This window comes from Limanda limanda, chromosome 1, assembly GCF_963576545.1.
Source record: "Limanda limanda chromosome 1, fLimLim1.1, whole genome shotgun sequence".
NCBI classification, from domain to species: Eukaryota; Metazoa; Chordata; class Actinopteri; order Pleuronectiformes; family Pleuronectidae; genus Limanda; species Limanda limanda.
This window is the reverse complement of record NC_083636.1, coordinates 8,388,695-8,460,783: the sequence shown is the minus strand read 5'-3', so window position 1 is coordinate 8,460,783 and position 72,089 is coordinate 8,388,695. Positions and strand designations below refer to the sequence as shown.

General features: G+C 41.7%; 1 protein-coding gene across 1 annotated transcript; it reads right to left on the bottom strand.

Annotated features, from left to right (window-relative positions):
* Window positions 1-35,774: 35,774 nt before the first annotated feature.
* Window positions 35,775-71,177, bottom strand: ntf3 (neurotrophin 3). The gene is made up of 2 exons (XM_061077151.1): window positions 71,060-71,177; window positions 35,775-36,970 (listed from the first exon to the last, which is right to left on the bottom strand). Exons 1-2 carry the CDS (start codon window positions 71,075-71,077, stop codon window positions 36,092-36,094), a joined length of 897 nt encoding a protein of 298 aa, XP_060933134.1. The 5' UTR covers window positions 71,078-71,177; the 3' UTR covers window positions 35,775-36,091.
* Between the last annotated feature and the right edge of the window lie 912 nt (window positions 71,178-72,089).

Below are 72,089 nucleotides of genomic sequence, written 5' to 3'. Positions count from 1 at the left end.
TGGAATGACTGGGCGCCATCTTGGAACACCATATCCAGCTCTTGTGACATCACCATGCCGACATGTGGCCCTCAGTGCTGTTTAAGAGGCCTTATGTGTATTTCTGTCGCAGTTAGGTCTCAGTGACAGACTGTTCACTTTAAATGTGTTCACATGGATTTTAGGACAAGTACATAATTAGGAGTGTTGTACTGGATTTTGTCATTCAAGAAAATGTGATCCTTACCTTAAGCTGGTGTAGAAGTTCCTTAATACGTGATTTGTTGATGGATTATGAAATGATTTTTATATGTTGTGTGATCTGTTTGCTTTTTTCTCATTGGCCTTTTCTTTTCTTTTTCTATTTTATTGTTTGGCCTTTTAACGAAGCCGTATAGTCCTAGTGAGATTTCCTGGCCAGAAGAAAATATGAAAGCTACAAGGCTGAAGTTTCTCTGATTGCTAGAATGTGGCAATGCAACCACACAGTACATTTTATTTAGATAACCCCACAAGGAAATGCATTTAAAATGACATAATACTGATAATTATCTCAGGTACCCATTTACTCTTGTAGACTTTTCCACTGTGGAGATGTGGAGAGGGTCTGGGGTTAATTGGTCTTGTGGGAAGTTTATTTGGCACCCAGTTGATCAGGTGGCTGAAAATGGCAGCAGGTCAAGAAATTACTCCTGATCAAATGTTCCCTTGTTTCCCCCTGCCTTCTTCCATCTTAGCTTTGCTACGGGTTGTCCCTCCACAGAAAGTAATACAAAAGAAAGGGCTCTGCTCACTTTATTTTCAAATACAAAATCAATAAAATGCATTTTAGTAAAATGATTTCCAATCAAGCCAAGAAACACTATTGAACAAGTTTTTTGTAACATATGAAGACCCATATATTGTTCTCATGAATTGGCAAGACCAAAACAGAAATAAAACGAGAAAAAACTGAGTGAATACCTAACTTGCATTTGTAAAGATATCAGGACCAAACTGTACTGGGATGATGATAATGGTTTCTGAACATTCCTGAAGATATTGCTGTCACTTGGTGGATGTTGTATAGTTTTTGCTACATATGTGACACTGTTGCTTAGAATAAGACCACAGGGGGGTTGAGGTAACTCTTCGCTTAAGTTTTAAATTAAGACATAATTAATTCATTTGTCTTCTCTATGGCATTTGTCTCTTAAAACAGGTAGTCAGCATTATTGCACATTAATATTAATATTTATACCTAAACAAAATTGTAGAATTGCATTTTCATTTTCAGTTGTTATAAACAGTAGTGGGGCAGCAGCAATGCTTGGTAGAGTGTTCTGTTGTTTCTCTAGTTTTATCTGGTGGTTTTATCCTGACTGAGTATATGGGTATGAATGAAAACAATATTTATTTTTAGTGCTCTGGAAAGAAACCTGTCAACTAAAGAAGAAGGGACTGAAAGCCCTTTATATAGTTTTAGATAAAATAGCAGCAGGTACATATAATGTCGACAAAAGCAATAAACATTGGACATTTGTTTGTGTCACCTGTATTACTGTGAAGATCCATCTCTTTAAGTAAATTAATGTATGTAATGTAATGTGAAAAATGACCATCTCAGCCGTTCTGTTTTTCTGAGTTTCCCGGAAGGCAACACTGACATAATTTCCTGTCAGTGGATTTAAATGGAGGAGCTTGTCCCTTGGTCTTTTGCAGGTGAAAACATTTGTAGTAAATTCATCAAAAGTTTTGGTTTTTCCATGGATTTACAGCCCAGGCCCTTCATTCTGAGAAGGATGTGCAGCACCATGTTCAGGTATGTGGGAGTGTCTGCTGATCCACAACACTGGATCACAGCAAAGTTTGTAAATCTGTAAATGTTTTAATCATTTTGAGTCATCTTCATTCATATAAGAAACAGTAATTAATGATAATGCACCTAAACATTTTTTCTTGTTTAACTATAAGTAAAAAAACAGAAGAATCCCAACAGTTTTTAAAACCAAAGCAGGAAATTAACGAGAAAATAGTTGTGATCTGTGTTGCCCACAATTGGAGTGATGTCTTTTCATAGTATGGGTTGTGAGGGTGTTAATTTGCATGTTGTAACAGAAAATCAGGTACTTTTCCTTTTTGTAGTTTTGGAGCCAAATTGGCATTAAACCACAACTGAACTAAAAAACTCACTGCAGAAGAATGAGCTGCAGTTACCACACACAGTGAGGGTAGATAGTGCTGTGTGTGTGTGTGTGTGTGAGAGAGAGTATGAGAGAGAATCTGAAAACCTCTTTTCGCAAACTTCTTCTTCTGGTAAACCGTTTTCTGATACGTGCCAATGCTACCAGAAAACGTTTTTGGTTACTTTGCTGAACCAGGTAATAGAACTGGATTAAAGCTTAAGGGTCGATCATCGTGGAAAAGCTCGCAAGAGCAGGCCACACGCACAAAAATGCAACTAATGCATGAGGTCAAAGCTCCCAAAACACATGAACTGACTGACAGCTGGTAGAAGCCGACTTTTCCGTGACTCGCTCACTAACTTTAGACTGTTGTTTCGGTGTTGTGTGTCTCCAGCCGACGACTCTGGTCATCTGCAGTGAAAGCATGGGCAGGGAGGTCGGTTAGCGACTGACAGGTACGCAAGCCAATCCTTTCATTCGGTCCAAATGGAATGATTGGTTGTTTCGTGTCGTGCGAGGGCCTCAGACACTGCCTTTTTTCTATATTTTTTCAGATGACCTTATTTATTAGGGCTGTCACTTTTAATTCAAGTGATTCGGAAACAAATAACCAACCCAACCTCTAAGGGCTATAATTAAAATGAAGAGTCTTTCAAGATGTTTTTCTTTCCACCTTTCGTCCTTTTTTCACCACGTTGTGATGACAGTGTCACGTGGGCTTCTTAAGACCACACTAACTCAACACTGTAAAGACACAACATAAGAAGCTTTATTTGTCATGTACACAAATATGGAAGCCACAGCGACTGTGTCTTCTCCCAAACTGCTTACATGATGGCAACATTACGATGATGATCGACACCAGCTGTTCAGTTGTGGGTTGAGGCTTGCAAATCATGCAATCAGCATCCTGGATGTAATATTATGGCAAAGACATTCCTGACGTTTTACTGGGACTGACTAAACTGTTGTGGACCTGTTTTTTCGCCGAGCTGTGTTAGCCTCAATGCTGAGTGGAACCACAAAACAGCCGGTTTGTGGAAGCATTTGAGCAATAAATGCTTCTGAAGAACAAATGAACCCAGTTAACTGAAATCTTTAGTTCAGATACTTTCAGTTCAGCTCTCTAGGAAAAAAATGCCTCTGCTGTGATCGGGTAAAAACTCCAGAAATGGGCACATTTGCAGCCAACTGTAAATTTGCCTATCAGATTTGCTGACTAGGTGTGTTCCAGACATAATAACATACGCTGATCGCTCACTGTTGTCAGTGTATGTTGACGCCTGTGGGTTCATTTGACAAGCCCTGCTCTCAGGAACCGTTACTGTTTGGGTTTCTAGTGTCTGAGCTACAGCTTGAAACTGATGGCTGACCACATCGCAGGGGAATTACACAAACCTGTGACGAGCCTTCATGCAAGCATTAAAGACAATATGTAGCAAAAGGGAATAGATAGGGTGAGGCTACAAGTAGAAACAGATGGTTTAAAGAGACGATAGATAAGATGCTGGATTTTAAGGATCAGACATCTGAGTATGATGTAAAGCCTGCAGTGTTTTTACAGTCCCACAGGTTTTTTACCTAACTTGGATAGACTGACCAAAGCTGTGAAAGGGGAAGAAAAGTTGTACAAATAAATTACAATATACATTTTATTTATAGAGAGGGGAAGGCCAATAGGGGGACAGAGCGAGGGCTATATTTAATTTGTATAATGTAACATGTCTAATTTTCCATTCACTGTTAACAGGCTGTAAACGGTGGCTAGATTGTGAACAGTCAGGAATAATAGTGGAGTTTCCCAAAGTTCTGTTATCATGTTTTAGATTTTGGAAAATGTTTATAGAAAATAGACTAATTGTCGTAATGATACTAGAGATGAAATAATTTTTTTTTTTTTTGGGGGGGGGGGGGATTTGTGAGTCAATCCAGGATCACAGAAGATAGGAATAGTGCAGAAGAGCTGAAAGGAAAGTTGTTTTTCATCGGTGAACGGGTAATGAAAATGTTTTCTTTTAAAACGTGTTAGCCCTCAGCGGCAACTGGAAAAGATATTTCCAGAGGTTAATTTTTCTTATTTCTCTCATACCTATAAATCAAGTTAAGAAAATAACCCTCTGCTGTAACAGACGAGTGATCTGTGAGTGTTGGGTTTTGTAAACTTATAAACACAAGAGACTGACCGGCAGCATCGAGATAGGACTGTGAAAAGGTTGTGTTTCCTTCCATGGTGGTTTTTCATTTCTCTCACGCTGCAAAGTCTCGAAAAAAACGAGAATAAAGATTTTCTTGCTTAGAGGAAAGATCATGATTCTTGCACATAATCATCAAGGGTTTCTTGTGGAATATCTTTTGTTTTTTTGTATTTGTCCTTAACTCAAACTTTCCTCCATTTTTCTCTCTCAAGCTCCATTTCACTGCGGGTTCTTTCCCTGCCTGATGTGGGTTAACGGCACTTTATTACTGAGTGATGGAGAAAGCCGAGATTATCCATCGTTCTGTTATAGAATCTTTGGGAGAAGGTAGTTTTGATGCAGCCTTATTAAATTGCTGAACAATTGTTGTCAGGTAGAAATTAGATTGCGTATAGACCGCAATTTCATACGATTAATCATGCTTCTCGCACATACTGGAAACATTCGTAACTTCAGAGTTGGGTTAGCAAGTTATGTAACATTACCGTCATGGGGAAGGCTAGTGAAAATATCTTCAGAGCACGTCTTATCTTCACCTCGCATGACATCAGACACCTTTGATTCCCAACAGTTGATGGATGTGGGTGATTCAACAGGCTGTGGCAAGCGATAATTGCTGACATGTGAACTTGTTTACGCACAAGGTTTCTTTGGAACCCTTTAAAAACTCGTTGTCACTCCCACATTGTCACGCATCAAATCACACCCGATTTTGAAAGTGCTTTCCTACTGCCAATATGAATTAATTAAACATAAATCTCACACGGCATTCTGAATATTATCATTATTTTAAAAAGCGTGCAACTCTCAGCGGACATGGACCTTGGAAAGCTCTGCTTAGCTCACCACAGAAATCCCACTTTGAGCCCAGCACTTTGAGAAGCGCACTATCAGGGGCATAAGGGAGCTGTCAATCAAAGTTGGGCTGCAACTAACGATTAATTTGATAATCGATTAATCTATTGATCATTTTTTCCGATTCATTGATTAAAGACAAAAGCTACAATTAACCCGTTCCATCGGTTTATTGGAAAAGCAACTTGATCTTCTTGTAAAATGCTATAGTCCCAGTTTCAGGTATTTCAAATTGAATTCTATGCCTCGACAGAATTAAACTGAAGACATCTGAAACTGGAATTAAATATTATAATATGATTATTCAACTGGATTGCAGATATCTATAATGAGAAAAACACATCCGAGGATTTTTGAGTAGTTCAAACATAATTCATTTTATTTTTTTGACAAGATAGGTTCAAAATAATAAAAATGTCTACTAGTAACAGTGAAAGTACGACTAGTCAAACTGGCGTCGCTGAACTCTATAAATAAATACTGGCTTATCACACTAATGTTGACAATGCTTGTCCTGCTGAACGAGCCTGAGACAGAGAGCAAAGATGTTTTTGTGTTTTAGAATGTAAACGCTTCAAAACAATCATTAATTATTTTAAAGTGTCTTTATAACTGCTTTGGGTTCAGTATCAGCGCTCTTTCTCTTCTCTCCATTCATCATATAGGTCTCTCGACCGCCGCTGCTCCCTCTCTCTCCTCGTTAAGTCAGGGAAGGGACAGACTTCAAAAGTCTGAACATTTTACATTAAAGCCTCAAATAAATCCTGACCAGTTTGCACCAAAAGGTCGGTAAAACCTGAAATGTAAAGTGTTGGATTGGCTGGTTTACTGCCCCCACCTCAAGAGACAACAAATAATCGATAACTAGATCAGTTGCCAATGCCAACTATGTTTATAATCGATTTAATCGATTAGTAGTTGCAGCCGTAAATGAAACCGTCTGCATGATTTGTACGTGACCACAGTCTGACCGGGTGAAGCGAAACCCCCGTGTTAAAGAACTGTGGTACGAGCTGTAACTGATTCAAGTACAAAACGCAAACACGGACTTTCAGCTGATTCAGTCACTTCTGTACATAAATAACAAGCTCAGTATTATTTGACAAGCAATCGATAAAGAAAAAAGTTAAGTTTCTAAAACGTGGAGTGGGTTTTTCACTGACGCAATCTTACACATGGCTCAGAGAAGGTAATTCCTAAAGCTCCACTGCTTTGTCTTTTAATCTTTTTATCTTTATTTAATTAAAACATTTCATCTGCCTTGTTTGGTGCAGTTCTTTTCTTCAACTGTTCCACTTTATTTAAAAGAGCCCAACCTCAGACTGAAGATGTTGTTACATGTGGCTGCTGGGAGGGTCGGACGTATACGTAAGATAATGACATTAACATTATTACTGACCAGGACGCTACTGTCAATTTCTCCACATTGTCACATTTCAACATTCCCATAGTCTCTGGTGGATGTAAACACTGTGGGCTCTCATGGGAAGAGGAAGAGAATGGTACACATACAGCGGGAAAGAGCGAGGAGAGTTCCCCCCCCGGTACGTCTGTTTCATCAGGCACAGCTACACTTTGCATTAGAAGTCATATACTCCTCCTTTTTCTCCTTTTTGTTCTTTCTCTTTGCCACTCTGGAAACACCTGTTCCTCCTCATCTCACCTTCCTCTCCTCCTCCTCCCCCTCCTCTTCTCTCCATCTCTGTCAACTGCTTTAGTTTTTTTCCCCCCTTTAATGAAAAGAGAATAAAAGAGTTCTATGGAACTCTGATATGAATACTTTCTGAATGCTTTCATGTGTCTCTCTGGAAAATGCCCCAGGCCACACATTGCACACACATGCACACACACACACACACACACACACACACACACACACACACACACATGCACAGGCACACACACCACCAGCCTCCATGCACTCATAACCTGTATGAACTAACAAACACTACACTGCATGGATGCTTGTTCTACTTACAATAAATATTGTAAATGCTTGTGCACATATGCACTCATGCTTTTTCCTTCAGAGACATGAAACGGTTACATGCGTGTGCACACACACACACTTACACACACACACAAACATACATACATGACACAGCTAAGACACACACAATTCTCTGTCTATCTGCGTAAATAAGAAAAGTAGTAGTTAATCCTCCATTTTATTATTTTCCCCTTCACTTTTTCACAGAAAATGACAGTTATAAGATATTTGTAAATTATAGGAACTATCCTGTTATATATATATACATACACACACATAATGTCAGAACCTACACACACCTGACCAACCATGAGTCAGTCTCAGCTCTAGCTTCTGACTGAATGATTGAACCTCATTTTGATAAATTCGGATAAAACCAAAATGATCAGTTACATATTTCTGTGTGTGTGTGTGTATGACATCTTATAGATATCCTTGTTTGTTATTGTCTAATGATGTAGAGTGTTTGCTAGTGTTTGTTTTATAGGATATGATAAAAACCAATTAACATTCAAAGGCAATCCTTTGTTTACAAGTATAAACCTGTTTCCAGGTCAGGACACTACTGGCCCATCTCTGGCCATTTGTTTGGTGTCTGCAGACTCAGCCACAGTGAGCTGAATCTTTCTCCTGCAGACAGATGAATATACACATGCAGCGACAAGTATGCAAGTACAAATACACAACAACCACAAAATACATACACACATTATATTAAGACAAACATTGCATTTATTGGAATGCATCAACAAATGCAACAATACACACATGCCTTAGATTTCTAAACCATTCCGAGCTGTAACCTCTATTTGCTGCAGTTATACAACTTCAGTTGACTTATTGAAGAATGCAAAGATTTTTTTATTTCATTCTTAGCAGAAAACAGTTGAGTTTTCAATGTTCTTCCTATTAAACAAATTCATTTTGGAAATTTACTGACAAAACGGAAGGGATGAAGGCCACAGGGAGTTTTTCACGCATCAACCTCTAGGGACAGGTTTTCCATGTCGAGATTCTGTTTTCCATTCGCTCCACACCCTTTAACTACAACTACTGATCATAAACAGTGATACTTTTTTTAGGAGGTCCAGATGACATTTGGCTACAAAATGCAACAAGCCTCTGAGTCATAGGTCAGTGTGCTCTGCCTCTTTTGCTCTGCACATCGACTGTTTACCTGCGGGTAACCAATGCCTGCTCAAACTAGAAACGGAAACCAGAAGACTTTCGGCCCCGAAACCTGGTCATGATCATGCCACTCATTGAGCAACTCTTTATTCCCCGGGCTCCCCCAGAAATCGATCAACCTCCTTAAACCAATTTAAAACACAGCTGAACGGGTTCTTACACAAACTCGAAAATATGTGCACATCACACCCAGTTTCGCCTCATTCTACCGGTGATCTGTCATCAATAGAATTGATTTGAAAATTGAATTTCTTGTTTTTAAATCCTTGAATCGCCTGGCACTGCCTTACCTAGCTATCCTCCTCATCCCTGATACCCCGGCCCGTACTCTTAGATCTAACAAAGTAGCTGTTGCTCTCAGTACCGAGGGTGAGACTTGAGAGAGAGGGAGAGAGAGAGAGAGAGGGTGGAAGGTTCAGGGGCTTCACAACCGTGGACTAATGTTTTATCCATCGTCTCGTTTGAAATTTGTAAATGTTTTTTTTATGTCTGAATCACTTGGTAAACAGTTTTTTTTACACATTCCAGTTAATTTGTTCATTGGTTGGTTAGGCTGTGTGATTGTGAGCAAGATGACACAAAAACAACTGAACGGATGTCAACCAAACTTTGTGGGAGGATGCGGTGTGGGTCAGGAAATAACCCATTCAATTTAGTGCACATCCAGGGTTTTATTTTTATTTTCCTTTAACAGTTTCACAGTTTTCTCAGGGACTAATTCATGGAGTCAGATGGAATTAGTTAGCTTAGCATAGAAAGGCTGAAGCTGAGAAAAAGCAAGTGGTGCTCACTCTGAAGCTCACTTACATGTCATCTGCATCAATCTTTCAAAACGGCAAAGTTGTGCTTTAATGGAGAACTACACACTGGAACCATTTTCTACTGTACATGTGACTTTCTTGGCTGCTAAACTGTATGTGTATCACTTCCTGGCATTATTAGTCCATAATTAATGCGCAAATATGAACATGGAATTCATCATCTCATTTAACTCTCCAAGGACACTGTTGCTTTAAGGAATTCATTGAGGCTCAAAGAGGACATGTTCTCCATTAGTGGGCCTAAACCCACAATTTGACCATAAAAGTAATGATGCAAAATAAATCATGTGTCTATTAAACCTGTTTTTGCTGCTCTTGAAGGTTTTTGGAAGTCCCAGTCATGAGCAAAGGTGATGCAGTGGAAGTGTGGCAGCAGGGATACGAGTGTATGGAGACAGTGCAGCATCTGTCAGTACTTGCTGAAATCTATTCTAAAATCCTGTCTTCTATTATCATGTCATTCAGTCACACTGACTGTATTAATGTCTCATTCGACACACCGATGATTTATTCATGTTAAAGAGCAACACAGGACACGTGTATCCTGAGTGACTCCCTCTTATGGTGAATCTACATCCTGGTGAGAAGTTGGTTGACTGTGGTTGCCCCGACCTCCGTCCCCAACTCCTCTTCCAGCACCTTCCTCTGAAACTCCTGCAGGAGGAGAGAAGTGTAAGGACAGAAAGAGGAAAGAAAATTAAAAACTGACCAGTTTTTCCTGTTTAACTCTCCTAAAATTTTTATTGTATATGATGATGTGTCTCCACTTCCTCTTGTTGTTGAAAAAATGAAGCCAAAATATACCGGACATGGGTACCACCATCTTGCATTTTTGACCCTGCTCAACTTACTGGAAAAAACAACACATGGGCACAGGTCTAAGACCTGTACTGCAGCCAGCCACCAGGAGGCAATCAAGATGATTTGGCTTAACATTTTGAAGCTGTGATGTCGTCCATCTCTATATACAGTCTATGCTGAGGGACCAAGGTAAGAATTGGTATCTCCCAATGAGAAAGTAAAACGTACGGTTTCGCCTGTGGCCAAATAACAAGAAGTTTGATGAACGGCCAATAAAAGCAAAGGAAGTAAGTTTAGCCTCACCCAGAATATTTGATTAACAGGTTGTCTCTTTTCAGTCCAGGAAATGATTACTTGTCACTCGTCTGACACGCAGCAGAGGCTAACTCCATGATGACAGCTCCTAACCCTTCAATCTACCAAAGCTGCTCACTGAACTTCAAAGCATGCATTCATTTCAGAGCCTCTGACAAGTCTCATTAACAGATGCCTGATCTGTGACCTTGAACTGTGGCCGCAGTGTAACTCGATGACGACGTCCCGGAACGCTCTATGTGTGATAAATAGCAGGGGCCGGATCTTTTTAAAAAGCCTCTTCTCTTCTCCAGGAGCTTTGAAACACTAGAAGCCTTGTGTCTGCTGCGGTGTTGAATCTCAGATTGTTAGCGTGTCAGACATGTCAGACAGCAGCTGGGTGATTCGTCAGCTGTGTGTTTGACATCGACACTTGTTTCTGGAGATAAGGTTCAGATCATGATGCGTCCGTCTGTCATCATCATCACCCTGAATCTTCTGAGTCGTGCCAGTCGGTCGGTCAGAGTCTTCTCCTGGCTGGAGGTCAGCTCTGCCACATGAGTCTGCCACTGCTGCTCTTTCTCCTGAAACAGAAAGCACACAGGGTTATTGCAACTTTATTCCACAATAATACATATTAATAGGAAGTTTCTTCATTGCAGTAAATGGTCAAATGAGCCTTTCGGCCTCTTTTGGCCCATTGTTTGGTTCGGGATTAGAGTTTGAGCTTTCAGTAGTTTAATATTTTAATATTGGACTTGGACCAGAAACTGTTCGCCAAATGAAGGCTAATGCTGCTCTACCTTTGCAACGATTTGCTAACACATTTTTCTTCTTATAAAATGCAAGAAGTCCATTTGGTGCAAAATATGTTATAATGGAGTTTATAAAACAATCCTTGCCCACAGTACCGTCCACATTTACAGCTGATGTATATTATAGAAATAATGACATTCCATCCACAGATCTATAAACTAGCAACAAGTTGCAATTTGTCATTTGTAATTTTCTAGATCTTTCCCACATTGTTAATCCCAATTAACCTCCAGTGAGAGGTATAAGAAAAATGTCATATTTTTTAAGAAAAGAAAAAAATGTAGACATACATGGTGTATCTACACTCTTTGCTAATTTGTTCTGAAACTGAAAACGGGGACTTTTCAACTAACTTTTTCATAGTTTTATGATCATTTTTAAGAATATGAACACTGTACAATCACGTTAAGAGTTAACCCAGTTCCAGAGCTCTGGCCAAATAGATTTGGTTTGAACCACAATCTCCAACCCATTTTAGAAAATAAACAAACTAAATGAATCCAGCAAATATAACTTTTTCTAATATTTAGTAATATTTTGTGCATTTGATTTACCCTCTTATAATTTCTGTTTGTCAGACTTTATGTTGTAGTTATGTGTCCATTTTTGGAAGGTGGATGATAGATGTATAAATTGCCTCATTTAAGTAACTTTTTTACTGACATTAACTGGTCATTGGCTTTGACAATATAGTGGACACACCTCATATAGCACAGATATGTTATACTTCCTATGCACAAAGAGAAACTGTTCGATTTCACAGCTGCAAACCAGCTTTGGGCAGAAAAAACCCACCCACAGCCCATTCACACTAAATCTTAAAGCACAATAAGATGAATTTGAAGGTTACAAGGTTCCCCTGATACAATAATAGTGCATATATACAACACTGAGCCCTAGGTGTATGTTTGTGTGTGTTTATGTGTGTTATGCACATGCTCATTTATCACAAGTGTGTATTTGAGAGAAATCTTTGTGTATGGACAACAGACAGAGATACATGTGAGATGGGCGAGGCGCGTTGATCTCAGTGGACAACGCCTGCCATCGATTAACATTTCTGTCACTGAGTGTGTGTGTGTGTGTGTGTCTGTCAAGGGAGCAGTAATGTGTGGAGGAAGTTGATGTGAGCGAGGGAGGCATTTAGTTTAATGTTTAAAGAGGAAGCCTTGCTGACACATATGGCGTGAAGGTGAAAGCAGTTACAGTGTCAACAATCAGGACATTCTTTCCAGAAAGGCCTTGAGTTGAAAATGAGCATTTGGCCATTTGAATGATTACTTCACTCATGTTCCATCCACACTTCATGTGTCTTCATGCTGTGTGAGGAGGAAGCAGCACACGTTAGACAAATTGCCCTAAAATTGGTGATCGCTGCCAAATTGATGAATTGTGTTAACACTTGCCTTCTGTCTGTGATCCAATCATGTTGGCAATTAGCCATCTGGCCGGCTGTGGGGGTTGTGTAGTTGTGTGTAGGGTATAGAGCAGTCTGAGGGTCTGAGGGTCGAGAACATAAACTGTCTGCACGGATGGGAAAATGTCCCAAAGATGTGTAGGGGGAAAAAAAGGCGTAGTGGACATTTTTAAACGTTGAAAAGACTTAGGGGAATTTTACACGCCTACAAAGTGTTTGATGTATCAGGTTATTTATAAGCAGCTTCATAAGACAAGACATATGTCTCGGGATCGGCAGGCGAAAATCTGAAACTTGGAATTTTCTTTGCAGCTTCAATCATGCATTCACCACTAAAAGAGAGAAAACATCCTGTTTTAACAACCCAACCACCCCCTCTATACTGCAGTAGTTGACTTGCTCCTGTCACAATTACTCTGACTGCAAGTGGTCGCCTTACAATAAAACCTAACTGCGGGTCATAATGGGCTGCTAGCACATGCAGACAGGAGGAGAGTGTCATTTCTGGTGTCTAGTGTAGAAGTCAGGATACCCACAAGGCTTTGAGCGTACTTTGTGCCACTATACGCACGTCTCGCCACTCAGCAGCCATCATGGCAGGCAACACTCCCCAGGCTGTTATTTCAGGAGGATAAGACCAGGCTCTAAATAAAGCTCCAACCCACCATTGAGATGCAAGCGATCCATTTTTACAAGTCGGTTATGCAACGAGGAGCCACTAGCTTTTGCAACACCTTGCAGAGTACACAAAGAGATTGGTGGAGTGTGCGTGGTGAAGTGTTTGTTTTGGACCGAGATGCTGATGCAGAGACAACTCTGAATACACAAAGTCAAAGCATGAAATCCATTTTTGTTTTGATAACCTCCTCTTCCGTGTTTATTCATTCTTTCAAGTCCTCGTGCACCTGTTGCCACCATCAGTTGAGATGTAATTTGAGGTAATGTTCATTATCTGCCATTAATCCACTGTGTTTTTACATAGAAAGTAGATGTTGGCTATATTTGATCCTATATTCCATTTTAAACCTATTGCATGTCATACTAACCTGTCTAAAGCAATAGCTAGAACTTCTTCTCTTCATATAAAAGCATTCGTCATTGTTACTCATCCAGTTTTGCTACATACTTTTTCCTTTTTTACTTCAAATAATTGTAACATTTCTATTTGAATGCGCAACACTCAGCATCTGCTTTTCCTGGCAGTCGCTATAACACCTGTTAGCAATGACCCATTGGAGCAAGCTAGTCAACTATCTATTTGATTTGATTTCATCAAAAAATAAAGGTTGATTTGTATTTAGAATTTGTTTATATTAAGCCCATTTATGAAATACCTCTCAGGCCAGATCAAATAGTTTCACAGCCCGAGAGCCAGTGGTCCCTGCCCCTGTTATATATTGTGTGTGTGTGTGTGTGTGTGTGTGTGTGTGTGTGTGTGTGTGTGTGTGTGTGTGTGTGTGTGTGTGTGTGTGTGTGTGTGCCTGGGGTTAAGTTTGGGTTCAGTGGAAAGTACATTCCACATTGAGGTGAGAGTAACAGTCGTCTCTATCAGGGTAAATGTTGACATCCACTTCCTGCCTTTTTGTGTGTCTGTGTGTACGTGTTTGTGTGTGCCTGTGTGCAATCTGCGGAAACACTGACAACAACAACAGACCATGTCCCTTGTTGACCTCTTACACTCTTGTCAGAAACGGGGCAGCTGCTCAAAGCACCGGCCGTTGTTTTGTGTGCGCATGCGTGTGCATTCCATGTCAATGAGGATGTCCATCTGCTTTGGCAACTGTGTGTTTGCGAATTAATCTACGGCATGAACTCACAACCACTTTCTTTCTGGAAATGTGGAATGGGTTTTTTCTGCTCCAGCGGGTGTGTGTGTTTATTTGTGTGTGTCAGTGTTTAGCAGTGTGAAGTGTGTGAGTGTCTGATGTTCCCAGCCGCCTTGACAGAGGGTCACAGTTGCCTTTCATAGCCGGTCTCTTCAATGGAAATGAATCTGATTCTGCCCGGAGCAATGAAGTGAACCTTGATGGGGAATTAACACTCATCGATCCGACATCGCAGCGCCGCCCGTCTGCCTGACTGTTCAGCACCGCTCTTTCCATTAGGCAGATTATTGCAGCCTTATCTCACCAAATGTGAAGCACAGCGTCTTAAATTGTGAATAATGAGCTCCATTCACAGGAGTGATGAGGCAAAGGAAACATGAGCGTAAGTCAACTGCCATGTGCTATCTGCTAATGGTAGAACAAGGCAACTAATTTATTCAAAAGTCTTTGGTTCAAACGAGGACTGTCGCTTTTGGGGCAAATGAGGTTTGCACAAATTTGACATGAGGCGCTGTTTGTCGTTGACTGAGCACTCAACGTTGCTCTGCTTTGCTTCGATGCCTCCTCCACTTCCTCACTTGGACACAGAATTGTTGCCATCGAAGAGTAAGTCAGTTGCATGGTACAAAGTCGACAAGCAGCCTCAGCTTTGTGCGTTACTGCACCTTCCACTCAAGACTTCGGTGTCACTACCCAGTGGTGGGATGCAGCACAGTGCATTCACTTTGCTACTGTACTTAAATAAGTTTTTCATGTTTCACTTAGTTAGATTCATTTTAAGGTACTTTTCACTTTTACTCTATTACCAATATCAATAAATATCATCTACTCAATTACATTTAGTCAAGAGGTTATGCAATAGGTGAAGCTGATAGTGAGCGCCCTCTGCTGGATCCCGAGGCAAACTACCTCAGTATATTTGGAATTTGAAGCGGCCATTACTGTTTGAATATGATTTTTTTTTTTTTTAAGCTCATTGAATATTCAAATTTTCAAAACTTAGAGATACCGCGTAAAGCAGTAATATGACGAAAGGATTGAGAAATAGTCCGAGATTGAAAAACATGTATCTCATGAAACCAAAATAGTCACAAAACTTATGAACACTAAGATCCAAAATCTCAAGAATTCTCCCCCCCACCCACCCCATCCCCCCGGAGCAAGAACGACCTGTCATCACGTTGATCAGTTCCAGTTACTACTGCTTAGCTCCTAGGGAAAACCTGTGTGTCTGTACTGTGTGTACTGTGGGATCCAAATGTCTGAGGTAAGTGCTCTCAGACTTGTGTTTGGGTTACAGTGAAAATCTGCACGTGTTGGCAAGAGTGCGACCTCAAGAGAAAACAAACACCAGCAACTGAGGCCGAGCTGGTGTCCCGACATTTCATCCTGTGCCAGACACTGAAAGCAAAGAGGCTTTTTGGTTCCACAGTTGTACAGACATGTGTATCATTAAAAAAAAGAGAAAAGTGTGTTTGTGTGAGTGTGTATTCACCTTCTTACTCTCCTCTATCGCTCTGAGTCTCTCTTTTTCCTGCCTTTCTCTCTCCAGTCGCCGGCGGACCTGGGACACACGCACAAACACGCTCTCTTTCAAAAATAGTTTTCAAATAAGTGGAGTGTTGATTTTTGTGGGTTTGTTTAAATTTAGAGTCTTATCTCTCACCCTCTCTTCCTTCGGGTCCCGCCTGTCGTCCTTCAGAGCTCCGGTTCCTTCGGCCGTCTCTTCCGCTGATTTTTGAGACATTCCCAGAAACGCATAGTCCTCCTCTTTACACAAACCTCTCAATGACTGGAACCAGAAACCATCATTCATCAGAGTGATACTTGTTTGGAGCCTAATTGCCTTGAGCCCTCGTCGTTGCACGAATCCTGAATAAACCTTCTTTATGTAGAATGACCTGTTTCTATTCAAAGTCAAGCGCCTGAGAATAAGTATTTACACTCGTTTTATGATGTCAAATTAATTCAATTAAATTTGGCTTTTTTCAAAAGAATATCCAACAGAAAACCATTCATTTAAAAGAAAACACATGTCTATTATGAAAAAGAATTGACAGATTTTGCACGAGAATACGTAGAATCTACGATATCTTTACATCGATCTACTTTGACCAATCAGGTTACAGCAGGCTTTTGGTTGCCCAACAGTCCGTGTGGAGAGCCTGGACCAAAACATCTACCGAAAGTATAATTCGACTGTAGTCAGACTTTAAAGGGTCGGCACGGATATCTGCTGTCTACACCAAAAAAAACCCAGATATATTATCCTTTGCCCCTAAAAGCTACTTTTGTGGTTAGATGTTAGCCGATGGGCTCTGAGATTATGTTCCAATGAACCACTGCGGAAAAGAGAATGTTACATTAAAACCAAAATATGCCCAAACCACAAATGATACAAATAGTGAAGTAATGAAGAAAAAAAGCCTGTTGCTGTGCTTTGAGTTTACGTCTCTTACGTCTCTTCATGGACGCCAGGATTTATTCGTCTGATTGTTTGTTTGACGTCTGTTTTCATTGCACTTGCACATTGGTTGACATCAGATTTCCCAACTCTTGAACATATCATGATATATTTGGGGGATTTGTTGTGTTCCTCCTCTGTTTTTTTTAAATGCAGATTGACGTCACACATGAGGTGAATGAAAACCAACCTGATATCTCACGATAAGGACGACTTTACAGAGTTGTGCGACCAAATTTTGTCCATCAGACTACATGCACTGCACTCCACATCGCGGATTTATCATCATGAATTCCCGGCATCTTGGCAGAATTAGACACAAATGGCTTCAAAACAATATTGTTTAATTCCTTGGTTGTCAGAGTCCAGACTCAGTCAAACTGAAGTAAATATGTTTCTCACACAACCTGACATAGTTTAAGCAAAGCAGAATGTGCACAAGCATTTGGAAGAGGTGTGTGAAGATTTTATCCTTTATCTTTTTGAATAATTAAGATCACATTGTGGAGATCTGTTTTCACTTTCACATCAAACGGTATCTTTGCATCGATCGCTCAACAAAAAACACCCACATGGCTTTGATCCAGTGTTAAAAAAACAATGAATCGTGAAAGCATAGCAGCAGGGTGAACACTTTTATAGCTATGCTTCTCTGCATCATAAAAATATATGAATGTGAATCAACTAATGTGAGTATTTAATAGAAAATACAAACAGATGACAAAATTGTTGATGATGAGTTTGGTCTGTGTTAAGAAGACAATGCCTACATCCGCAGGGCTGATGAATTATTTCAGCTTGAAAATGATGTGAATCGTATGCTGTGGCCTGCAGTCCCCATATCTTTAATCCAAATGATCTAATGCAGATGCGGTACAAATCCCCAGTGTAAATGGTCGCTTATTACTTATGTTCACTGCTTTTCTTAGATTGACTCTTCTCAGAAAATAAACTTTGGTTCCGCGAATTGATCTTCAAGGAGTGATTGTCTTGCCAGAAAAAATACGTGAAGAAACTTGCAACTTCTCAGCAAAGGTATGCTCATGTGGTTTTTACCGCAGCCCTATTCCTGTGTACTGTCATCACAGAGTACTCCTCATTCGAGCAGTGTGTTAACGTACCTTTGACATTGGGATTCCTTGAAACCGCTTTACATGAGCCATGTTCATCCAGGACAGATCTGTGGCTCCTCACGCACGAATATCCAGAGTTTGATTTATGTTTACCTGGTGACAGCTCTCTGGAATAACGCAGTGAATTATGTGATATGTTGAGGAATAATCAGCTCTGTTGAGGTCAAATTATAACCAACAAATGAAAACTTCAAGTCAAGTCAGTTAATTACTCACCTAAAGGTCAACAGCAAGTGCGTCTCCTGACCTTTATCCTTTTTGTTTCTCTCAATAACCACCGATACGTCCTCTGTCCTAACCCAGCGGAGACTCCCAACACATAGATTCAGATCGGAGTTATAGAGGTGCTTGTACAATGACGGCACGACATGCTCGTCATTTCCACAGCACTGTGACAGAAATGCCACTGCCCCACTAATAAAAAGTCAAGAGGCCACAACAGTATAATGGATTGGTTCTGATTTGGTTTCTAATGAGATCTGTAGGAGATGTCGTCAACCTTTGCCAACAACAAAAGGCCATAGCAGTTTTGTGTGTGTCACCTATCGGGGCTGCAATAGGTGCAAATTAGTGGTTGGGGTTTTTGTTGTATGATGTTATACTGTAGAACATGTAGTTACAACTACGGCTGACTTTTAGTTTAGCTTAGCACTGACTGCTAAAGTGGAGCAATGGCGAGCCAGGATCCGTCCAGAGGTCACAACATCATCCTACCAAGACTTTTAACGCTTACTGAATAACGTTTTTTTTTTTTTTTTTGTTTAACTTACCTCAAAAGAATAACTTACGTATTTTTTAACTTTTTGTGTGCTTGCTAATTATTAATTAACCTGTTTATTATAGTAAATTGATAAAGAAAAAGAATAAATATAATTTTCATCAATCCTTGTTCATACTGTATCTCCAGTTCCAGCCGGCTCTCTGCTGCTACTGCGTTTCCACACTGGCACCAGTGAAGTACACCATGTCCTCTCATCCTGATTAATAGTTCTTTCAGGAAGCTGCTACCAAGGAGCATGACATCCACATCAGCTGCTGTAAAATGTAAGAGTGTTTCCAGTGAACTCACTCAGTCAAATCATTGACACAGTTATGAAAAAGAGGCGTCACGGTGCTGCTGTGACAGAGCAGACGAGCAGGCCTGACCGAGAGGAGTCGGATCAGAGCAGTTTGCTTTCTGTTTAGTTTCAGAGTTCACAGTTTCACTGCACAATCACTACGAGAGGCAGATTTGATTCTCTCATAAAACCCAAAATATACATTGAAGAATAGTGCGTGGAAACAAAAAGTCCATTTGACACAGCAGTTTTGAAACAAACATAATGTGTTTATGAACCTCAATGCATCACAAAAGTACTTACTTGAAAATAAAAAAACTATTTTTCCTAGTCATAACAAACATGTACATGTATAGTGGACAAGTATAATTGTCTGACATTAACATATTTAGTTTGCTGTGTGTGTATGTGTGTGCGTGATGGACGGATAAGCAATTAAATGCCCCACAAAACAACTTAATACTGCCCTTATTCCTCTATTGAATATATACTATTTTTTAATATCTTATACATGATAAAAGAAGCACAAAAAGGAGTGGAGGTTGTATATTGTGAATTATTTGTACTCTGTAGTAAAATAGTAAAAACGCTGTTTTTCACAAAAACAAATAAATGTATAAATACTGGCATGTCTGTGTTTTTAGGCAACCTGTTGATAATAAACATGAAAATTAGTTATTCCTCAGCCATTATTTTTCAGGAGAATCAGCTCCAGACCCGATGTGTTGGTTAATGACCATGTGAGGGAAATGGAAACAGAAAGTGAATTAGACATGTAAAGTATGATTTATGCAGAAAAAAGAGGAGGAAAGTGCATTTTATGTGCATTAATCTCTCTTTATGAGGCGCAACATCCCCCCCCCCCCACTCAGGAGTAATGTATGTTAACATGTCTGTAGCTTTAAATAGGTTTTATAGGTCGTTAACCCCGGAACAAACTCGCAGAAACATCCCAGGACTCTAGCAGGCCTGGGGGGCCCATAAATAAGGTCCTCTTTATTGTGAGCGTGAGTGTGGTCCCTGAAAGCCTAAATTAAAGCCAGACAGCTGCATTCCAAACACGGTCGAAACTTACAGTAAATGAAATGCATAATGATGTTGCAGCACTATAACTGTCAAACATGCCCGGTGATCTGAATTGAATCGGACAGATCGTTAGGTAGAAATCTGCAAACAGTTTCCCCCCCGAACATTCCAACAAAGATTCATCAGGGCATTAGGATGCAATATAGCAGGAAATAAAAAAATCTATCAAACCACAAAGACAACATGTGCACTCACAAATACTCAGACAGAACACACACACACACACACACACACAAACACATGTTCATCAACTACCCCTGATCACACAGTCTGTGTACATGCAGCACCGTGTAAAGAGCAACCAGCTGCGACCTTTGACCTTTTGATCTCTGAACACCCCTTAAGCCCTGATGTCATTCATCGCTTTGCACATAACAGGAAACGGCGTCAAATATCACCCCAGTGAAATATACGAAACGACCCTTTAGCAACCTGTAAACATTCATTATACAACACGTGTGATTGTACCACTGGAGTGACACTTCAGATACGATGCAGCTCATTGTGTTTCGTTGTATTCCAGTTACTTCTTGTCACATTGCACAGAGTCTGGCCTTTAGTTCCATTTATGGCCTCCGTCATCACTGCCTCTGTTCTAATAACGCAACTCTTCACATGGTCTTCTTTGAGCAAACTAGGACAAAATGCAGGGAACAGCCATACTTCTCTTTTGGCTTCGTCCCTTCACGTCTGCTGCGTCTATAAACGCTTGCAAACTTTAACTTCATGCTACAGAGTGTTTGTTGACTCAACTCACATGTAATTCACATCTGAATGAACCCAGAGTGAAACTTTCTTATTGAGCTTGATACTTATAAGCACCTTCAGAGTCATAAGATTATTTATGTTCCTTTATAAGGGAAATTACTTTAGGTCCAGATCAGACTTTAAGAGTCCCAGTGGGCTTGAATTCTAGTTTCCTTATATGACTGTCCATGTTTCAGTGGCAGCAGGATGAGCAGACATCCTTCTTCTCAGTCACATCCTCCAGCTTGTCCTGGGGGAGCTCAACCCATTCGAGACTGTCCTTCCAATAAAAACTGCAGAATCTGTCATTTTGTTTCCTGTTAAGCGACTCTCCTCTCTTTTGTTAGCATTGGGAGGATGGATGAGTCGACAAAACGACAAACTCTGATACAGGAGACTGTTCTCTGATCATTTACAACCATCAGTGAGTGTTTTCTTGTGGTACAACCAATCCACAAACATACCCAAACATATGAATGCACACTTTTCTTGCTTCTTTTTGCAGTGGACGTCATTGTCTGTAGCGATGGAGGGAAATTTGACTGATCTTTCTCTGCTGTGTTTTTTTCATGACTCACTCTCTAACTTCTGGCTATCGTCTCCACTTAAGTGGTTTGTGAAGACGGTGGCCATGTGCAGTGAGAGCACGGGCAGCGTTAGCGCAGGTAGGCAGGTGGTTTAGTGACAGACAAGTACAACCACCAGCCAATAATGTCTTTTGAGCCAGATGAAATGTCACTGGGACATGAAGAGAATTCAAGATACAACTGTTGGGGAGCGACCCTAAATGCAACCAAATAGTTGTTGTGTCCAAACCTACCCAAACATTACCCACAGCCTTATCACATCATAGAACATTTATGTTTCTATTGAAGTTCACACAATTTTGCACAGATGGACACTGTTTTCTGTCTCATAGAGGTGTCAGATCAAATAAAGCATCTGCTGTTCTATGGGCAAGCTAAAAATGACATATTTGGTTGTTGAAATGAGGACAGGATCTGGAAAGACTCTAAAGACATCCTGGAGACATCCTGACCAGTTGCGTCCAAAGGCGAATCGGCGACAGTCTCACGTCAACAAAGCTTGCAACCATCTCTTTATAAATCCCGATCTGACCCAGAACAAAACCATTCCCCGTCAAAGTTTTGTGTGTATTGTGGAAGGCACAGCTGTTGAAAGAGAAACTTCTTAAACACCGTAAACCGTGGTCACACTTAGAGGTCCCTCAGTTCCTGCACACAGCTGCAGACAGACATTGACAGCTGTGTTATAGATTAGAAAAAGAGCATTTCAAAGCATCACTAAGAGCAGAGTTCAATTAAGTGACACAAGCACAAAGTGCAACACATCAGTGCTTCGATGCCTGAACGACATCATTTCCTCCCTTTTATTCATTCTAAAGATCTAATTCATTGCCTGAAATGAGATGTGAACGAGCTGGTGTGTGCTGACCCGGCGTGACTCTGTGAAAGCTGCTGTCATGAAGGATTCCCAACACGTCTTGTGTCTTAACGCCTGATCCCTTGGCCACTAAGTGCTGCGCTGCAAGAGGCTTAACTTCCCCTCAGTAGCCATTGTTCAGCACGGCTGAGCGGCCTCAGGATATACTCATTGTACAGCATTTGTTTGTGTGTGGTTGTGTGTATGAGCCCACAGGTGGGGACTGGAGGTGTCTGGGACTTTCTTCTATTGCATTTTTTTCTGTAAATGTGTGTATCCTGTTGTGATCCATGGTAGAGTAGGGTTGTGACTGTAGGAGATGTTTTTTTGGCAATTAAACTGTTTGGACAATCCCTTGACCTCAATCTGTTGTAGGGCAGGACTCTGGACGTGTATTTGGATGAATCTGAATGTATGCTGGTTGCACAAATCTGTGTCAGACATCATCCCCAGAAACCCTGGCTTTGCATCGAACATTCACGTGTGTGGGCCTACTTATTTTCTTGTCCAAGACATTTCACGACATTCACATTGTTAAATTTGTTCTCAAATTACTCTTATTACTGCACAACCTATATCAAATACTCATCATCAAGTATGGGTCGGAATATGGGACTAAACATATCTAAACACAATCTAAAGACAACTTTTGTACTGAATCACTGCTTTCCTTCCATTAAAAAAGCCCAAAATATTCTTGCATGGGTCCCCCCCTCTTCGGCTCTGGTTTAAATGCAAATAAAATGCATAACTACTGGCGTGTCGATGCAGAACGACACCAGATTTAAATATCCAGTACACGGCACAATACGGGGAGATTTCCCTGGTGCTAATCGGCTTAATCAGCGGACTCCGTCTGGCAAGGGCTTGAATGGGACGGCGAGTGTTGGTAAAGCTACTTGGAACATGCAGTGAGATAAGCTACCAGTTACTCTACATTAAATAATGCTGCACTGCACTGAAGCTGAACCCTCGCAGAGAAGTAGCGAGCTGGGCAACAACGACATGGCAGTTAACGACATCACAGGCTGCTTCTATTACATGACTTTATCTTATCTTGTTATTTTATATTTATATTACATTATTTATGTGTAAACGCTTCTGATTGTTATTTGACACAATTTCAGGTGAAAAAACCTCTAGCAACAATAACTCTTCTGCAAGTTGGGTTAATACATTTTATTTGCAGAGAAATTGAACAAGACTACGAGTAAAGCCATGCTAGCATCTCAGTGGGGCTATACTTTTGCACAGTGGTGCTTTGAGCCAAATGCTAAGGATGACACGCTAACAGTGACAACACCATGCAGATGTTTAGCAGTTCACGGTTGGCAGCTTAACCCTTCGGCCACCAGAGCTCCAACTGTAAAGAGTGTAAGCATGCCAGCATTTTGTAATCACCACAAAGTACAGCTCGGGCTGATGGGAACATTCTTAGTTATTTGGCATTCTGACAGGAACCAATGGTATAGGAGAATTTCAACTCTTGACCTGGGAGTGCTATAATAAAAAAGTCAGGGGATCTGTCAATTTATTACAGAAAATCACAAGGGGAACATGAATGGCTGATTAGAATTTCATGGAAAACCAATTTTTGATCAAATATTCACTTAACATCACAAAAGTCCATCCCATGGTAGCGCTAAAAGAAAACTCAGAAGACCATCAAAGTCTGTCACAATCAGTTGAAACCAAGTTTCACAGCAGTCTGTCCTTTATTCAGCAAAATGTATTTTAGACTGGACAAAGGGTCAATTGTCTGATCATGGCTACAATCCTCCACAAACATTTACCTGGTTATTCTGAATAATCTGACTTTCTCCCAAACCAAGTCTCCGCAATTGCATTGGGTCCCTTCCCTCCAACATTGTGCTGCTGAGATTAAGCTCAACCAGTGTTATTTACTACTTCCAAGAAAATTGTTTGACCAAATCATGAATCTCCCACTCATGTGAGAGGAATTACTACATTCAGGTCAAATTTGTCTGGTTGCCAGATTTCATGATTAATCACAACATCCCTTCGTGAACCAATGTAAAATTAATGATATTTCTCGTGCAGATCTGTCTGCCTGAAAGACTGACATTTTTTTTTAAACTTAAGATAAACATGGGGTTTTATGACCAAAACTGGGGCCCTCAAACCATGAGAGAATCAGACAAGGTATTATTTAGAGTGACCGGGTTATGACTCTACTTGTACAGAGACTAAAATAACATTATGTCAGAGAGTTATGGGAACAGGAGTGCTATGGAGAGGATCTCTGTCGCTCTGTTGAAGCCGAGCGCTCACATTTCCAACCTTGCGCCGCGAGAGCGTGTGATGAGAAGTGGAAAAAAGACTAGAACATTACACACTGCAAAAAGCACCTCCGTGTTTATCTCTATTTCAAATCCTGTTCCTAAGCTGTTAAGATTTTAAAACAATAAGCGCACAAAGGAATGATTCCACAGAGGGTCAAAAACATCATAACAAGCTTAAGACATGGAGGAAAGAGCCCTGTAACAATAATTTACAGTATGTAATGTCATTTTTTCAGGCAATCTCATTTATTAACGACTCAGTGCACAGGTTTATTTGCGATATTGTGAAAATATGAGTGATAATCATCCAATTCTCCATGTGACATAAAGTAGCAACCTTTACTAATGAAATGTAAAGTCATCATCATGTCAGACGGGTTAGTGTTGTACACAGCTGGCTTCCAACACATTTCACAGCGAGCTAACTTGATTTTAGTTTGTTGGTCAGTCCATCTGTGATCCAGACTGAAATATGAACGGGATTTGGATGGACTCCCTGTTAGTTGACTGCAGATATCCAAGGCACTGAGAGGATGAGTCATTTGGTGATGGGTCCCCTGACATTCTTGTAGTTCCCCCAGCAGGTCAAAGTGTACTCGTCCACTGCAATATCACTGAATGTACTTGATGGATTGGCACAACGTTTGGTGCAGATGTTTATGGTTCCTAAAGGATGTATCCTAATGACTTGAAATGCAGTCCCTGAACAATTAATTTGACTCCCTGTGGCCAACAGACTAACTCTACTTTGCACAATCCAGTCCCAGGTGCTCATTGTATTTTTTTTATTTAATTGAATTCTGATCACTGGATGGATTTCTATGAAATTTGCTTCAAATATGAAAGTTACCCTTGGGATCAATTGAGAACAAATCATGTGCCGTCATCAGGTCAATAATTTCATCTCTCCACAAGCCTGCAAAATAATCACAATCCCATCGCACTCCGCTGTATCCGATCCAAAACCATATGTTTTTCCTACAAATAAATGTTGTGGTTGTGTTGTACTGCCACTGGCAAGCACAGATTTAAGAGCTGCAAGGAAGATATTTATATGTTACGGAAATGTACGGTTAGCCTGAAAATCTAACCTAATTAGCAATAATTACATTTGACAAAGATAAAAACGGTGAGACCTCAGTTTCAACAGGTGACACTGGTGTTGCAAATTAGGAAACTAGCAATCTCAGGAGGTTTTTCTTTTTCAAAGGGTTTAACCTAAACCAGGCTATACAAGAGTAATAGCAACAATCACTTCAATACACGGTTACTTTCATAAGGCTCCTAGAAAACTTGTATTGTAGGTTGGCATATTAAGAAACAAAACACAGGCATGGTACATTCTAAACTTAGTATTTGGTATATTAGCATGCAAGCATTGTTCGTGACATCCATTGAAGGAAACCATGATGCCCAAGTGTGTTAAGTGAACCTCTGAACCCTCCGTCAGGACAATGTCTTCAGGCTTCGGAGAGAGGATTCTTATCAGATCGGTCATGGCCCCTTGTAATACATGCAAGAGTTGTAGCACTGGCAGCAGGTGGCCAAGCCCACTTCTGCTGATTTAGTCTGCGCATGGAGCTGATAGTTGTTCTATGTGTTCTTTTTATTGGTATGTTCACAATGGTGTAACCAAAAAAGATGACTTTGGCATTCTTGCATTCAGAATTGGGAGTTTGATTACAGGCATTCCTTCTATCGTTCCCCACCTCTGTGGAGTTTAGAACATTAGATCTAATCAACTTTCAGAAGCTCTGCCATGCATACACACACTCAATCAGACATGGGTCACTTTATATTTTCAAATACGGATGCAAACACTTTTTTTCTTATCCCCATCAGACTCAGCGTCTGAGCCCACCTTGAACTGTTTGCCAGATAAAAACAAAAGTGTTCATTTTGTATGCTCTGAGGATTTGAAAGCATAATAGGACCCCGGCTATTCGCCACATGTGAGATTGTGCATGGTCGTGAATCGCCAGCTGACAAGACAACTCAAATGGACACGGGTCAGCTTTTCTTAACAACAAACACAGCACAGACAAACACCCATTACTAAAATAGAAAGCTGTCACATTAATTTCATCCCCAGGAAGCTCTCAATGGCTCAGGGGAGGTAAGAGACGGGTGAAGAGGGGAGCAAACTAAGGCTCCTTTGTTTTGACTCATTCCTTTGATTTGAACGCTTTCAGTAACACACTCGGCTCGATGTGCCCGTGGACATCCGTTCACTGCACTGGAGTCAGATCCAGTGGCATAACTGATCACTGGGTTTAAGAAGGAGAACGAGGGGTTATCAGATTAATGGCGACCTCGGTGAATTGTGGCAATAACCTGACATTCATTGGACTTTGATGTGAGGATGATTGAAGTCTGTGGGTGTGTTCCGGCGACACGATGAAGGGACCTAAGTAGGTTGAAAACAGCTGCAAGTTCACAGGAGGACGCAACAATGGATGTGAGGACATATCGGAGAGTTGAAGGTAGCAACAGAACCTGAAGGAAAATTACAGAATAGAATGAAGTTACAGGTGAAAAATAGTTGTTTCTCATTGTAGAGTCCTACATTATCTACTTTACTATCAATATTATGCAATAGATTTACATTTTCTTTTGGATCTAGTGCATAAAATTGTGCGATACGGCCCAAAAACTTTTTCAAGATAGACCTCCTTAGTGAGGTGATATAGATAATTATCACATGAAAAGTCACATTATCTTTAAGTATAAAGCTTGTGAATGGAGGCTGTGCTTTTAAACTCTTCTTTGTGAGCAGAGACAAACACTACTACAAATCTGAGGTCAATTATGTGTTTTTCCTCCTCAATGTGATCATGCAATATGTCCGGATTATCAGCATATATTGGACTTGTATTGTATCACTATCAATTTGAAAAACATTACGATCATCATTGATATTGTTTTACTGCCAAACTCTACTTGTGTTTCATTTACACAAGAGAAAATCCTATTTAAGACACTTGACTTTTATCTCACATTCAACCAATTAATATCATCTACTATAAAAGCTATTACTATAATATTATATACAGTATAGTACCAATATAAAAAATAATACTATCATATTATCAACACTACATTAGTCAAGAATGGCGAAAGGTAAGATTTTCATTGGTTCATTAAATGTTTGTGTGTTATTGCATGTACTTCAGCTATAGGAGTGTTGGTGTACATCCTCAAAGTTTTGAAATAAAGACTTACCCCTTTCAAAACTCAGCCCAGAACTTTTTCCCTACGTACGTTCATATAAAACACCAAAGCTTCAAAACTTCATGCAAAACCTTTTCAAGCTTTCAAACCACCGGACATCATCACCATTTCTGTTTTCCTCCTTCACCTGTTTTTATGTAAAAGAAAAATAATATTCGGTCATTGTTGAGTCCTGTTATTTAAGTGTCGAGCTGTTGATTGCTTCTCTGTCCATTTGAATTGGACTTGACATTTAACAAGTGCAACACAAAGGCAGATTTTGTGTCCTTCACGTGTGTGTCGGCAGCGCTCCTCCAATGAGAAACGGTTGTAGAGGAAATGACGTGACTTGTAGATTCTGTGTGTTTTTGTTTTTCGCCCACTTGATCTCTGTCTCTCGCACATGCGTCGCCCCAGTGGGTGGCCAGAGCGGCGTTTAACTCCAGATGTTCTCACTACAAGCCGGCTCAGAGATGACCCCCACACCTCGGGAAATTTCACCTGCCAATCATCGCGGAGGAAAGCACTTTCTCATTTCCTCCTCTTCCTCTTTTCCTATTCCCTAATGAGTTGGACTTGGGCTCAACCTCAGCCATGTACACATCCCCTCTCATTGTTGCCCAATTAAAGGTCTGCATGTGGGACGGCTTCTCTCAACCGCTGCCAGTGTCAATACTGAATGTCACTGTAGCTCCGGAATCTTGTAGAATTTCTCTCTCACTGATGATGAATCATTTGGCTACGTGTCTGTTTTTCTTTGGCCTTCAAATGTCAGGGACGTCTGCCAGAACTAACACTCTGTGACATGTGGAAAGGGCTGAAAACACATTAGAGGTAAACACGGTTCACCGTTGGAAACGTTTTAAATTTTTTATTGCAGGTTGTGAATTTTGATGTGTGGTCGCTTCTGTTTTCTGCTGCTGAGACAGCTTCAGACATTGACTATTAAAAGCTCACAGTAATGACACTTGAGTGAACACTTAATATGCTCGGGAGGAAACTTGTTTTTTGCCGTTCGGCCTTGTAAACTTAATTTCTACATTTGATTGTTTCCCTGAATTGAAATGTGTACATGTCTGCAGCCTCTGATTGACCTGAAAACAAATTTAATACGCTTATTATCTGTTTTGCAGAACACTGGCTGCTTTGTCCCACTAATCACGAGCATTCAAAGCGTGGCTTGGCATACATATATTTAAAAACATCATTGCGAGCGTACCTATTTTTGGAATACAAGGACTCCCTAACACCATATTAGGACCTGTATCTTGATGCTGGGAGTTTTAAAATGTGGATCCTTCAAAGCTGTATTTTATGTGGAATGTCTGATGCTGAACCAAGCACTGGGTATGTCCTGGCCCTGCAAACTGCTGTTTAATCCTTGGAAAGTCCGTTTTTGGCACGAGAGCCGGGATCAAAAATATGTTTGGCACGACTCCCACACACCACGAAGATCCCTGACTGTTTGTAGGTTTTGAGAAAATTTATTACAAGAGTTTGAAAATGAAAAGATCTTCTCGGATATTCATATTGTTTGTACTAATAATGTAATGCTCAAATCGTTGCATTTTTGAAACTCCTGATGCTGCTTGCCCTTATTTCGTTTTGCACGATAAAGTGAAAAAAAAAAAAAAAACCTAGGTATGCCCCCTAAGACAGATCCACACCAAACTTTTATGGGTTCGTCTTTAACCTCCTCCTTTACTCCACTAAGTTTCGTGGTTATCCATCAGGTTGTTTTTGTGTAACCCTGCTAACAATTAAACACAGATGAAAAACTCATTGGTGGAGTATTAATGATTATATATCAAAAATAAATTGACAATTCAGTGTAGAAACGAATAAGAATATGAAAGTGCAGCATCTTCAAAATGCTATTTACAGGCAGAGCTGCTCTGTGGTTTGATTTTTTTGTCACCAGCCTTCACCTGTTTGTTACATCGGTAATTTGACTTTCAGATCAAATAATGCCACATTCATATTTGACTTGCAGCAATTATCACTAGCTCTGATAGTAGCATTTCAGTATGTGTTTAAAAAATGGCCAAACCAGTCAGAAGAAGAGTGAGTGCCATCGACAGGTGCCAGATCTCGCCGCCTCCTCTGATCCACATTGTGATCCTGCCATCTGTAAACACTCCTGACCTGTGACCTCCAGACTCCCAGCAGGCTTTCTGACTGTATGAAAACCCTCCCCAAATAGATTTCAGTGCCTTAGTTCAAGACAGGGGGGGGCTCTCACCCACCGCTTGGCACGAACATGGCTGTGTCTGATACAGCAACCCCCCCCCCCCCCCCCCCCCCCCGCCAAGAAGTCGAGACTAACACCCTGGCCAAGCAGCTATACCAGTAAGCACATTTATAATGGTTGGGGTGGAAATTGCCAAAGTGTGGAATTTACTAGCAACAGATCTTTTCCATTTCCTTTTCTGGTAACATAGCTGACAGACTTGGGAATGTAAGAAAGTTAGTGGATGTTAATTATTTTAGCAGCCAATACAAAAACCCTTTACTGTAGAAAAATGTCTGGGATGTTTATTTGAGATTTTGCCCTTAATTAATTCTGATCTCGTGTTACTGGTGTCCCCTCTATTTGCACACATGCAATCAGGCCTGGCTGCTCTCACAGTCACCTTTGCCATGTTCACCTCCTAATGCTGTCTGGAGCTGTGCGTTCTGTGACATCACAGATTAGACACCGTGGCGATGTCTGCACTTTTAGCCCTGGCTGCAGGAGGGACGCCAAAGGGAGCCGAAGGGAGACAGGAGAGCATGTGCATGAAGACATGCAACCATACCAATTTTGGGGAATTAAATTAAGACTAAATTCTATTACACCCTCATAAAGCATTGGCTGGGGTGAATAGTTTAAACTAATGAAAGTAGGCAAGAGGACAAAGGTAAAAACTCCAGGTACTTTCTTTCAGTTTCAGTCCGCCCGGGGGTTACATTTCTTTCATTCACTGAAATTTGCCTAAATCACTTTAAAGGTAAGCACACATTGGGGCAGTGTTGCTGATCTGCTCTCCTCTGCAGCCTGACAAGTGGTAAGCTCCTCTTAGAACAGGAGATTACTGCCTCAAATCCCGGCTCTGCATGTATGTACATCTCCTTAAGTCCAATTTACCTCTGTGTAAAACCCCTGGGTCATTAGAGACACCACATTCTTCTGCTCCCTCAAACCACTTCCTTCAGCTGCCTTTTAATGTTAAAAAGAAATCAAACACTGCCCTGTACCTGTGTGGGTGTGTGAGAAACGGCTTAAGAAGTGGTGTTTCGTCTGATCCAACCTCCAGGCGGGAGGAAACGATCTGGAGAGGAGTCTCTCGCCTGAGGATGATGGGGTTACTTGGAGGCAGAGAGGGGTGATGGCTTATCATGCCAGGTCTAATTGATGTTGTCACATTTTGTGACAAGCTTTGGGAGGAGATAATCAGCTGTTAATAACCTCATGACTTGAGCTGGAGTTTGAAGGGTGCCCTGACTTGGCTGAGATCCCTGCACAGCTTTGTGCCTGTCATTGTTAAAAAGCAATGCAATGTGCTGAGGTAAAAAATATCAGAAAGAATTGAACGTATGGAATGGAAAAGTTTCATCCACATAAATCAAGGTAGCAAAGTATAAAAGTTTTTCTTTTTCGTACACTTTTTACTAATGCAGGTTGTGATAGGTTGTGTGTAACATCTCTGTGTTATGCACTGTAGCACAACAAAGACCACACTTTTGGTGTCAGAGTACAATCTTACTTTGAGTTTGTCTGCACACACAGTGAAAACCATTCTACTGCAAATATTTTTCCACACTCGTGACCCCATTCAGTTTGGAGCTCCGAGGCTGTGTCCAAATCAGTCATCAAAAAACATACACCGCCATCAGAAACATTTGGGAGACTTTTAAAATCCGTCAAAATGTCTGTCTCTATCCTCAGAATAATTCAGATGTGATCAGAGCGAGGAGAAGAATCACCAGACAGAGAAGGCTTGACCTGTCTCTCCACCTCTGTTCTTACTGTCAACGTAGCAAGTGGAATGCATGATGGTATATATAATGCTCAGTTAGTGACCATCGGTTGGACCCTACCTTACGGGTTATAAGAAGCCTCACTAAACATTCGGAAGGCATTACAATTTGGTGATTTCACAACATAGTAATTAGTGAGTGATTTCGGACACAGCCTAAAACCTCAGTTGTCTCAAAAGTACCTATTGTTATAATACAGTGACTAATTGACGGACAGACAATACAGTGACGGAATAGACTTTAAACCCACAAAAAAACATTGTATTCTCAAAGTATTGAGCGAAAGTTTAAACTTGGTTGAAATTCATTCGATAACATTTAAGTTGTGTGCCAGGTCTGTGCCAGTTTGCAATCTCAGGTCTCCTACTTTAAACCCACTTGTCAATCGTAACTATTTTCCACCTAAATGTCACACTACTTCCTGTCACATGATCCTTGATGCTCTCATAGATATAGCATGGGTAGCGCTTTGTTTTGTTGACACAAAATCCGAGGCCCGCAGATGGTTGTTGAGATAACTTTTGGTTTACCTCTTACCGAGATTATTCTCCATGGTAACCGATGCGGAACTGCTTATCTACTCTGATGAAGGTTAAGTTTGCGATAACGGATCAAAATCTGTCAATGACTCAACTACTCACCAATCAGATCGCCAGTAAAACCAGAGTCGTGGATTTACAGGATATTTGAGTGGAATCGTTTTGCTGCTCCAGACTTTCCATGTGTGCACTCTGGTTTTAAAACAGAGCCTCTGATAATTGGAGATGGATTATCACACTACATAAACACATAATAAATACTAGCGCTTCCTTTTTTTTCCTGCTTTCTCCGTCTCCTGCTTTCTCTCACTGCAGCTCAGAACAACATGAGGAGATGATGAATCGAACCAAAACTAAACTGATGTCTTTTATAAGAAAAATGATCCACACACACTGCTCAATATTTCCATTGATTACAAATAAACATTAGCTTCTGATTGATCTCAGCAGACATTGATTATTTCTCTCTGTTGGGGAGCAGGAAGAGTCTGACATTACTTAAAATGCTCAGTAGTAAACCTACTGATAATTCCTTTGCTTATTTACAGTTTATCCTTTGCCTGGCCTAAAATTCCAAAACATATTTCACGTGTTTATTTATTATGCTACTTATGTGACCAGATTGTTTATATTCCACTTTTGTTGAATGTCACTTGTCTGCAGCTGTATTTACCTGAAGGTTTCAGATTTTGTGAACCGACCATTAATTGACTAAGTAAATAAGCAACCTTGTACAGTTTATCCGAGATGGTCTGGCCTGGTGGTGTCACACCTAACCACATAGAGATGTTTGTTAATTATTATAATGCTTATTATTATTTTATATGTTATTATATTATAGGGAATATGATGATGTTTTATAAAGTATAGTTTTAACCCCACATACTTTCCTCTCTCTCTGCTCCACACTCCCTATCTCCCTATAATTTGGCCAAGACCACTAAAGATGGACACGTAGCAAGAGGTTATGCAGACATCACACATATGCACTCACACACTTACATGCACACACATCTAGTTCATTTCTAACCCTTATTACATGTGTTTTTTCCATATGTCATCCTATTATATATGTATTTGTATATGTCTTATCTGTCTTGTGAATCACTCTTCTTGTCACTATTTTCACAAAACAAACGTTTATCCAGGACGGTCAGTGATCGGTTCAGTGAAGCCTAATGAGGAAACATATCCAGGATATGTCAGACTTGGTTGCTACAGGCCCCCTGGAGACAGCTGGACTTGATGTCCCATGATTGTCTGATGACCAATGATGAAGAATGAACGTAAACAATCGTTGTCTCTAGAGCACACAGGGGCTAGGTTAGCAGCAGGCCTCTTGTTAGTGTTCAAAGGCAGATTTTATCTTGAAAATCAGTTGACGAAAACAAATACTTACCAGTCCTCCCCTTCATAATGGTTTGAAAATACCAAAAACACATGGGCAGCCTCCCTTTTTTTTAGTCCTTCAGCCATTTTACTGACACTGGGATGTCTTTATTCCTTAATATCAGTCCATTTTAAACAACACAGTGGAATCTGTTTTAAAAAGTGTTCTCCTTTGCTTTGTCTGTTCCTCGAGATGACGCATACCCCGTGGTAACCTAGGACACGTGTTGCTGTCATGCAAGCGGCCCTCTGTTATGTATCACTCCTCCATCTGAGAGCTTCTTCTCACCGTTTCCTGGTTGCCAGTCTTTCCTTACACACACACACACACGCACGTCTCTGTGCTTTGCTGTAACCGCTGAGGAATTTGACAATGACCTATTCGTACCTTTGTCAATCACAGTGCACGTGGTCAGTCTCTGTCTCACTGTGTTCTCTGGAATTCACTTAATTTGATTGTTCAATTGTTCTGTGTTTCTGTCTGATGTGTCTCCCTGCAAACTCTTCAGGTCTTTCTGTTCTCAGATGGTTTTCAACACAAGTATGAAGGTTTTTTATGCATTAAATTAAATACGTCTCAGAGCTTTTCAAAGTGTTATCTGCCCAATTTGTTTTTACAGTTTTTCAAGACATGTTCTTTTTCCTATTTCAGGTCACATTGGAACCTTTTTTATGAATCAGTAGATGAACATTATAAATATGATTGACCTTTGTGGATTTTCAAAACTCAAATATTTTATCAGATAATATAAGTGTTAACTATTGTGACATCTTTCCAAAAAGTAGGCCTTCGGGTTCATCCTGTATTTATCCTGTATTAATGCTGCACACAGTTCATTGCAGAAGTGTCTAGATACTTCCTGCATCCGTTCTACGCTTGTCCTACACGTATTTGATTTTTTCCATCTAGTTGCAACAAAACTTTAAGCAATTTGAGTGAAAGGGTGTGAGGCATTTCTCTCCACTTTTTACAGTGCAGGTGAGGGCTGTCAGCTGATTGGTCCTCTGGTACAAAAGGAGAGAGACTGAGACACTCACACAGGACAGGACTGAGCTAAAAAGCTTAAGAAGTTTAAGTTGAGGTTCATGTGTGTCAGCACCGTCTCTGGCTGTGTGTGGGAGAGCCCCTTCGCATGGTCGACTGCCACACTGTACAACTCATATATTTAGATTTATGTATATTTATAAATACCCTTGTTAGAAAATTCATCAGTCGTCACCCAACATGCTCCCTCATAAAACAGAACCAACAGTGTGCAGCAGGCGGTTGTTTAAAAAATATCTCAAAGGTCTGCAGTATTTCTTAATGCAGTGTAATATGGTATCACCAGCATAATCTTATCTTTCCTTCTTTAGAAATTTAAATTGGCATTTGTTCATGAAATGTGTCCAACGTTAAGAAATATAGGTTTTTATTAATAGGAAGACACACAAACAGCTCATGATACCAGTTGAGATTAAAATGTGACGAACAGCATCGAGGTGGCCTGAGGAAAACCAACAGAGGGATTTTCTTGAATCTCTCAGCAGATCCCGCGGGAGCGATTTCTGCTTTTATTTAGTCAAAGTGTCCCAGAGTTGAATGAATGAATATATGGTGTATTACAGCAGAACAGTATGGTCAATTGTGATCACAGGGTACATGTTTTCTGTTTTGGTCACAAATCCCATTGGTCACAGTATTCCTTGAACGTCATGATATTGTTATCCGTCTCGTCGAGTGGCAATCCTAAGAATTCGGGCCCCACGTTGGACTGCAGGACAGAACGGGTCCCTGCAGCTCGGTTCACCCCTAAACACACACTCTGTCTGTGAGTTACAACGTCCTATCTCTCTGCTCTGCAGTCACCCTGGTCAAGGCACATGTAAAGTCTTACTGTGAAGCACCTTTGCAGCCCAGCTCTGTATCATAGTCTCAGAATGAGTTCATAGCTTGTTTCATTTCTTTTTTATAGACATTTTTTTGCCTTTTGAAGAAGACTTCTTTCAATAAATAACACAAATATATTCATACATCATATATAGATAGATTAACATGTATAAACTACATGCATTTCATATAACTTAAATAATTTATATGTACAGTTCTCCCCCACACACTCGCGCCTTCCTTCCCTACCCCTCCGAAACGAGTCAACAGCGGCGCTGCACAGGTTTGTGGATTTGCAGCACATAAAAGTGAAATATCATTTAAACGGACCCAAGGTTTCTTCTGTTGAAGTCTCACTTTATAGCAGAATGTTGCTCACCAGCCCAACACATAATCCTGTGGTGGCGAGCATTGAACCAAAGTCCTTTCTAGGCAGCAAAATTCCAAACAGGTAGTCCACTGGCGAGTTTGTGTTGTTTTGTTTACGTCCGCCGACGTTTCCTTGACAATGCGCAGACACAGGAAGTGTCTATGCGTATCCACCTCCAGCCCACTGAATTTTTAATCTGTGTTAGCGCCCGGACATATGTCTGCGTCGTCTTACACTGCGAGTTCCAGTTCTTGTCGTCGATGCCCCTGCAGCCGCCCTTGAAGGGCCTGGGGGTCCGACAACGCGTCTCATAAAAGAACTGCTTAATGTCTTGCGTGGGACTGGTTTTGATTTTAGCCAGAACAGTTACCCGGTCTCCCTTGGTGTCCACTGCTTGGGTTTTATCCGTAACCCATTGGCTCTCGCTGTCACACACAGAATATTCCCCACGGTAGCTTTTGTGCTCAGCATAGCGCTTCTTGCGTGTCTTGTTTCCCACCGCCCCGCCCTCTGGTCCGCTGCTGACAAAGTCGTCGGCGAGGTACAGCGGCGGCGGCTGAAGTGGCGGCCGGTCGCTCAGCAGCACCCGGGGTGAGTTGTACCGCTTGTGCTGCCTGAGTAGGTCCGAGTGTAACAGCATCACCTGCTGGTCCACCGTGCCTTCACTGCTCCCACCACTGCGACTCCATGTCCCCCACTTCTCCACATCACCCTGGTCCTCTAGAGGAAAGTTTGCACTGAGGAGAGGAGGCAGCTCTTCCCGGGGTTCCGTGTCCCTGCTTTTCCCCTGTTGGCTCTGGTTCCCCCTGGTCTTCCCCCTCGTCAGGTCAGCCTGAAGCAGCTGGATGATGAGTGAGTTTAAGGTGTCGGGACTCGGCTGCTTTTGTTGCCCTTGGTGACCGCTATCCATGTTGGTCGCCTGGATACCATAGAGGTACACGAGGACCATCACATACAGCAGGATGGACATCACTAGATTCACCTGTAAGATCTGAAAAGACAGAGAGACACAAATAGTTAAGACCTATTTAATCCTTCTGGTTAAACTCATTTTCCTTCCTTCTTCTTCAATGGTCCACCTATTGGGGACCTCGGGCCTGTATTTAAAATTAACAAATTTAAAGACTGCAACACAGCGGCTGCCCACATAGCAAAATAGTTTGGGCCCAGATTCGGCCAACAAACTAAATGAAATAACGGCACTTGTGCAGTCTACTCCTCTTTGCCAGATTTGAACCACTACTAATAGTCTCCTACTGCAGCCACAGTCTTCCATTGTTGGCCAGCAGCTAAGTTGTTGGAAGTGTTTTAATGGTCATTCTGACTAAAGTTACTCATTTCTGAGCTTTATATGAATCTACTTTAATTCCCCTGTGGTGTTTGTGATCCATTTGGTTTGACATTAACTTCACCAGCGACACCAGCTGGACTAAGAGTTGTACACATAAATTGTAAATTGGCTTTCAATTGTTAGAACTCCTTCTCTCTGACCTGCCACCTCTGCGAAACCATAATCCACCAACAACGGGTTTTGTTTATTGACTGACTGACTGAAGGAAACCCCACTGGAACTGTGGGATTTATGGAAACTGGACAGCTAAACTTTAATCAATAGCCCATGTTGTGAATGTGACTGTGAATATGAGATGGAAATAATGCTTGAGCACGTGTTTAAAGGACTCAGTGTACCTTTAACCAATATTGATTGTTTTTTATTGGACGTATTTTTTGAAAACCAAGCTATGGGAAGTCAGTCCCAGCTTCTGGTCCAGACTAATAAACACTCCCTTCAAGAAAAATGCAAAAGCCAAACATCAACATGAGCGAGCAGCATACTTTCCCTCTGTGTCACCCATAATTATGGTACCTCTACAGACAAGCAGGTGGCGAGGGGTATCTCATGGAAGAATGGGAAGTTATTATGTATGTCTCAATCAAACGCATGCACGTATCTCCTGTAAAAGTTCCAACCAAGTAAAGGTTTAAATGTCTCACAGAGAGAGAGGGAGAAAAAGGGTGAAGGGCAACAGACGGCTGCGAACAAAAAGAGACAACTTGTTCCCATCAGCAGTGTTATGGCTGAATGATACAGCTGCTGATCTAGGGAGGGGCATCTGTTCAGTGGCAATGTCACCTTACCATCAGTGGCTCAGAAAAGACGCACACACACTTACAAGTGTACACACACACATACACACACAGAGAATTAATGTGTTTTCAGATCTGACTGACAACAAAAATCAACATCAATCTGGTCTTCAAACCTATTCAATGGTCATAAAAGTAAAAATTGTATTCCATATTGGAAAAGATGTTTTGCTCTTCTCTGGTTTCACAATATGCTGTGGTAAAATTCCCAACAGTTAGTGGGACAGTTTCAGTACCTCTGCTGTCCAGCATCAACCAAACATTAGCCTTAATTAGTCTCAAAGACATGGGGGCAGGAAGCAACACGCATTTGTTTTGTGATGTAAAATTTCCCAATGGGGTGTTCAGGGGCGTGTCAGAAGTGCTTCAGAGGGGCGGGTGGAGTGGTGGTGTCATTTGGGGCCTCATTAATTTCATTTCCGATAATTCTATTTAATTTGCATTTTGAACGTATTCAGCATATTTTAACAATATCGATAATCGTGATAATTACACTTTCATCTGTACCTGCATCTCGACAAGTTGTCATTCATGTGTTCTTCCTGTGCTGCCCCCCTGTTACGTTCTGTTGATGAATACGAGCACAAAAAGAAATATGAAGCATCCAGAATACAACCCTTTCATCAATTTCTTCTTCTACTTCGGGTGTTCACAATCTTATCGTCTTTATTATTATAGTGATAGTCAATCTTTATGCTATGCAATAATAGTAATGGCATATTCATAAACAGTTTCATCTTTCAAAATCAAAAGTAGCTGAAGCTCCAGAAAGTTCAATGTGGCAACACTGGAAATACATTCCAAGACGTCAATGTTGTGACTGAAGCTTCTTTGAGAAACGATCTTAATGGCAATGATAATGTTGGTCCACCTCCCTTTAAATGGGACAAACCGGTTTGTAAAAGAACCCAAAGTGCTTCATGTCAAACTGTCTGAATCTCATGAAGCACTTACTGTGACACAACCTTTGAGTTTTCACTCAACTTCTTCCCCTTTGCTTTGGTTATTAGATCCGAACGCATGAATAAGGATCTCTTTGTAAATCAGGCGCCTGGCCCGTGAAACTGCATCTAGTCAGACAAATTAAATTCCCCTCCCGCTGCCATAATCACTGTCATAAAAGCTCTCACTGTGGTTTACGATGTTGACATACAGGCTGGCAGAGACGTGGGTGGTGAACGACAATTCGCCCAGTGGGCAGAGGGACAACGAGACAATATGTGTCAGTTGTTCTGTCGTTTGAATGCTTGATTGCAGGATCAAATCTCCACAGAAGGAGACGCCTTGCAGGCAGGATGCTCACCCATCCTCATGTCTACAAGTCAGGACGAGGATTTGTGTTTAGGGTTAGGTGTCGCTCACAGTGAGGATTTGGAGTAATTGCAGCCACTGTGTGTGTGTGTGTGTGTGTGTGTGTGTGTGTGTGTGTGTGTGTGTGTTGAAAGCATAGGGGAAAATAAGGTTGACAGATGTTAAGGCTTCTGAACGATAATGTACAATATAATGTATTAGTGTGCAGCAACAGATTGTGAAGATGCGTCTGATTGTGCAACAACAACAAAAACCTCTCGGACGGATGATTGATTCACAAAACATCTGAAAATTCAGTTTTGCTTGACTATTGTTTCTTGAAAGTTTTACCAGGAAGGAGCACAGTGACACCACAGAAGCTGAGTGTACTCGTTATATTTTATATTTTACAAGATTCACAGAGTAACATCCAATTTATTGTTGCATCAACAACTACTGTGTAAAATATATAAAATACAGACTGCCTGTCTGGTTCTGGTTGGTCTCAGTTAATTTTCTCTTGAGCTCGGACGGGTCGAGATACACTTTGTTCGAGAATTATCTGCACCAATATGTGTAACATTCCACCCCTTACTGGACACCCATACTTGTACATTTCCTTTATGCATTGAAATACCACAACACAAGTAAATAGGCCTGATATCAATCATTGGTCAATATACAGAAGCTAGATTAACTTTATTCAAAATACTTTGTTGAGGCACAACACAACCTTGCAGTTTTTAATATTGTTTAGCCAAACACAGCTGTCAGTAAGTCAATATTATGTTTCCTTGCACACATGAACACATACCCCCCTCTGTGTGTGTTTATGTGTGTGTGTGTGTGTGTTTTGACTGATGTCGGCTGAGAATTGGCAGATGAGGTTACAACCAAGTCGCCAAACTTGTTTCTCCAAAATGTCAAATTTCCTGGAAGTACAGGATGCAGCGTTGTCTTGATTTTTCGGTGATTTAAAACATTCCATTAGCGGAGAAGAAAGCCGAGGCAGAGCCTGCAACCCTTTTGCAACCTGATCATCGAAACGTAGAATTCGTTGAATGTGACTCGGGGCTTGTCGGATAACTATTGGAGTGAATGCAGTGTACATACTGGGAATTACTAAAGCAGCAGGTCTGGACAAGAAGAAGCATCTAAATCATCAAGGGAACTGCGATGGGATTCTTCACATTCATGTCTAGGATGACAGCAAGTCTGTGCAGTTGTGTTCCAGGCATGATATACATTATCTGTATCCATTACCAACCAGTTGTTTTTGAGGGAAAGATAACTATCAGCATCTATTTTGTGCAGTTTTCCTTAAACCCACTTTCCCCCACTTCGAACAAGAGGGAATCGGACACGGCGGTTTGCATGTTTACAAGAAGTTCACCGTGTGCCTCTGAGCCCTGGGCTTCACACTTAAATGGATAATTGCTCAAGGAAAATATATTTTTCATGTGACATTCAGATGGAACTGTGGCCTGAAAATAGTCACAGAACTGGGTGAAACTGGAGTGAATATTTGTGGGGCTTTGTCGTCTCCCCACCACCACACTCCATGTGACTCTCATTAATTCAACATGAATATTGGCTGAAAGGTTTTTTGGCGACTTCTGGTGCCAACCGAGGAGACCGGTTTTCTTAAATGATTGTCCCAGGGCAACTCTCCAGTCAAAGAGCTGCAATCACGCACAGCCTGCCTAATATACTTGCACAACAAACTGAACCCTGAGTTTGGTGCTGATTTTTAATCATTAAAATAATTTCAAAGGAGGCTTTGTGTTCGAAAGCTTTCATACTATAAGTGTTCAATTCATATTCAACTAAAAATATTACCTCGTGGTCGTGCGTCAGGTTTTTTGGAAACACAAAGACAGTCTGCTCTACTGTTTTTGAGTAATGGCGTCAAACATTGGCCAGTGAAGGGTTTTGGTAGAACATTATAATGATGTGACAGTGAAGTTGAATCTTTTAACTCAAAAATGTCACCACTTTATCCCTTTTATCCAATTTGACATCTGTCTGACAATTGCATGACCTTTCACCGACAAAATCAAGTCCTTGACTCCAAGAATTGAACAACTGTGCCAAATTTGATAAAGTTCGCTCGAGGCGTTCCGAAGAAATTGTATTCACGAGAACGGGACGAACAGACAACCCCAAAACACATCACCTCTGGCCACAGCTGCTGTTGTCATGGAGGCATTAGAAACTCTCCGTTTATGGAGACATTGACACCGTGTTGTTACAGGCAGGGACGGAGTGGAAATATCAAATCAGCATTGGATGTTTGACTCAAACTGACCCACCCACACATCCCATGCAACCCATGTCACCCTTATTAAACATAAGTTGTAGCTGAAAAAATTATTTAAGAGTGAAGTTGATATATTTAATTTTAATGTAATGTTATTAGCATAGTCTAATTTTAGGCTAAATGTCATGTCGGAAAGGAAATATCAGAGGATCAGTCTGATGCCTGTGTTGAACTGAAGAATGTGAAGCATTTGTTTAGTTATACTTTATAAATATTTAATAAAAAAAAAAAATACTTCATCTTTTGTCAGACAAGCTCCACATTAACTTATTAAGAAAGAATCGCACAGACTTGGTGGAAATTGAGAAAATGTTTGGTGGTGGTCGACTGTATGAAATAAGTTCAGGATTTTTGATCCAGAAAGAGTTGAGCTACAGCGATGGATTCTCCTCACTGGTTTCTTCCTTCCGTATTATTATGACTTTTTCTCATCAAATTACGACCTTTTAATCATTTAATGACTTGATTATTGTAAAAATAAGACATTATTCTCTAAATCTCACCATTTTATTACTTCATATAGCCCCAGTACTTTTTCATATGTTTCCATGTGACTAAATAATAATAATCTAACTCCAGGCTAGTTCAAAGTGAAAACATCACCAATCATATCTGACTTTTCTTTCCTTCCTCCGCTGGGTGTTTCTATGGCACCGTTTTATAGAATTTACTAACACAGAATTTGAATTAGTTATTTTTTGTATCTAAAATAAATAGCTATACAACATTATCCAGCTAAATCAACTCAGAAGAACTCTTGTGTTCTGCCCTTGTTTGACTGGTGTTTGTACAGGACTCACAGGGACATGTGGTCCTGGAACAATCTGTCACCTAATCTCAATTGTCCCCTGGCAGACTTTTAAAACACAAAAAGCCGTCCCTGTACCTAAGGGCTGGTCTGCACTGAAAAAAACTGCAATGAAATTTGGTCGACACAAAAACTGCCGTGCAGGGTCGTGTTGGCTCACGTAGATCCATGTGAAGTCAATTTCATTATCTTAAAGTCATATCGTTGTTAACCGGTCACATGCGCATAGAGTCTTTTATGTTGTTCTCCCAAACACAACAAACAAACAATCCCTGCTGTCAGGAGGTCACCACCATGCTTTCAAGCACTTGTGTATAACACACGGATGTAAACAGCTTGGCGTCCTTATGGGGGTGCCTCTGTGAGTGAAGTGTCACTAGCATAAGATAAAGTTAAAATAAGTAAAAATAAGATAATTCTTTATCTGTCCCACAGTGGGGGAAATTTGCAATATTACAAAAGCAAGAGGGCAGTAAAGTAATAATAAGTAGAATGCAATAATTATAAATGTCAGAGATATAAACAAATATATACAATTGTCAACAGAATATGTACCTTGTTAAGACATGTAAAGTGAAATTGGGTGCACAATAGCCTTTGGGTTTCACAGACAGAAATGTGTATTGCACATTTAGAAAGTCAAAAAACCTGAGTTAACAGTGCAAAAGTCCATAGAAGATGCTTGTGGTCTGATCGGAGAAGAGCTGGTTGTACAGTCCAACAGCAGCAGAAAGAAACGACCCGCGATACCTTTCCTTCAGACACTTTGGGTTAATCAGTCTGTCGCTAAAGGAGCTGCCCAGTGCTGTGATGGTGGGACTGGTTGAGAAGACAGCTTCACCATCATCCTCCTCCGTGCCACCACCGCCACTGAGTCAAGCGGTTATGCTCGGACCGAGCATGCCCTCTTGATCAATTTATTCAGTCTCACTTATTAATATTGAACATGTAGTGTCTCCAAATTTGACATTGCACTTCCTTGGACCCTTAACAACACACATGCACAAGTATAAAGTCGATAAGATTAACAGTTCTCAAGATATGTGAGCCACAGACAGGTAGAGATTTGTGGAATTATTAGATTATTCACTCAGTTTGTACTTAATAACACTATTCTAGCAAAGGTGTAAACACTGGTTTCTCACTTGGCTCGGAATTACAATACACACAATTGGTTGTGAGTTCCCTGGCCCCTAAACCAGTATTGTAAAGGATAAAAAACAGTGCCTGTTAAAACAATCTGTCAACATTTATTACTTCCCAATATATTTTTTAATTATAGGTCTGGGACCGGATAGGACAGCGACTGGGTCTGGATCCAGACTGTGATATGCTGATTAGGGATCTTGTGTAAATACCCATATAGCCAAAGTTATTAATGTATAATTGTCAGTATTGGTTCTCTTTGAATCTTTGGAATGAGCGTCCACCTCGCACTTTATAAAAAGAAACGCGCCTGGCTTCATTCCAGACAATCAGTGAGTCAACATGGAGCTCATCTTCTCTGAATTCATCACATTTCGCAGCAGGTTCCTCAATAACAACAGCGATGTCAAACAATCCGATTATACAGAGCCGGATATTGCGAGGGAGACTCTTCTTATTTCGCTCCAGAGTTCATGACCATATATGAACACAGACTGACCGGTAAATTGAAAGATTAGAACTTCTGACTCAGCTTCCCCTTCAACAAAACGGTCCCCCTGTCCATCACAGACTGCTGACCCTCATCACGTCACCACATCATCAGTGTACAGCAAAGATGAAATCCTGAGAGCTGTTGTCATGATTGCTCTGGTGACGGTAGCACATTGGCCACTAGTCGTCTGAGGCTGATGTTTTTTCTGTACCATGATTCACTGACGCTCAGTAAAAAGATCTGAGGACTTGTTTGAGCTCGATGAGACATTTCTTAAGCTACGGTTCTGCTGCTGCTGTGATGTCAACACGCCGACTTTCCCTTTCATACTGGAGCCCGAGGTGGGAGAGTGACTGTCTTCTCCGACAGCACAGCCAGAAAGGGGAAAGGGAAAGGAAGAGCACAGTTTTTGGCACTGGCTTGTTTCCTCAAGGTGCACCGCTTTGTGCTTGTGCACACTTCTTTGACTTCTTCTAGATATATAGATACAATTTGTTGCTTCATCCAATAGTTGCTTGGATAAAAAATTATACAATCTAAGTTTAACCACTCCGGTCTAACTCCTTATCACTATAGATTAAGTCTTTGTTGAAATTGAACTCAAATCACATTCACTTAAAACCAACATACTGTCAATATAAAAAACGCAGCCTGGACAAAAGGCTCTTTTTTCCCACATGTGCTGAACATTTCCTCTCTCCAATATATAATTTACTGTATTTCTCATGAGAATATCCTTGTTACAAGTCTCATTTCAAATAATCTTTATAAGGAACTGGTCCATTTTTAGATAATTAAACAAAAACCAGGGAGAAATTTAACTATCTATGAACACACATAAATGATACAGCGGCGCCCGACCCACTATCACATGACCTATGTGGTCCTCTCAATGGTTACAGGAGGCATCTGTATTGACGTGCTGCCATAATTCATCATCAAGTTAGTGATGGCCCTTTTACACCTTTGCTGCCTTCATAGCCACAGCTCAGGGGGCTCAAGAGCCATTAGGTCTGTGTCCAGCCTGCCTCCCCTCCCTCTCACTCTATCTCTCCTTCATCCGCTCATCATCTCACCGTGCATTCATACTCCCTTCAATCCTTTCTCCTCCCTCTACTCCCTCATCCACTCGTGCTTTAATTCGTCTCTAAATACCAGTGGTGGAGGAAGTACTGAAGTTTAGTACTTAAGTAAAAGTACAAGTACACAGGAAAATATATACTTAAGTAAAAGTAAAAGTACTACATCAACAATCCTACTTAAGTAAAAGTAAAAAGTACTTGCTTTTAAATATACTTTAAGTATTAAAAGTAAAAGTACTCACGCAATGGGTTGTCTCTCAATGTCTAGGCTGTGCCATTTTGATAAAGAAAGCAGATATAGCTACTGGTAATACTCATGCCTCTACAGATGTCACTACTAGTAATAATTATAAGCAGTTGAATGTTTTATCAGCAAAACAGCCAAGGTTGTAGTGCTGCTGCCAAACGCGCTGTGGCAGGTATGGCCTGCCCCTTTAAAGAACGGGCCCAGAGAGTGACGTAGTGCACCTGGGTAACTTGCGCAAGAAGTGTGTGAATACGAGAAGTGCACGACCACCTAGAGGTGATGAGAGTGTTGCTCCGGTGGACAGTCAATAAATAAAGTGGCGGTGTTAAAACTAAAGAAACGTCTCCTCCTCCTTCTTCACGGAGTGGTCCGGACGGCTGCTGACCGGCCACTGTGTGTGACTGTGTGTGTGTGTGTGTGCGTATGTGTGTGTATGTATGTGTCACCCAGATGCGTATGTGTGTGTGTGTGTGTGTGTGTGTGTGTGTGTGTGTGTGTGTGTGTGTGTGTGTGTGTGTGTGTGTGTGTGTGTGTGTGTGTGTGTGTGTGTGTGTGTGTCACCCAGATGCGGAGCTGACGAGTGGGTACCCTCCGTCGGCCCAGCGCTAAATAGAGTAGCTGATGGTTAGATAGTGATCAGGGGTGGACTGGCCATCTGGCATACCGGGCATAATCCCGGTGGGCCGTTGACCCAATGTGGGCCGGTCTGGTCCGCTATGTTGTTTTTTTGTTTTTTTTCTCTTCTTCCTCTCTAAATTCCCTCCAATTGGGCCGGCCAATTGGCTACAGAGGGCTAGCAGTGTGTTGCCAGCATCGACACATATTATTGGTCTATTGTTTGTCATTGTCAATCAATCATGGGCTGACAGGCTCAGAGAGCCCCGACAGTGCTGTCAATCACAATACAAACCGGGGGCGGGGAGTCGCGGGACTGGCTGCTGCTGAGACAGAAACTTAACTTAATGGATAATAAGAGTAAAAAAACGCCCGGGTGGCGCTGAGAAGCATCGGGAAAAAAAGCAGAAGTCTCTGGAGGTGGAGGCTGCTAAATGTGCCAAACTGACGGACCTATGTGGTGCCGGGTTCACCAGCCCAGCAGCAGCAGGTGCGCCGGGAGACGAGCGAGGAGGACTCGACAATGATGAGCGAGTGGAGGCAGACATGTGAGCGCGCATTTTCAATTTTCAATACATTCTCCAAACTGGCTCGTTACTTGAGCAGCGGAGGTTGGCGTCGCACGCCTCTACCCACGGCGCACCTCTCTCTCGCTCTCTCACTCGCTGCCCCCTCCCTCCTGAGATGTGCAGGTCCCGGTGGCGTGTTTGCCGTCGGGGGGGGGGTTGGTCTATCCCTCCGCAGGTTCACCTTCAGAAATCTTGTTACGACTTTTACTTCCTCTAGAATAGGATAAGAGATAGTGTCTTATTTTGTGTGCCTAGATCTGGTTTCCCTTTGCTGAGTTATCATAAGGGGCATTGTGTATCACTCTTGCTACTGATGAGAGGTCCATGTTTAGTGATATTTACAGAATGTTTTAGTGGTTATACTGCGGTTTATTAATGTTCTTGGGCAGACACAAGAGGCACTTGTTTATAGTTAATTCTTTGTTGTCTCTAGATGCACTGGTCCATTACTATTTGAACCTCAGCATCTAGGGTTCAAAATTGGTAAAATTATACATTATATGCATATTGTTGTTGTAATTTTTCAGTCAGTTGAGATAAATCTTGAGGAGAAACATTTTGGGTTGTTTTGTGTCTGTATAGACCTACTATAAAAAGAGCTTTGCATTTTTTATTTTAGTTCTTGTACTTTTGATACTTAAGTACATTTCAACACCAGATACTTTTGATACTTAAGTACTTTTATATGAGCTACTTTAAGACATTTAGAAGACATAAGTTACGTCAATTTAATGGCAGATGTGCTCGGCTAATTATGTGGGCCGGTCTGAGCCAAAAAATGCCCGGGCCGTTTTGTTCTCCCAGTCCAGCCCTGATAGTGATCAACTACGAACTTTAACAGGAAGAGTGGAAATGTTTGTTGGCGTGTGTGTGGCTGCGTGTGTGACTGTGTGTGCGTGTGTGGAGCGCTGGCGGAGCCGCTCCGTCACAGCAACAATTTGGCGAAACTGTGTTCATAAAATGTAACGAGTAACGACACATATTGTAGAAATGTAGCGGAGTAAAAGTATAGATAATAGCTGCAAAATGTAACGGAGTAAAGTAAAAAGTATGCACTATTATTTTTACTTAAGTAAAGTACAGATACGTAAAAATTTACTTAAGTACAGTAACGAATCCCTTTTTAGCCTTGATGACCACTCAAAGCACTTCACAGTACAGTTGCCGTTCACCCATTCACACACACATTCATACAGTGCATTTCTATAATACATACAGGGCAATTTGTGGGGAAGAAGATGGCAAATGCTGCAGTTCAACCAAAATATTGCAGTTTTACCTTGTCAAGTCTATCAAGCACAGGAGGCAGAATCTCACCTGCTGATACAAATCATTGAGTTCAAAGAGTGGAAAGAGTTCAGTCCCGTGAAGCAGAGCTCATAGAGTTGCATGTGGGCATGTAGCTAACTTTCTATTTTTTATCTCCCTGTGGCCAAAAGACCTATACGCTAAACCTTGCTTACAAAAGGGACCTGGTTAGATCCTCCGCTCTGCGCTCACTGAAGCTGTTAATCTGGTAGAAGCCTGTGTTGGAGCTCAGGGCGGCCTGCGCACAGAAATGTTCATGAATGCATATTTAACGTGCTCAAATGTGAGTGGAGCGATAGGTATATAAGATGGAAAAACTGCCCGCGAGGTTAGAGTTGCAAATGAAAAAGTGCCTCTTGCACGCAGTCTTCGAGAGCCCAGGGTAAAAGCTGCTGTCTCATGCCTTCTGATCTTTTAACACCTGAGGATTTATTCTGATAATCAGCCTCGGTGTGGCAGCCTCTTAGGAAAGGTTTTGTCTGCAGTCACATACTGTACTGACTGTGTCACTCTGGTGTGATGGGTGACTATTAGTCTGTCATAAATGTGATGTTTTGAAATGTTGTTATGATCCATTCCCAGGGATGTGATTCATACCATCAGACAAGTAGAGCGTATGTTTCTGAGTCACGCAGATTCATCCTGCTCATTACAATTCCAACAGCCACCCAATTTCAAAGTAAAAGCACGTCAACGTGTGTGTGTGCGTGTGTGTCTGTGTGTCTGTGTCCTCTCTATGAGCCTCAAAAACCCCTGTCAAAGTATCTGCTTTTTTTTTTTGTGCGTGTCAGTGGTTGCTTTTGTGTGCACGGTGGATTATGAAAGACATAGACAGCACAGATCTGCAGGCCAGTTCAAATAAACATGAAACCACAACATCTGCCTCATCGCTTCGAGGCAAACACACATTTTATACATCTGCAGTCAGATGCATCACATTCATCAATATTCAGAAATGTAGATATTTGGAGTTCCACGTGCTGATACCAGGGACGTTTACTAACATGGTGTGATGAACTCTCCTTTATTTCAAATACTTTAAACCATCAGTATAATTCCAATTGGTTTTCGGTGCAACAACCTTTTTTTTGGGGGGGGGGGGGGGGGGATTTCATGCAAGACACCACATTAGAGGGGGAATAGAATCCTACGTGTCCATGTGTGACTGACAGAGATCACAGTGCTGATGTAATGTGGGATCATCAAGGTGTGGTGGTGATTAAAAAAAAAAAAAAAGCTGTCAGAACTAATTGCACAGACTCCATCAAGGTGAGTGTAAAGGCCATGAAAGAAAGAAAAGTGCTGTTTACTGGCAGCGGCGTGTTGGAGCAAGACAAACACCAAGCAGACGGTCTGTCTGTCTGTCTGTCTGTCTCATTGTCAGTCTGTCTGACTGACACAGAATAATCACAGAGGCAACCTCACTGGGCGTCTGGCAGTGAGGTCGAGAGGTGGACCATGGGAATGTGTCCGATTGGAGAACAGAACTCTTCTTCAGTTGAAATGTACATTTTTGTAGCGTCAGGATTTCCTCCCAACCTCCATGAACTTTGGAGGAAGGTCTGACTGACCCGAGGTCGCTGGTTTGAAATGTTGTACATAATTTCTGTAGTAAAGAGTGCATGGGACTGTGGACCCAGAGAAGAGGAGGAACGTGAGAAAAATTGGGAAGAAAAGAAGTGACACAAAAAGAATTGTCATTTGCCAGGAGAGGAAAACTTGGTCGGCAGGCGAGAGGGAAATAAAAACAGGAGAAGATTAAGTTATTTTAAGGTGTTGGGTTGTTTACAATAGTGACCAGCAAGTCACTGATCGTCTGTACTGGTTGTGGGATGCCAACCTGGTCATTAATTGGCTGTAAAGCTTAATAGGGCAATAAAAATGAATAATGCCAAAGGGAAAATTAATCAGGGGCTCAAACCTTTGACCCAGTATTAAATCCACATTGAAGAAAAAAATGACAAAGAACTCTGAACACTGTGAATGGGCAACAAATCCCTGTTTTCTGATTCAAGTCAGCAAGAATCAGCAGCATCTTGAAGACAATCGTTCATATATTGCATTTTACCTTCAATGAATCTGAGTAGTAGCTCCTGACCCTGGCTCTAAGGCCAAGTGATTAAACTTTTGCTTTCTGTGCCAGGCTAAAAATGTCAGGACACCAGTTCTAAGCCATTTAGAGATGCACTGTTGCATGTGGAGCACGAGGAGAACAGGACTGACGTGCTCTAACCGCCGCCACCTCCAAAAATCTCCCTCTCTCCTGAGTCATCCCAACCCAAAGACAGATGAGAGCAGTGGAGCGTAAATTTTTAAATGCCGCCGCTAACAGCTCTGAGATCTCCCAAATCCCAGCAGTGAAAACAAACATGCTACTTCAATTCCAAAGTCTTAAAGGGGCTCCATGGGAGTTTTTGCTGTAAATACATAGCTAACGTCAGCTGCAGTTTAATTGCCAGTCTGTCGGAAGTGTTGTAGACCTTGGCTCAGGTTAAACCCTTGAATGAATGCCATTGAACTTCTTTATTTATCTAGCTTGATAGTCATAATTGAACAAAAACACATAGAGAAAATAATCACCCCTTTTAAATTAGCCACAAAAACTATTTAAGTAGTGCCACCCCTCGAAACTGTAGTTTTGCATTCGACACACATCGCCATTTTACTTGAGGTTTCCAGAGTGAAATATCGTCAAATTGAGGGAAATTTAGCTTGATCTGGCTAATGCTACAAATACAGCAAGTGTCTAAAAACAGATCTTGCCCGTGGCAGCACAACTGCTGTTTTGGAGCTGTCAAGAAGAAGTGACTTGGCAGAGAAATTTGCAGTTTTATCTGGGTGAAATTCTTGTTTTTTAAAAGATGTAGAAGTTTTTTAAAGATGAAGTAGATGTAGTTATGTATTTGATTATAACCTCATGTAAAACCTCATGGTGCATTTAACTTGCATTTTTCTTATACTTGCAGACAAACCTCGCAGGCTTTTCACATGGAACTGTCAGATTAAGACGTTCAGGTGTTCTACTAACTTACTTACACAACTGACACTTTCAACAAGGCAATCCCATTAGTGACACAGGTTCTCACTGTGCTGTAACAAAGCTATATATGTTTCATGTGGTATATAGAAGTTGCTTGTAAGCATTTCCTACGTTTTATACATGCTGTGATGAAAAGTAATCTTTTAGGCTGTATAAGGACCCCCTCCCCATCCACATGGCCCTGGAATTGCTGACAGACCATTGCTTGTAACACAAATACAAGATGTTTTCAGACATGACCCAAGGACAACATCCAGAGATTTGCCTCACACTCCTTAAGCATTTTCAGAACTAGAAATATCTTTATTCATCCCATGGGTTCATCAATCCTGGCAGCACACACAATTTGACCACCAACAATTTAACATTGGGGAGTGTTTATGCTAGTAGCAGCCAATGTAGCCTGAAGGCCTCTCCACGTAAACACAAATGAGGGGTAGGCTAAAGACGTCTGGCAAACCCCAAACACATTCCTCAACATAATTTAAGGACATTTACCGCACTTTACACAGATGTTTCTGGTAGAACAGCATGTTTTTAAAAAGTTCACATATAAGTTACACAACGAGAATTAGTGACAACTTGTGACAAAACAGTATACAAGTAGAGAAAACTAGAAAGTTTTAATAGCCATCATTAGGCCTTCAGGGATATTGGACACTAAAGTGAATCCTGGTGTATGTGTTGCTTTAATTATAGAGATATTCACACTGCCAAGGAATGACTGTGTTCTATAAGTGCTTTTGTTTTTTTTGTACAGAAAATTAGACTTGTGCAAAAACACAAAGTTTAAGATCTCAACAGCAGCCAAACAATGTTAACAATGGCGATAGTGTAATTGAGGCAGACTGCAGGATTCCTGACTGCCTGTAACGCAGAGCTGACGCCTGAGTTGGTGTTTGAGGCAGCAACGCAAAGGATAATTGATGATGGAATGTTTGAGAGTATAAAAACTTTTACGAGGTATTTTTAATATTGTTGATGCCATGAAAGTTTTCCAAAATAACACAGGCCCTACAATATATTCACATAGAGGAGACAGACAGGATAGAAGCAACAATTCAACATTAACAAGGGTTTGTGACCAGATCACTTACATTCATGATAATATATAATACAAAGTTAGGTAACAGAATTGTTAAAATGTTTATATTTGTAATACAAGTTTAATCGTGATGATCAGATTTTAGGACAGATAAGAGAATAAAGTCAGAAACGTGTTTAAACGTCAGAAACCATGTTTCCCTGAGTCACAGTGAACTGCTGGATTCTAAACTCTGCGTGACTTTTAGCACAGAGATGACAGTATAGTACAGCGGAGGTCAAACCCTGATTCAGTACGAGCCTGATCCTCATGAAGCCGAATTAATACATAGAGACCTGCAGGCTCAAGCAACGATATTCATTTGAGAGCACTGGTGTGAACGGCGTGCGTTGTAGTTTCCGTGGAGACCCCGGTGATGATGCAGTCAGGGCGCTTAGTGATGGGGCTTAACGGCACAGTGTGCCAAACCAACAAATCCTCCACAGGGATTTTGACCCGACAAAGTCTGAGCCCTAATACTGTCCAATTGACTCCAGATGTTACAGCACAGGGATGGAGAGAAAATGAAATATGGAGGTCCCCGTGTGTCGCTCAGATTCCAGCCAAAATTATAATAAACACAAGAAAGTGAAGAAAGGATAAATAAAGATTAAGATAATGTCTTTAGGGGGCAAAGGAGGAGGATTCGGTGAGAGTGTCAACATAAACAGAAAAGTTAGGTCCACACTGCTATGTTATTATGGGTACAGTTATGTTCTGGATCAAAGGTATGCTGAGTGTCTCCATTTGATTACACAGCAATTTACAAGTGGTCTCTGTGGTCCCTAGACTACTGCGAAATAGATCCAATGCATTTTTATGTGGGTCAGTGAAGCCAAATAGAAAGAGACAAAAAATAAATAATTGATGAAATACAATTGATTTTCTCTGCTCTGTTTGGGAATGTTGAGTGAGGGAAAAAATCGAAAGGATTTTGCAGGTTTTCCCACTGATAAGGGAATTTTGAAATGCGGGATTCCACACGGACGCACTTGACGTGCAAGCAGGAGATTATCGAGGAATACAAAAAGCGGGAATGTCGTTTAACAGCTTGCATTGCATTTCCGATGCATTAGAGGCATGACTGGAAAACTGGTTTGATGTATAGGAGTGCCGAGGTCACGGTGGGGATCATTTTGGAGGCGTGAATTAACACGCATTTTCCGATTTAAAATCTCACTCCTGCTTTGAGCTGTCATTTTAAGAGTTGGAAAAGAAGATTATTGATCTTCTTATCCGACATCTATATTTCACTCATCTGTGCAATTTCTTACTTTCTGCAGGAAACGAAGCGAGTGTCACACCACATTACCGGAGCCAATACAATAAACCTGAGGCCCCACATTGAGCTGCTCATCCTCCTCGTCTTCCTCCACCTCCCACCGAGCTCTCTTTTCACCCCCGGGGCTTTAAGGTAAGTGCAGGGAAGGGCAGAATTCCTATCATAACAACGCGTTGAATGTTTCGCTGCCTCCAGCCAGGTGAGTCATCTGCGTTTCTGGTGATTATCTCCTGAAGAAAACTAGTTTGTGCACGAGTGTGGTTGCAAAGGCAAGCGGCTTTGGTGTGGTGTGTGTTTCTCTTCATGAGTGAGAGTGATGATAAAGTGCGGTGGTGCGAGCTGGCAGGGAAACGGGCAGTGTTTGTGTGTGTGTTGGGGTCAAAGTGTTGCGTGACTGAGAAAAGTGCGAGTGCAAGTGGTTGCACAGAGCACATGTGCATATGTACATACAGCTACAGGTACACATTCCTTCAGCCTACAGTAAAAACAGGTAGGTGAGGACACACACCTTGCAGGCAGTCTCAATACATACACCACAGCGAGGTTAGCACTGTTGTCTCTCCAAATCTCTGACTGTCTGGACTACTATTACTTTACCTAATGCCCTTCTGTAAGTGACACAAAGTGACTTTGTTAAATTATAAAGGCAACTACAATAAATGTTAAAAGGTTGTTTTTGTCACCACCATTTGATCCCATGACATCCAGTGTGACTTGGTACAGAAATGGACATTGTATGGAGCAAGTGTAGCAAAGGAAAACCTACGATAAGTCATTGTTTTTTACTTTGTTATTGCTGGACTTTAAACGGAGTAACAGTGAACACAGCAGAAGTCACAGGACAGGCAGGACACTGGACCTCAATGGTTACTGTCTGTCAGCGAGTCCATCCATCTATTGACTCATTCCAGAAATCTCTGTCGGTCTCTTTGTGGAACGCGTACATGAAGAAACCACCTTATCCCCTTCCCAATAAACAGGCGACCAGCGCCCTGTTGCATCAGCGACACCATAAGTGACGAATCATTAAGGACAACAGTGCATTCACAACAACAGCAACTACAACCGGTTCTCCAGTTTGGGGTTCTGTGTACTGACTCAACTGCTGAACAGCTCTTTGTGAAGGGTTCTGTGGACTCAGTCCTGCAGCAGGTCTTCACTTGCTGCCACTCAAATACTGCAGGTCACTTTGACAGTTTCAGAAACAAAGGCCATTCGGAAACGGACTCTGCACTAGGGATGTCACGAGAACCGATACCTACGATACCTTTCGATACTAACATAACAAAACGATGCCGATGCCCAAGTTTTTGAAGTACCGTAGGCACCGTCAGCTTCGATGCCAGCAGCTGTTAGCAACTTAGCATTAGCATGGTGCTGCGCCAGTCGACGTTTACATTCTGAAAACCAAGACGGCAACTGCGGCTGCAGCGTTCGCCCCACCTCGACTTGTTTATTAAAAAGGCACAAAGAGTCGTGTATGGAAGTATTTTGCGTTTGACGCCGGGTTTACACCGGACGCGGAAGCAACGCCGCCGCTCCGCGCTAATCATTAGCACGCCGGCACATGGTTGTTTACACCGGAAGCTGAAGCGGCGCATGGGAGTGGATGGGAGCCAGCTGTTATCTAAGGTTTGGTGCTGCGCTTACGAGTCGCTTTGGCGTCGCTTCAGCGTCCGGTGTAAACCCGGCGTGAGGCAGATGTATCATTTAATGCATAACGTGTCTCACAACAAAGCGTCACTCACATGCGACCGCAACTACCGTACAACCCTCAGTATATGCGCAGCGCAAGCACATTGAATTACCGTATATGACATTAACAACATCCAAATAATGCACTTTTTTTTTACCGTGGTATCGAAATTGGCATCGAGAATCGTGTTATTTTACTGGTATTGGCACCGACTACTGAATTTTTGGTATCGTGACACCCCTACTCTGCACTAGATGGCTACAAACAATCTTCTTCAGGACTTTGCAAGGCCATTTTTCTGTAGCCACAACAGGTCAGATCGAGGTTAAATAAAAGCAGAAAGTAAAATGTAATTCTTCCGCCTCAGAAAGTGGGGAGAATGATATGTTAGTTGTTACACACTGCAGAGGGTGGCAACTGGGAAATAAGTAATACGTAAATGTAAGTAACACTGTTTTTACAAGTTACTTCTTGTTTGCATACACGTAATCGTGCACATTCACAATGCAACACACATTCCTGCGGATCCTTTCACACCATTATTTGAACAAATGGCTGCAGGCGAGTAAACACGGATGCAAACAATGCAGGATTTATAACAAAGGCGTACAATTGTCACCCAAAGGTGATTTCTATTAAAACATAAATTCAAATTTGCTCTGTAAATGTTTTTGACAAAGGCGGTTGATTCAGCGTGTTTGGCCTCAAGGAAAATAACGTACCCAGGGAAATTTGTGAAAGCTGGTTTAAAAATGAACAATGGTAAGAGAAATTTGATATATATAGTTATAGTACCAAATATTGTCCTGCATTTTCCATAATGCAACTCTTTTGTCCTCTGTCAGGTGAATACACACCTTGTTCAGACTCTACAACTTTTAAATGCATGTTCTTTGATGGAGCATTGAATCAGTCTTCCCGTGGTTGTTTGCCTCTGCCAAACAGGAAAGTCTCAGTCCACATACATTGTTTTTCCAGTCTCATATGAGGTAACCGTGACCTTTGACCATGGAAATCGAATCAGTGACGACCTGTCAAAATTTGAAGAAATCCCCTGAAGGCAGACTTAAGACACCATGTTGAGGGGCCAAAAATATCACACCCCCATGACCCTGACCTTCAACCATTAAAATATAACCAGTTTATCTTTGGCTTCAAGTAAACATTTGTACCAAATGAAGAAACAAATTCCTCAAAGTGTTTTTTAGATATGTGTCGGATGTGAGGAAGTAGGAACAGACAACCCAAAACCACAATGTCTCCAGCCTCTGGCACGGGGGCAGAATAAAAATAAATATCCAAACCAATGTGAAGTTCAAGTTCAAAGCGTTTATTGTCCTGTATACAGTCCTGTACAAGGAAATTCTTTCTTTGCCTTTCGTGAGTCGCTTGACTCGGCAAAGCTCCTTCACAGGAGGATCTTATACAATGGTTGTAAAGTGGGACTTTGACGTGCAAAATCGATGAACCGTCCTTTTGGGGTCAGTATAAAACTCCATTCACTCCCAGAGAAAGCACAGAACTCACAGCAGCAGGTGACCGCAGTGTGAGAGCATCATCACAGCCAGCTTCCGCACCTCAAACACTTGAAGTAGCCTGAACGAATGAATGAAAGCAGCTGCTGAAGTGTTTCGGCAGCAACGCCAACCCGGCAGCTTCGGCTCCTGACCGCCAGTGGCGCATGTTTCTCCCTCACTGGTCCAGCGGGTGAACCAGTGACGCTGTGTTGACTCATGCCTGTTGAATCCCTGTGTGTCGGAGAGATGAAGGAACAGAACAAGACATCCTCTATCCATCTCCTTACACAACAGGCCAGACAAACGAAACAGGGCTGGCCCCAGTGTTGGATGTCTGCGGTTTCATCAATGAGTGAGGGGGAAAAGAATCCTCTATTACTTTGATGTGGTTTCCATTATGCCCTACATCTGACAAGGTCCACTCTGACTGTGTCTACACACATACACACACACGCACACGCTGCACAGCGGTTTCTGCTTTAACTTCCACTTGCCCTCCTTTATTTAATCAGTTTCCTGCTCCTTACCCACCACTCTGTGACACATTTGTTTGTTACATGAACTCTAAAGTTACATTTAAGTGGACTTGACTTGATATCACACCAGCACTTAAAGCCGCGGCTTGTTCACAGGCCTGGAACAGTGTCTCCGGCGGGCCACGAGACGATGACTGAACACCGGAGCAGGTTGACAACTGAGAACTGTGTGATCTGAAGAAGTCCGAGCAGTAATGGGTTATAATAACCAACCCAAATCAGCCGCAGAGATCAGGGGAAGCTAATCCAGTGTCAATCCTAATAGAATCACAGACACAGGAATAGACTGCAGGGCTCAGCATGTGGCTTTGACCTTGCCTCAGTCTGTGTGTGTGTGTGTGTGTGTGTGTGTGTGTGTGTGTGTGTGTGTGTGTGTGTGTGTGTGTGTGTGTGTGTGTGTGTAATATGGTAGTATTTCCTGGATTAATGCTCCAGATTACCATCCTAGCAAAGTGGGATCCCAGAACTCAAACAGCCCCAAAAAAACTGTTCACATTTTAGGGCAAGTGCTGATTGTTAGCAATTGTCATAGTTGCTTTGCCGCTCAAGGCAAATGACATTTTTTTTCACCCAGTTTGTTTGCAGCAAGTGATTGAGCTTGACGAGGGCCCGAGTTTAGCGAAGCTCTCGCTCAAATATGCGTCCACGCAATCTAGTGAATGCTCGCCCCGTCTTCGCCCTCATTGTAGCTTTAAAGTTTTGTCTCTGATGGTCTGCTTCCTGGTTCACAGCTCTGTGTTTCCTTCTGTCCCTTCTAACCATCACAGATTTGTCTCCAAAGTGCCCCAGCTACAAGTGCATGAAATCAGATATACTATATTTGATGGACACATCATGACGTGCTGATTTGACATGGATACTTTCTCAGATCAAAGAAATATGTGTAGGGCAGGCGATATGCTTTTTTTTGAGAATATCATAGACAACAGTCCTTAAACCGGGAGACTAAATGAGGCCCAACACGACGTCTTGAGAATAATTTTGACAAAGACAGATTCTCCAGATGAAGGTCAGAGGCTGGAGCAGATCTTGACAGTGTGCATTGCAGGAGGGTGTCTCATCCTGCCCAACCCCACTTAATGTAGTTTCAACACTTGACGCATTCCTCCTCATTGCCTCGACTTGGTGCACAATTGGTTCCAAATAATCTCAGGTGCTTGGAGCCCATTATTCCTGCATGACGGTGCATAATAATTAGTGCAAGTTATTTTTGCTCTCCATGTGCAATACTGGAGTTTTGGCTGGAGAAACATACAGTACAGGGGGGGGGGGGGAGCCTGCTCTTGCTAATTTCTCGAAGGTTACCAGCCCCAGTTTGAATGGACATGTTTAATCAAATCAACACACAGGTCATATTCAATCATTGAATAATTTGTTATCCGAAGGCGCCTCAGGATGTTCATATGGCCATGAAACAAAAACATACAAAACACAAACTGTGGTCTATGAACTCTGATGAACTATAAAGCTTTCAAATTGTATTTGTTGTTGTCTTTAAACTGCCCTAATTAAATTTGCACATCTCCTCATTGTAATTACCAATAATTAGCTCTAAAACCATGGGAGATTAGATAAGGTGCAAATGGCTCATTAGGATGATGTGTCACATGCAGTGCACATGATCAGACATCCCCTGAGTGATAAGAGAAGTGCAAGAAATTTTACCGAGCATGTCAACGACAACATCAGACAATTACTGAGCTTCTGGAACAGGTCATGATGAACTCCATCACAATGGGATCTGCTCAGCTGCTTTGTCCTCCCAGGCACTGTTGGTCATCTGACAGTCATCCCAACATGGGTCTGTGTGCCAATTGTTCCAGGAGAGAAGTCGAAAATTATAGTCGGATCAAATATAATGCTACAAACTTGCTTCTTAACAATGACTATAGGTGCTTACGGACAATTTCAGGAGATTATCCATCGCTGGGGTCGAATGATAGAAATGTCAAGAGTCAGTTGCTGCTAGCCCCTTTGCAAAAACTGCACAATCTCTGAGTGAGCCCATGTGAGTAAACTGCAGGCAATTCCTTGCGAGCAAGTGGCCGCGTTGATGGCGGTTTTTTTAACACCAAATGAGGTACGAATATCTCGGAATGAAAAAGAGGTGCCACAGAAGAAAGGATACACCAGCAAAGATGTCAGCGGAAGTTCTGAGAGTAGACGCATAGAGAGAAATGTTGTTCTCACACATGGGGCAGTACTGGAGACTGTCCTCTAGGGGAAAAAGCCACGGCTTGACCTAAAAGCTTTTTCGGAAAAAGAGGACACAAAAGGTTTCGAAACTGTTCACGCCAGTAAAAGAGAATCGGCCAATGGGGAAACCCCAAACATAAAGTTGACCAATCCATTGTGTGGCTTGGTAATGAACCCAGCTCTATCATTCACTCAATCCCAGATCTTTATTGATGTAGAAATACAACGACCCTCTTACAAGTGAAATGTCGAATTGAGACACTTCCAGTTCGCCGACTTGTTGACTCTTCATTTATCCTTCTGTAACACAATGTTTTTAGTTTAGTCCTCACTACACCCGGCAGTCTATTGTTTGGGGAATCTTGACAGACTTGTTGCAAAAAGAAAAAGAGCAGAGGAGAAATCCGAGAGCAGCACTTTTCACCCACACACATACACACACACACACACAAACACACACACACACACACACACACACACAGAAGCAGTTTGAGTTCAAGGAGAAGGTGTGTTTTAAAAACACCTGCAATATTTGTACTGTGAAGCTTTGTGGATTAAAGCATCCCTCAACCTAATAAAACTGTCTGTTACTTGCCTGTGCACACATGCATTGTTTCAACCTGAAATTCATCAATCTCAAGTTTCTGGTTCTCAAAACAACAGTCACAGCAACAGCTACATTTGGTTTCAACAACTTTAGATCAGATGCATCAGATGTGTTCCTGTTTGCACAAACTAGATCAGATTTTTTTTGCTGCTTAAAAAAAGAATTCTCCATATAGTAGTCGAGAACTTTAAACCTGCAAACAAGGAAGAAAGTGTTTAAGAAGCTGAAACTAAGCACTTGGCTTGAAACCTGAATCTCACACCTTTGATCCTTAAAGAATCAGATATCTGATTTATGAAACAAACTTGTTTTGTTTCTTTTGGCGTAATCTTTAACAGCAGACTACATCAGATGTTGGATGATGAATGACCTGTTAAAATATTTGGCATTATTCTGGCAAATAGAGTGACTCTTTGTTGGGATTTGCAACATCCCTCAAGCGTGTGTTGACGAGCCATTGTTTAAAGATATGAGGGGTGGTCGACCCCAAACACATTACAGTAAATTCACAATGTGCCAAAACACGTTTTCAATGTCAAAAAACACAATTCTCACACAAGCTTCCTCTTTCATTTATAAGTGGAACATCTTTTCTTCTTCTTTTCTTTAATGTTTCACATCCAAACCAAAACTTCATCACTAGTATCAAAGCAAAAAACTGTACTCAACTGGCCATCCCAGGACAAATAATGGCTCCAGTCACACTGGGATGCATAAGTGCAAAACATTACAAAGAAAAACAATGAGCGATTGTGACAAAGAATTAACATCTATTCATATTTCAAACCGTTTTGCTCATGATTCATTGAGAATCCTTCCAAAAACCAATCTCGCCGCTGTTTGTCTTTCTCTTAGCTGCTCGGCCTTCTCTCCTTTGCCAGCTGTCGTCAACCAAGCGGCCAAAAACTATGATTAATCTGCTCGGTTGAATTGAGAATTAAACTTTCAAATTTAGAGCTTATTGTGAAAAGGTGTCAAGTTCAGTTTATCTGACTTTAGGAACTGAACTCGGAGTCACATGCAACGCAGCGAGAATGCACCCAAAGTCTGATGTGATGTCATGCACAGAGCCTTTTCAGCCCTGCAATTGCATAGCTCTATAGATGGTGATGTCTGTGGGTCTGTTTGTTGTCCTTCCAGTGTGTTGGTCCGTCTGACTTAACGATCTTGACAACTTTGGGTTGCAGTTGAATTTTGACTTTCATTCTCCCCAGGGGCTAAATCCCTATGACTAATGGTGATCCTCACATTTTTTATTTAATGCCGTCTTGAGCTTAGCAGTTGTTATTTAGATCAACTGTCTCGACAATCGTAGGATAACCATTAAGGTTCCTAACGATATGTAATACATTCTGATGACTTTTGCGATCCCTTGACTTTACCTCTAGAACAGGGGGTTTGAGACCTATTTTTAAACCTAGATTTTTTTACGATCCACCAAATGGACACCATCAAACATGAGCAGTATTAGCTATTTGCATTTTCTGTTGACAGTGTGGGGGCGGCACTAATGCAGATTCAGAGAAAAATAGAGGGATGACATCATATTTAGGAATTAGAGCCACAGGGTAAGTGTACACCTACCATAACATAGTGTAATTCCATTCATTCTACATTTCAAGAACCCAGAATCAAAGTCAAAATCTCAGACATTAAAGTTTTGCTTCACACCCACTCAAAACTGGTATACTTACACTTCTGCACTCTTCCGAGTATGACACATTGTGCTCTGGGGTTATCGCATTTCATGCAAACAATATAGAGATGGGTGGACAGGTATGCATGCGTGCCACGTCATAGCTGTTCTCCCTGTCAGTGCATGTACACGGGTAATGATGCAGGTTGAAGTGAAATGAGTGAGAGCTGCCAATGAGTGCTGTGCTTGCAATTTCATCAGAGTGGAACAAATTAGCTCCGATCATTTCTCCTGTTGATGAGCGGCATGTAACGTCCTGTATCAACATCTCCCTTAACGCATCCTTTCAACAATTTTCATGGTAATCCATCAAGTCCATTTTTGCATAATCAACAAACATTGGTTCTAAACTATTTCTTCCACCGTGCACAGGCAGGAAAACCTGTTGATACTGGATTCAAACCAACTTGATGTAACCTGGGGTTTAGCAGGATTGTGAGCTTTGTTCTTAAGGACTTGAATGTAACTACTCTTCCTCTGCTGCTTGACCTTTAGTCCCACACACGCATGAGACTTAGGTGTCACAGTCTCCAAGCAGCATTGTAACACACCACAGAGGCTCTCTCGTGCAGTACCACCCAAAATGTATTTTAAGTCCCCCTCCACTGGAGAATCAGCTCGAACTCTTTCCATCCTACACTTGTTTTAAAAGTGTACGTGCACGTTACAAGAAAATTTGTTTTTGATATGTATCTGCCGAAGCAGAGAAGTATGTCTGGGCCCAACTTAAATCCTCATGCAGACAGGATTAACATGAGTAATCCTTGATAATTTAACTAATTGTTCAAGACTGCACTTTAACAGGATGCACTCTGAACATGGACTGACCCAAAAGTGAAATCCCAAAACCTCATTGAAGTAGAGTGAGATACTGTGTGAGGTGAATCTGAATTACAGGGGGTCACGATATTTCAGCATTTATGATTACCAAGATAATTTTTATAAAAATAAAATATTCATTTTACTGTCAAGAATACTTATATGTATATGTATGATAATGTGTAAATACTGAAGTGCCTCTTATATAAATTCTATTTCTTTCCAGTGTGGCGCAAATATCAGGTGCACATCCCAGCACGGGTCATCAACTTGCCGAATAAGAACATTTTAAAAAAAAATTCAAACTGTATATAAATGATATAAAAGATTTGATAGCTATCTTAGTGATAAAAAAGAACACTTGCTTATTCTTAAAGCTTAATCTGTGTGACCATGATCTGTATGTTTTTACTATTGTTGATTTCATACCTGTTTTATCTGCCTATTATTGTATATTGTTTTATTGATGACTTGATATTTAGCAGTTTTTTTGCTGTAAGGTGTCCTTAATGCACCCGTACATAAAATGCATTATTAAATGTTATTGACAAGTAGTGAAAATCTGATATGTTCATGCTGTGAACTGAGTTATAAATCGATCTCCATCTTGGAGTCATGACTTAGTCACGTTAAATCACATGTTGATGTCATTCAGTGTGACTATCGCTTCCTGAGGTTTCATTATCTGTGATGTCTGACGTAAATTAACGTCTGTTTATCCACTTTGAAATCACAAGAGAAATAAAACGCCTCAGAAATTCATTGGGAATCGACAAGTTTTAAAGTTTTGTTTTAAGTCAAAGTAATCCAGTGATGGTTGTCTGTAAATCCGTCGGTACATGACAAACAGGGACTGTTTATAGCTAACTCAGCATTAGTTCAATGCTGCTCATTGGTCAAAATGCAAACGAACAGGTACGTTATAAAAGGGCCTGTTTGTGGACTGTTTGTCAATAAATATTTCATAAAAGCTATAACATGTTTATACACTGTGTCAGATGAGCTGAAGTATTTCACACTGTATTGCTGCAACAAGTTTTGCTGCAATACGGTACGATCCATCCATCTGACAACTGAGGGCAGTGCGTGAATGAGTCTTTCAACAGCCGAGTCAAGGGTTAGGATATTTGGCTTCGTGAGTAAAGATTAGTCTCATGTTAGGGTTGGAGGTGAATCAAGTGAGCGGACAAGTAGCAACTGGGTTTGTGCCGCTGAGACGCCAGGCGGCAGATTTCACCCTCAGGCCGTTCAAACATCTGTCAGCTCTCATATCAAAGACAAATCAGTCCACTGAGATGTCACCCATAGGCGTCTCTTTCTATAAGGAGAGATTGAAACATGGCCGCCCCCGAGTATTTGAGCTGCGATCATACAGCGTGTGGTTTCAGCTGGATTGTCTGAGGCACACCGGAGCTCTGTCCTTTCATTCCAGCGAGGCATTAAAAGCATCAATCCACGTTGACCTTCCCGCGCTCCCTGTCTGTATCCACTAAACACTGTGCTACTTTAAACACGGCCTGTGTGTCATTACCGTGGAGTGATCATCAAGAAAGAAACTCTGCAGTCCTTCAACAAAAAGCAGGTTTTTCCACCATTTTCCTAAGGCCGACGTGGCAAAAATAAACTGTCCATGTCATTTCAGAACAAATTATACAACAGGGCTTTTTTGAGAAGATTAACAAGAAGCCACTCAGTTGGTGTTAATCTCTGCTCTAATTTTGAAAATAGATTTGACTTTGGCTGTGGTTTCATGGTTATAGGTGGGGAACATTAATCGTCTTAATGAAAAAAAAGACCTGAGATCTTAATCTAATATATATACTGACTGCAGTATAACGCAATCGCAAATTAGATAAGGAGGACTCTTCCACCAGATGTAATGAATGTGATTGAAAATGCTGCTTTAGTCAGCCAGCTGACGTTCAGACTGACTAACAAAAGCATGTGAATAATGGAAATAAATATGACATTGATCAGATGTGGAAACAAATTTAGTGCATTTCCACCATTTCTACATAAATTTATCTAAAAGTTGTTGGATAAAAAATAAAACTAATGAGATTTGATGATGTGCAATGCGTAAAAGATTAAGCAGCGATTACCAAACTTTTTTCTTCTGCGAGGCCTCCTGTTACAGATTTATGAGCAATTACACAGACAGTGATTCCTCTTAATGACTTTCCAGGTATCTTCATTTTTAGTAGGGTTGAAAAGGGTTGTTTCCACACTGGGGTAAAACTTCAATTCAAACCTGTCTAAAAGAACAGAATGATTTTTTTCCCACCCGCAGCAAATGCATCGACAACTTTGCAGCATCTCTTAATGTGTTCATTGGCATCCTGGTTAGAATTAGAGGACCTTCAGTGGAAGCATTGACTGTACATAAAGATGGACGGCAATACGGCTCCTTGAAAGTGAAGCCAAAGTGTCTCGATAGCAGCCTGGTGACTGGCTGCACTATAGGTCGTAAATCCTTTCTCCTCCATGTTAACAGATGGGAAATGTGGGCCAAACTAAAAAAGCGTAGCACACGTCAAATCCATTTTTCTCACAGATGCTACACGTGATTTTAGCTAGTTCTTATCACGGTGACGCTCAAGGTTCATTGTAGGTGCGCTTTGTATTGATAAATACTTTAAATCTCAGGTTGCTTTTCTGAAAATGACAGTAAAAAACTTAACCAGGAGTTGATCTCTTGAACGTGCATGGTTTTCACGAGACAGTGACGTAAACAAATAGCTATGTTTTAATCTGCGTTAAATTGTCACAATCAATTCCTCAGAGGCATATGAGTAAATGAAAGATAAAAAATGCTTGAATGGGAATCCGTCCCGGTCGACTCTATCAGTGGCCATCTTTATTAGGATAAGGGTGGTATCAGGAGGTCATCGAGTCTACTTTTTAATGTGGAAACACGAGAGTGGAATGAAAAACAGGCTGGGAGGGAGACTCAGAAATGGAGAGGAGGACGTAAAGAGAGAGAGAGAGGGAGAGAGAGGGAGAGAGAGGGGGGAAATGGGGGACATAAAGATCCAGACAGTGGACGTGAGGGAGATAAAGAAAATCGTTGAGACAGAGAGGCAGATTACCGGGTCAGAACGGACAGAGGGAGGAAGGCTGAACTGTCATATGACTGAGCTGCTGGGAAGCTCGAGCCTCACCTTGAAACCACATGATCTCTATCTGCTCTATCTGCCTCTCAGGGAAATGTGGGGAAGACAATAAAACAGACGGGCAGTGAAAGTTCTGTACGGTTTCGACAACGGCTGGATTTCAGTTTAGATTTAGAACTGTTTAAATCACGGTGAGAGTCGAGGTTACCGGTTAAATGGATGAGTTTGTGTAATGAATATCCTGATCCTAGTGTGTGTGTGTGTGTGCTTGAGTGTGCACTGTGCCGTCGACAGAGCGGAGAGAGACGCCTGTGTCATATCCCAAATCCTTACAGCGTGTTTTGCCCGAACCAGCCATAAGAATGTGCGGCGTATAAACACTCGGCTAAATGTGTAAACCATCTCGGAGCAGGCGGGGATGTGGAGCTGCGACCGTATGGAACGAGAGGTGAAGAATTTAGACTTTTTCAAACACATGCTACGGCCTTTTCAATCTCATCCTCCATTTCCACAGCTTCACTCGTCTGGAGAGCATCGTAGAATAATTTCAGATGCTTGACCCCGGAAGTCGTACAAACACCACCTTTTGACTCAGATCTGTTAGGAAAGTACTTGAGCCACTTGACTTAAATCACAAAAACCCTCTAACAGTTTGAAAGGCTGATACAATCTACGAGTAACATGAAGTGCTTTTGGAGGTGTAGAGTTATGGCTGGGATGTCCAGAAGTTACTGTTGGTGCCTCTGAAGGTGACATGGTGCTGAACTCAAGATATTTACGCCTATAGGGGAACCACTGTCCGCAATTCAGGTGGTTACTGCACAAACAAGGAAAATATGGACCCGACAAACGCCCTGTCGACATTAATGCAGATATCTTTCCTCTGTATTTAAGTCACTGAAATGTCACTGACCTACACGTCATGATTACTTTACGCATGCCCGAAGCAGCAACCATGTCGGCTATGTATCGGTTTGAATTGTTTATGTTGACCTTATTGCCACCCGCTGGCCCAGCATTTGTTTGTTTGACCCTATGTATATATGTTGTCTTGTGATTTTTTGCTTCCTGTTTTTCTCGTGTCTAAAGACTCTCTGCTGTGTCGTTGCTGCACTCTGCCTGAACATCTCCACCTCACTGCAGTCCTTCCTGGCTGAGGAAGGATGCGAATTATTCCCTCTATTCTAGGGACTATTTCAAATGTGCAGCGTGGAAGGGAAAACTTACGTACTACGGCCATCTCATAGATGTTGAATGCACCAATTGTAAGTTGCTTTGGATAAAAGCGTCTGCCAAATGACATGTAATGTAATGTAATCTTCAAACTAAGTGTGAATCACACACTTCAGTGACGATGGGGAATCCTGTCATCTTGTGCTATCTGAAATGAATCAAAGTCACAGTAAATCTAAAACACAGAATCCTGCACCTTCATTAATGGGCAGGAAAAGACATCACATGTTGACCAAGTCGATCTATAACAACTACTGCACATTTAAGAGGATGACTCACATTCCTAATGTACAAGTCCAGATTCTTCTCACAACTGCACCTATGTAAAATAATTTGCTGCAATATCCTAATTGAATTCAGAACAGCAGAAGCTGAGTGAACGACAGCTTGAAAAGCACATTTGTCCATCGCGAGCTGCCCCGCCAGTCTTTGTTGAGAGGACAAGGCCATTACCACAAAAAAATATAAATTATTATTATTACAGTCACACTAGCTTCCAGAGACGATAGCCAACAGCGCCCACGAGAGGGCAGTACACAAAAGATACATGCAAAGGGGCTAAATAAAATCCTTTATGGGACTGGGTGCTGATCTTATATATTATTATATTTTCTGGAAGCTTTGTTTAAAATGTCCGCGACTGAGACGAAAATTTGTACATTGACGCATTTATAATATTAGTAACGTCAGTGCTTTTTCTATTTTGACAAGTCAAAAGGTCTGCTGTTACAAAGGCTGATTATACAGAACAGCTTTACCACAATAAATACTTGCATGATTCGTTTAGGGTCTGAGATTAAGGATTTTCACTCAAATGCAGCAGGGACAAAGTCAGAATATAAAAGTGTCAATGAATTTCCACATGGATAAGCAATCAAATTAAATGAGCCTTAAGCCACAGGTGGAATTGTAAACAAACTATTCAACTAGTCCCGAACGGGTCCTGACAACTGAGCACATTCATGCAGGGCCAGAGCAACCGGTTAGGAGGCCCTGGGCTGAGTTCTGCAATTAGGCCCCGACACTGACCTCCCATCTACACCACCCATTGTGCAGTAAAGATAGACTCTGACACGACCAAGTCCCAATCAGGCTCAGAGCAAATCTTTTTTTTAAATACGACAAGATCACCAGCAGATGTTAGCGACCTCCAGTGGAAGCTAGTGACAGGTTCTCAGTCGTGTACGTGTCAGTTAGCTATGCAGCTTCTTTTATCATATTCATTTGGTTTTTGGCTTTGAACATTTACAGTGTTCCTGGAAACTTTAATGGAAGCATCCTTCAATTTTTGTTGCACCCTGTGAGTACAATATAAACTTAAATAATAGGGCTAAATATCCCAACATTTCAAATACACCTGAGAGCGAGCTCCTCATCTGTCAACGCCTATTTTCTCTGCTGAGAGAAAAACATCGTCATGCTTTCATTGAAGCATGTGTAGCTACTTGTGGAAATGTAGGGAGGCTATCAACTATAAAATGAACGACATGCAACGACAGCGCGGGCAGAGGTGAAGAAATGTGAAACATCCGGTGTTGAGTGAACGGATCACCACAGCAAATAGCTGTAATAATACAGTTTAAACAGCCTGAAGGGGGGAATTAAATCAAATCATTTTGACAGTTTTCTTTAATTAAACCTCGAACTAGGAAGGGAAGTTAAGTAAGCGCACATTCCCATAATCCACACTTGACATGTACTTTTAAAGGTTCAGTGTGTAGAATTTAGTGACATCTAGTGGTGAAGTTGCATGTTGCAGCTGAATACCCCTCACCTTACCCTCCCCTAGTCATTAAAAATCAAAAGGTGTTTAAAACATGGCAGCCTCCGTATGGAGGACCCACTCCGGATGTAAATATTAAGTATTTAAACACAAAGGGCTCATTCGAGTGTAAAGAAAGCCACAATTTCTACAATTTAGATGAATTCCACTAGTGAAAACATCACCAGGATTTTTTTCTATTCAATTTCTGCCAGTAGATTCCCTTAACAGAAATCTTACACACTGAACCTTTAAGCGTTTACATCTGTGAGCTTCAAAACACTACTGTAGAGGAGTATTGTGCAACAGTGAGAACTATGGCAGTAAATTGCCACAGGGAGTGAAAGTTAATCACATGCCTTCTGAGACACTTGTTCTTCTCCCCGGGTTTAATGGTATTATTTTGTGTTCAAACTTCAGTCTTGATCTTTGACTGTTTTTTGGCTTCCCTCCCTGCTCACCACAACTTTGTTATTTACTCAATAGTAATTTCATAACACGCCTCAGTTTGTCCAGGAATTTAAACCAGCAAACTCAGGTTCAGACTGCTTCCTGAGGCTTGACGCTATAAGCCGAATGTTGTGTATTCCTATCAGCAGGTGCCGCTGGACAGATCCTGCAGCTGGGATGAAAAGAGAGTGGACAAACCAGGTAGACTGAGGCAGATTGAGAGGGGAGGGCTAAAATACACAAAAAGGCTGGAATGCAGGGCCAAAAAAGGAATAACAGGAACGCTCCATATTAACACTAGTGGTTTGTTAAACCACCTGGGAGCCATTGCTGGGCCTTTTTATCCTTATCTTCTTTATGTTCTTTCCATGAGGCCACCCCCTAATCTGTTCACACCCCTTACTCCTTCTTTTTCTCTTTTCTCCTGCAGTAAAACACAAATTGAGCCTTGTTAAACTGAGTCGTTGCAGCTGTATACTGCACCCAGAGCTCCAACATGCACGCAACAACCCAGCTGTAGTAGTGGGCTTCTCTCTCAGGCCGCCTGGGAGGCCATTTTTGACGCGGACTAACACTCGGAACTGGTCCCTCGCCTCCTTCGCTGCGTCCTGCTGTGTGCCGGCATGTCAGGAGTAGCCCTTCCTCAGATCCGCAGCTGCAACAGCTGCTTCAGCGGCCTCTGCACATGCACACGCACATAGGCACACACGCACGCACGCACGCGCGGACAGCAGCAGCAGGAAATGCATCCAGCGAAGGCTCAAGACGCCCACTGATGCGCGCCATTACGCAAAGCCACCCAGGCCACATGTCATGTCAGACATCCCCGGCTGCCCCGCAGCTCCGGCACAGGGCCATTACGCACAGCCATGTATGTTAGTTCATCAGACTGTGACTGGACACGCGCACAGGCACACTAGCAGGGAGCAGGAGTTGTTTTGGGGTCGTTGGACTCTTTGGCTCAATTCCCATCACCAGCTCCCAACATGTGAAGCCTGGGGTTTGAGTGGGTGAGTTTCCTATTAGTGAAGAAAGTCCATATATACATTTTACTCCAACTTTCACAGTTTTTAATATCTTAGTTCACTGGCACATGAAACATTTAGTTGACACCCACTCTCCTACAAACATGATACATTATTTAGATGCTTTCGTCAAAAAGTGAGTCCGCAGAAGACTATTAAAGAGGACCTCCGCGCGCAAAGACGCAGTTCGGAGTCTCCAACGCGTGCGTGCGCACTGTTTATTCTTCACGCATATACGTAAAGAGACGTGCACACGTTGCAAGGAGTGCGTAAGGAGGAAATAAAGTTCGCCTTTGAGTTGGCAGTCGTCTCTGACATGTCCTTTAACAGCGAGGCGAGGCACAATCTGCGCGTCGGGAAATCCAAAACACACTGTGTCACATCTGAGCGGGGTTCCCGTGCGCGTCGAGCCAGTTCCGCTCCCTGTTATACACACACGCACACACGCGTCTCTAAGAGGAGCGAGAGCAACAGCACACAGCAGGAGCCTCTAATGTTTGTGTGCATTAGCAAGCAGTGAAAATACCAGCCTGTCTATCTGTCTACCTGTTCGCGCGCACACACACACACACACACTCAGGGAGAGACGGGTGGAAGAGGATGTCCTCTCTGCTTCTCTGTGGCGCGTCGCGTCTCACAATTGTTAAACTTGCCAAAAGTCAAGCAGAGGGGGGAATAAGTTCCTGAACCCACCACCCATATTACACGGAAATCAATGATTTAATCCACTACACCTAAAACCTGTTTGTACACAACTGTGGTGCGTAAATTCACTTTCCCAAAACTTTTCCTGCAACCTGCAACTCCAAACGTATCGCTCTCGTACAATCAGATGCACTTTGTGTACAACTCTGTGACTTTGTGTCAGTGCAACACCTTGTCAAGGGTCCATCGCTTTCTATCTGGTGCCAGAGTCCCCAAAAGAACAGTTTCTCAACGAGGGGGAAAAAATAGTTGTAAACGAAGAAGCAAATACGAACAAGTAAAGCAGTTCCTACCGTAATAAAGGTAACCATAGCATCGGCGGGTTAGTATCCAACAGAGTCGACATGAAGGTGATTATTTTTTCTGTCAGAATGGCGAAAACTTCCCACTTTCTGAGGGCTGCCGCCTGGTCTGTGCGCCACACTGGTTCTGTGTGGAAAAAAGGATCAGCGTGTGCGTAATACTCTCTTCCCCCCCCCTCTCTCTCTGTCACTCTCTCCCGCCCTCTCTCTCTCTCTCCCCCCCTCTCTCTCTCTCTCTCTCTAGCTCTCTCTCTCACTCTCTGGACACCATAATCTATGCGGCTCTTTCTGTTACAGGACAGATGGCTCTTGGCGCATGTTGCCGCAAAGACCTTCATGCATGCTGCCACTCTCTGTCAGCGCAACAAGCCTGCTGACATGAATTAGGACACCGAATTAGGAGCGTGCATGTGTGTGTGTGTGTGTGTGTGCGTGCATGTGTGTGTGTGTGATTAATGAAGCCTGCAAGTTCCCCAAGACTGAAAGTTTATATAAAGTATTCACTATTCACACTACTAAGTTTTCATTTGAACTACTCGTGCCTGTGCACATCTCCTTCACAAATTAAGAGTTGTATCATTTCAAAATGCAACATTTAGCTGTACCTCAGCTGTCAGCAACACTTGTAATTGATTATCAATGTGGTTTTCTACAATGTTAGCCGGGGATAATGTCGGTGGGCCAGTGGTTGTTTTTTTCCATGAGGGGGGCATGTGATAAGAGCCTGAGGAGTCAGCGACAGCCACATCGTGACCGAGCAAGCAAGCAGCAAGTGGTTGTCGTTTCCAAATGTTCCTGTATCTGCCCATCCAGACCAACACCTCCTGTGAGTTCTCAAAAACATGGCACAGCAGCATTTCAAATTTTCTCCCTTTTAGCGGCTCTTAAGCTTGGGAGTACTGTCTGACCAGGATTATCCTTAATCTAAAAGTGGGAAATCACTTTTTAGTTGGTACACGAGGACTAATCATTTGGTTCCTCCTTCAACATCCTCAGGCAGCCACAGGTCTTATCGGGGGCT